We start from the raw sequence: 61110 nt of genomic DNA on the forward strand, positions 1-61110 counted from the left end.
CAAATATGCCATTTTTCTGGAAGTACTTCAGGTCATTAAGAAAATTATTCTCTTCACAGATAGTGAAAGTAATCCAAAGTACCTACTATAGACAACTTATCCTGGTTCTTGTGTTATGAGCTATCGTGTTATAACTTATAAGCCCTGGTTTTCACTTTCAATTGATATTTAGGGTTTATGATTTATATCAGATGTCTTCAGAAACGTCCCATTTAAACCCTAATTTGATTTTAAAAAAAACATTTAAACCCTAATTTCAACTGTACATTAAGGTTAACTTTGTTGCTTCACCTGCGTTTCTCCTTGTTCTAAAAGTTCAGAATTGACATAACAAGTAATTTGGTTTCTTTGTTGGTAGTGCAAAAAATTCAGCATGAAACTGCAAAAATGTAATTTGAACAGAACAAACGAAATACTTAAAATAAATGTTTCACAAGTAATACACCACCATATATGCCATAAGTCTACAAAGATTACATAGGCGAACACACGAGAAAGTATCTTTTGTAACAGCTATACCAAGTCATCTATATGGTAATTATGTGAGAGATTGGTGGGATCAATTTTAACAAAAGAGTATCAAATTGAATCACATGACATTCAATAACTGAATTGTTACATAGATAATTATTTGGTATAACTGTTACAAGAGATACTATTTCATGATTACGGAAGTTTAAAATGAGAAAAAACAATAACCAGGTAATAGAAATCTTCTTTACAACGAGATTGAAAAAAAATAAGTACCAAAAAACAATTTCTATAAAGGTGTGAGAGAGTACAATACCATGATATATGTTCAAACTCAGAAGAATTTTTGAGTAGCTTTTGGTGCTGTGTTCAAACTCGGAAGAATTTTTGAGTAGCTTTTGGTGCTGTGTTCAAACTCGGAAGAATTTTTGAGTAGCTTTTGGTGCTGTGTTCAGACTCAGAAGAATTTTTGAGTAGCTGTTGGTGCTGATGGGTCCTGATGCTCTGGCCCAAGTCTAAGTTCAAGGTCTATCCCAGAACCTGACGAGGCATGAGTAGTACTAGTGGTTGACAAATCCTTTTCAATATTCGTATGAAGTCGACTGCCTGGCTTATGATCTTTTTGCGAAGAAGTTTCCACAAACAGTGGAAGTTGCTGAACTTGATTATAATATTCATCACCAACATGGGTTTCATCCCTATCACCTTGTTGACTAGCTAGCATCCAAGGCAATTTCACTGTGTTTCTTTCGTCACTACTAGGCTTGGTTTCCAAAGGCCATGAAGAATTTCTTGGTAGTGTAGAATTCGAGGATGGTTGGCTTTTATTAGTCACCACTCGCTTGAGCACAGCCTTTTCTTTTCTGTGGATATTCATGTGCCCTCCTAAAGCTTGTGCATTAGAAAAACCTCTCTTGCAAAAGGTACAATCATAGGATCTTGCTTGGCTTGCACCTTGGTGATCATCTGAGTTCACATGCTCGGAATTTTCTGGGTTTGGTTGATCAGACTCCATGTTAGAAGCAATCAAATACAGATAAATAGAGAGAGGGAAAGAGAGAGTACAGTGATCTATTCTAGTACTATACTGCTTGTTATTTTTGTCGCCAGTCTTTGTCAAACTGGCTGGTCGTGATGAAGATTTCGTTGGAGTACGAGGCCTGCTTCTAGATTTATGATCTGTAACTTCCTGGAAGTTCTACAATATAATATAAATTTTGAGCCAGAGGACAAATAGCCTCAAACTTCGTCATGGTAGAATTAGACTACGCACGTTTATGTGAATATATATACTACCATTTAACTTTTGTTTGGTAAGGATATGATAGAAGATATAAGAATGACGGCAAAGGGAGAGAATAAAAAAGATATTAGATTTTCATCGTATATATGGGTTTGATCAGAGGGATAGTTAAGTAATATAGGATGAAAAATGCTTATACAAATCATTTGTTTGGTTAAGAAGAAGAATGAAATGAAATAAATTATAATTTGCATCAGTTTATTATAATGTCCTTGCTATGTATAAGAATCCTCATCTTTTTTTTTTTTTTTCATAAATTTTTCTTTTTACTTGAAGACTTACTTTAACATGAACATGCAAATAGAATATTGTATGATTTAATTAGCAAATGAATTTTCACAAGCATATTTCATATTCGTTATGACTTGTTTTAAGTTTAGTTGAAATTGATACCATTTTAGTTTATCCTACCTATTCAGTGATTTCTTATTTTATACTCTATTTAGAAACTCAAATTTTGATTTTTGCATTTATTGAATCTATATTATTATTTATTTTTAAATTTATTTTTCATTGGTTTTTTTTTTTTATATATTTTATATTTAAGCTCGAAATTTGATTTTACATTAATTGAATCTATATTATTAATTTGATTTTTTTCATTAATTCGATTTAAATTTTTTTTCAATAAAATGTCTACCTGTTTGCACTTTTTTACAAAATCTATTGGGATTTCCCCTATCATGTTCTTTATAGACTTAATATCATTACTTTATTATAAATTTTAATCTTGTTATAGGTATAAAAAAAAACATAAAAAAAAACCAAAACAATAAAATAAGATAATAACATGAGGGGCAGAATAGTGAGTTCAGTACACCTTAACTTTTCCCCCAACCATCTCATCCAATTTTGGGGGAGGGATTTTGGTGGGTCCAGTGAAAATGTTACCCATCCCCCTTTCATTTCTCCCTCCACTTTTTTCCAATCATACGGAAGAAAACTTCAACCCCATTTTTCCACTCTTCTTTTTCTAACCTTTAAATCCTTTTCTTTTATGGTAACAAAGTCAAAAACTAGAAGAGAATTTCTCTAGTTGAAAAATTACTAGTGGGGAATGGAAAAATTATATGGTATTTATGGTGGACTATGTCACTCTTACCTAGTTGAGTGATGTGATTTAATATTCTACTAAAAGATTTTCACTTGTTTAAATTAGTTGAGTAAGAATATATTTTTAAAAAAAAATTAAAGAGAGATTGACTTCCTTGCCTAACACAAGATAATCCAAAAAAAAAAGAGTTTGTAGATTAAGGGAAAATATACCTTGTTATGGATATACATATTAGTCCTCTCACTCACAATTGGTGGGCCCCACTCAACTCTGAGAGAGAGGACTCATATACCCATAACAGGTTATACCTCCTCATAGATTAACTTTCAAAACCATTGTAAAAATACCCCAATAACTTAGTAGACAGCTCATGGACTTTATTACACCAACTCTAAAACCTGGATTTCTTTTAAATGACCTGTTTGCTACACGTCGGAATCTCTAGGATACCAATGCAAGATGGTGAACAAGGAATTTTGTGGTTTTAAATAAAATCAAATTCTTTATGTTCTTGGTTACATATATGTCACAAGGGTGAAAATCCAAGAAGTAGATCAATATCAAGATCAAACCATGAAAGGGTGTTTAAGGCTAAGCAAAGCTCTACTCAAGAATGACTCTTTGGTTTTTATTAATGGTGCTGGGTCATAGATTAAGTCCGGTTAATTAATTCAATTACCCAAGTTGATTGATTAGGTTAAATTACATGCAAATTGTAGAGGCACACACAAATCACCGAATAAATGCAGCAGAAATTAAATTTGACATGATAATTTGTTGACTAAGGGGTAAAACCTCTCACAAGAAAAAAAACACTACTGGATAATTTTCAAGTCACCACTCTCAAGAATCACTAATTAAGATTAACAAATTTTAACTCTTCTTTAAATTTCTCAGCAATTATCATAGATTTAGAAAATTCTTTACGGAGATTTTCACAGGCATCAATAAGATCAACTGAAACAATAATGTCATTTTTATTCAAATCATTACAAATATAAGCAGACAGACACTTAAAATTATCCATGATAGTAAGGATCAAGGATCTCACTCAAGAGTTAATCTAATCAGAGTGAACCTGCTCTGATACCACTTATTTGTTCTATTTAGACTCCTTAAACCAGATTGTTTAATTTAATATATTAGCTAAGTAATTACTTATGTTAATTATTAAGATCTAGGTTAAATAATAACAAATCATATCACGCACAGCAGTGAAAAGTAAATAACACTACGATATGATGATCTAAAAAAACCAATAAAACGAATCGTTTCAAGGTAAAAACCTAGGGAGGATTTGATTAAGTAATCCTTAAGGTAAAGTAAATCCACTATAAGAGAATTGAAGTTTTTATAATTAGATTTAACCCTAAATCTATTGTTACTTTAAGTAGTAACTTACTAACATGACCATGTGCAAGTTTCGAATTTACGAACTCTTTCTCTCGGATTTACTGCAACACAAGCACTCATGCTTGTGATTTTGAGATCCCACTCAAAGGTTTCAGATCACCCCCAGTTGTTGATCTTTGTAGTAGCAACTAGGTTCTACCACCACTTAATTGTAGATCTTGCTTCGGTAGACACTTATGTGGTTAGAAGGTATAAAACCTCTTAAATCTCACAAAGAGTAACACATAAGTCTTCTAAAAAGTATGAAAAACGTAGCTAGGGTTTCCCTTAAAAACGTAAATAGATACATTGAATGTAATTGATATTTTTCTATTTAGCTAAGAGGCATGAGATAGTTTTGCTCATATATTAATATCTTAAAAAGATGACACCATTTTGTCGAAGGTTGAATAGACTGCGTATATTTTCTTAAATTACTTGATGGGGATAGATTGCAATTACGGGTACTCATAAATAAATACAATAGATGATTTCTATTATTATAATTATAATTATTTATTGTTTTTAAATAAGTGAATGAAGTAGATGTGTGAGTGGTTTCAATTCGTAACTTACACTAAAAGATTATTTTCAAGTATTAAAGTAAGAGTACTGGTTAATTAGTCTGTTTCTGATATTGAAACTTATCAGTTAGCAGTTTAGCACCACCTTTTATCTTAATTCCTTGATATTCTCCTTTCAGTGGCTGGAATTATTAAAATGTAATACAATATAGTTATATATAATTTTTACTTAAGCCATGTATAGTATGGGTATAATTCCAGTATATAGTATATTAAAGTCAAACCAAATCAAAATTAAAATTAAAATTAACTTTTATTTTTTGTCTAATTTTGTGCAAAGTATCCATTTTTTTAAAAATTAAAATTTTGGTGCCAATTGATCCATTCATAACACTTGCCTCAAAAGTGAGATAATTACCCCACTCACTTATGTAAAACCACCTCATCATCACTACTCTTGAATGTTTTTGTGTATAAGCATGAGTTACAACCTAGAAATATATTAAAATAAAAGCACAACCAGATTCTAAATTAACTTCTAATTACCTATAAAAAAATTCTAATTATAGTCTAATTGGCATCAAGTGTCAATTAATTAATTAATTAAAAAAATTGTTTCCAAATTACTCATTCATAATATTCAATATGAAAGTTAAGTTTACCATTTCTCTCACCTAGGTAAGGCCACTTCGTCATCACCACTGTCGAATATTTTTGTGCGTAAGGATAGGTTACAACATAGTTTTATTGATACCAGAATTTGAGAAAAGGAAGATGATTTTGGCAAGACATTTTTTAATTTCAATTTTTACACTTTGGCATTTTTAATGCTCACGCGCGACAAAATTTGGTACCATTTAACATAGCCCAGATCTTCAATTTCTATACATATATATATCTTACGCATTTAAATATACATCCTCAATTAATTGTTAATCAGAAACGCAAAAGTCGTAAATTTTTTCTTAAAATAACGTCAGATTTTTTAAGATACATTTTTTTTTTTGAGAAATAATTTTTTAAGATACTTTAGTAATCAAGGTATGACAATGCTTAATTTTCTGATATGGTCATACACTTACTGGATCGCCTTCTTTGTTTTTGAAACATAATCATCTCAATGGTTGATTAATTCCAGCGTTCCCATTCAACGTTTCTTTGCCAACGTAACTTTGGCCATTTTTGTAATAATGACAGTATATATTATAAACAATATAAGTACGAATTGACAGCCAAATCCTAGGTAAGAGTTATCCCTGACAAATGGTTTGTTGGTTGTTTACAACTTAGTTTTCCAACTGGTACCATGTAGCTCTAGATCTCTGCATGCCATGTGGAAGCTCAAGATAAATAATTAAGATGTCATCCGTGAGATAATTTTATTGGGAAAATGTTGGTATCGTCATTTACCTATGGAAAAAGAGGGAAAAGAAATAGAAAAATTAAAACATAAAAATAAACATAGGAACCTAGATCCGATGATTCAAGATATATATTAATGGGGGTTAAGGCTCCGTTTGGGAGTTCATAAGAGAATGGAATGGAATTGAATGATCATAAGGGAATGGAAAGAAATGGAATGGAATGGAATGTATTTAAGTAAGGGAAAAGAATGAAAAAAAAAATAGAATGAAATAGAATTAAGTAACCTTGATTGGATGTTTTAAAATAAAGAAATGGAAATGAATGGAATGTAAGTAAGCTTGTTTGAGAGCAACATAGAGGGAATGGAATGAAATTATTTTATGACAATATTACTATTTGATATCTATTTTAAAATAAAAATGTTGAATATATAGGGGTATTTTGGGAGTTTTAGTAAAAAAATCATTAAATTTAATTCCATTTCCTCACATTCCCTCCCAATTTTGGGAGAATGAAAATTTGAAATTTTAAGGGAATAGAGAGGAATAAGTGTTCCCTTTTACCCATTCCATTCCCTCTCATTTAAACTCCCAAATAAGGGAATGAACTTTTCATTCCCTCCATTAAAACTCCCAAACAAGGGAAGGAAAGAATATTCTAAAACTATTCTTTTCCATTCCATTCCATTCCATTTCCTCCTCCCAAACGAGGCCAGCATGCTTCTAAATAACTTAGATACCATGTAAGAATTGGTGAGAAGTGACTCTAAAACTATATTAAATAAAAAAACATAACTTTGATACCATGATAAAGTGTATGAGAAAATATTGAAAAGAATATATATATATATATATATATATATATATATATATATGTAGAGATAGAGAGAGAGAGAGAGAGAGAGAGAGAGAGAGAGGAATTAAAATGGTTTGGCCTTAGTGGCTTAAATCTATAACAAATAATCCTTGATGGTAACATTTTTATTATTAAATCTATGTATAGTAATAAATCTATTGGGGGCATTTATAGTAGGCTAAATCCTAAATTATCTATAAACAAACCCAAAACTACAACGCTACTTGCATTACAAGTAGGATTAGGCCTATAATAGACTCAAACCTTGACTATGATAGGACCTTTCTATTTTTTTTTTTTTTTGGGTGCTAATGTGAGGGTTTTTTGGCTGACGTGAGTGTCCAAGACTTCTATAGCACTTGACTAATCCCTCAAGTTTGTGTAGTCTCCCGTTCCATTTACAAGGTTGGCCCAAGGCCTCAATTAAAAAGAGACCCATTTTTTATGACAAAAGTTTTTTTTAATAAAAATAAATGGTTATTCACTATTTTTTTCCACCTCTAACAAGGTCTCAAAAATATTAGATTAATAAAAAACAAATGCAATTGAAACCTTAAACTGTTTGATTTTTCCCCCGGATAAATGTGTTGAATCATCAATGATGATTAATTTCTGCTCATTGCTTGAGATTTTAATTTTGTAAACCAATATATTATATGGTAGATTGTCAACATTAGTCACTTAATCTCCCATATGGCCATGCACCAAACAGTCTCTATCTCTCTTTTAACATCAAAGTAAAAATTGAAAATTAGAATACAGCTTAGTTTCACATAGCCACCAAATTTCCACATTTCTTTTTGTTAAATTTAATACTTAAATTATGATATTTGATTCTCTATATGAAATTAACCTTGATTTGGTTAGTTAATTTAACAATTTATGTATTCATCAAATTAACATGGATTTGATTAGTATTAAAGAAATTTATCAATTCATCATCAAATTAACATGGTTTTGATAAGTATTAAAGAAATTATTTAATTGATATTTAAATATAAAAGGCTCCACTTAAATTTATTATCTTAGGTCTTAAATTATATTGAGTCAGTTTTGCTCATGTAAGGGGCAATTTCAAGAAAGAATCCCTTAAGGCGACCAAAAGGTGTTAGTTAAGAAACTTAAACCTCAAATTTTATAAGCGACATGAGACCCAAAAATCACTAGACCAATCCCTTTGAATTAGAATTAAACTTTTGATATATTTAACAATGAGCAAGATGAAAGTGACAATCATTAAAGATAAAAAAGATACTTTTGCTTGTATTCTGATTGTGCCAAATCACGGTGGATGATTCTAAGGAATTCTCATTGTCAGCCACTTTCCTGGTAATGCTAATGATAATATGTTAGTTAAGAAACTTAAACCTCAAAATAAATAAATAAAATAAATGAAAATGATAGGTTTCACCAACATGAATTCCCTACAGTTACATAGATCAATCGTGGGACATGTTTGAATTAATTGCAAACGATTAAAAAAAAAAAGCGCATGCACATAATAATGGCCTAAACACATAATTATTTTAGTAAAATAAACATATTCTACTATATTATTATTATTTTTATTAATTTAAGTGTTACAAGTGATAAAAAGGTGATTCAAGGGTTTCTCTTTATAGAAAACTAGACAGTATGAATGAACTATAAAACATTTGATTTCCTTCTATTTTCCTTGGTAACAATATATTCCATTGTATAGAACAAGAAGATGAAGAGCCAAATTAAAGGTCATGTCATTGCAATTAAATAAGTGTTGTTAAACCAAAATATATAAGGACAAAGAGAAACAACAAGGAATCATATGCTGTTCTTGTAAAACGCGCTTTCCTACGTAGGCAATTTGCTTTGTATTCTTGTTCAAATGTTTTTGTAGTACATCCAAATGAAAAATTAGACATTTATGTTAAGGTAGATGACAGAATAGAAAAAAAGAAAAAGAAAAAGAAAATTTTCATGTTTCGTGTGAGTTGGGTATTGTCTTCTTGACCTTTGTTTTACTCTAAAGAATGAAAATACATTGATGTCGTGAGATAGCATATAGAAATGCCACTAAATTCAAAAGCTTACGTTAATGGATTTAGACTTAAGTTTTGTTATATTATTCTTCATTGGTTAACTAACCACACCATTCATTCCAACACAGTTGGTTCTTTTGTTTGTTTGAAGTGGAAAAGCATGGCTTTGGCAGATAGTAGATGGTCTCTAAAGGGAATGAGCACTCTTGTAACTGGTGGAATACTAGAGGAATCGGGTTATTTTCCATCTCATTTTTCTGTTTCTTTATTTGTTTATTATCAGTTATGCCTATTGTGGAAGAGATGGCAAAACTAGGAGTAATGGTGCATACTTGTTCTCATAATGAAGCTGAGCTTAGTGGGTACTTAAAGGATTGGGAAGGTAAAGGCTTTGTAGTTACTGGTTCAGACTGTCTAAAGCTCAACGAGAGAGGCTAATGGAGACTGTCTCCTCAATATTTAATGGAAAGCTCAACATCCTTGTGAGTTGCCGCTCATCCCATTTATGTAGCTTAATTTGGAGACACCGTTCTTCATTAGTGTTTTTCAGTTTTTCTTTTTACAAAATTTTTCTGTTTGATTTATGATTATTATAATTATTACTGATCTCCTAGATGTTGATATACTGATTGATTTACCGTGTGACCCAGTTGGTCCAATTAAGAATTAACATTATAATGTGGTGAGCAAAAAAAAAAAAAAAAGAAGATGCATTTCCTTAATGTATTAGAGAACCCAATTTGAGTAATCTTAGATGTTAGTTTTTCAATAATATGATATTTGAAGTAGTACTCAGGAACTCCATTACAACTATTCTTAAGGTACTTAATTCAATTTTTGGAGTAGATTAATAATGCTGGGACAAATATAAGGAAACCAACAGTTGAGTACTCAGCCGAAGAATACTATATTCGGAATCTACTTTGAATCTGTTTACCACCTTTGCCAACAAGCACACCCCCCCCCCCCCCCCCCTTGAAAGCTTCTGGAGCAGGAAGCATTGTATTTATGTCGTCTGTTGCTGGAGTGGTGTCATTAAAAAACATGTCTGTTTATGGAGCAACTAAAGGTATGTAAACATATGATCTAATCTTCAGGAAATGAAATAAAAATTGAAAAAAGTACAAACTCTTATAATTATCTGAGCCTCTATTACTATTTTCCTAAGGAAAAGAGTATTATTGTGTCTACTTCACAGTTTGTGATAATTATCTCACTTTACATTTTTCAGGAGCAATGAATCAGTTCACAAAGAATTTGGCATGCGAGTGGGTGAAAGACAATATCAGGACCAATGCTGTTGCTTGCACCATGGTACATCAAAACATCTCTTGTGGAAAATGTAATTTTCTTTTACCTCAATCAATTTGCTTTGAATTGAAGGAACCCCAATTTCAATCTCTAATCAAACCAACCAGTTTGTTTGGTGATTAGTCCACTGGTCACATATGGATATGGTCATTATCAAATGTACTTTTTGAGATGAAGAAGTACATATATATGTCCATGATCAACATCGTGATGTGATTTCCTAGGACTTGCATGTGGTCTAGTATCAGACAAACTATATATGCGATCCTTGTTATTTTGGCAACTTACATATGTCATATTTTTTCCCAGGTGCTCAAGAATAAAGAATATTTGGAAGAGGTCATTTCTCGCAATCCATTGAAGCGCTTAGGGGATCTAGAGGAGGTCTTATCTTTGGTAGCATTCCTGTGCATGCCAGCATCATCTTATATCACTGGCCAGATTATTTGCGTTGATGGCGGGACTGTCTGTCAACGGCTTCAACCCAAGTCGTGACTAGAGGCAACAATTTTGTGACACTACTGCTATGCTTAACTTCACTGGATTTTTTCGAACCTGGTCTTAAACTTATCATGGTCCCAACTTTTGCTTTCAATTAGAAACCTCCAGTTTTGTAATAATGATATCTTTCTATTACATATTTACTCATTTACAATTGGTATATGTACCAAGAAAGTGACAATATTACCTAACTGTGCCTTGTTCAGCACTAATTAACTGGGCAATATTTGGGACATTGTAAATGCGTTCATGCTTGATGTTGGGTGCAATAATCGGTAATTCCAGATTAAAAAATGTAACTTCTGAATTTCAAGACAAATTGAATTTGTGGGATACTGAATGCTGGTCAATCATGCATGAAGATGATACTGAATTTTTTATAATATGACAAGATTTAATATTGATGTTCATCAATTCATATGATCATACTTTCAAAAATCATAATTTTCATGTTCATCCACTACAACAAAATGTATTTTTAGTGACGAAAAAATTCACCACTAAAAGTCTAGTTTTTCGTCACTAAGAACTTTTAGCGACGAAATTGGACTTTTAGTGACGAAACTCATTTCATCGCTGAAACTCCGTCACTAAAAGTCCGATTTGTTTTAAAAAAAAACTTTTAGCAACGAAAACGTTTTGTCGCTAAATGTTTTCCTCGCTAAAAACACTATTCAGTGACGAAAGTATTTCATCACTAAAAACACTTTAATTTATTAAATCATATTTAGTGACGAATAATTTTGTCACTAAAACTATGTTCGGGTACATATAGTGACAAAAAAGTTCGCCACTAAAACTATTTTTAAGAAAATTTAGGCACATATAGCGACGAAAATTTTCGTCACTAAAACCATTTCTTACAAAATTTTGCTACATTTAGCGACGAAATATTTCGTCACAAAAACAATTTTTTGTTGCTATATTTGTGACGAAAAAATTCGTCGCTAAAACTTATTTTCAGTTTTTATTTTTTTGATGACTTTGATATTAACTTGTAACCTGTCATTACATTACTAAAACCTCACATTTGAATAATACATTTATTTTAACAACACATTTATAAAAAAAGATCTATATATTTCACAAGTAAAAAATAAAACAAGAATCCAATTCAAACTCCTTCCATACAATAATTTTTTGCAACACATACAATAACTCAAGATGTTTTATAACAATACAAAAGTGTAGTATAATATAATTAGAAACTAACGGAAGATGTTCTCATATGTCTTCAAGTAATGCCAAAAGTAAATCCCATAAAAGCTACCAATAAGAAATCTGCACAAATATAAAAACAATACTACATTAAAATCGTAAAGTAAAAATATTAAATATGTTATAAGAAACATTTCTAACAATGCATTAAGAGTAGTCACACTAATGAATTAAAATCACAACTCCTAATATATAAGTTGTAGAAAGCAAATATAGATTTTCAACTATAATATAATACAATTAGTAATTAGTTTCAAATAATGCATAAAAAAAGTAGTCACACCATGTAGTGCGGGTCAATTGCTAAAATAAAGTACTAACCAATAAGTGTTTTAACTTGAAGATGAACCACCCCCATAGGTAAGAGCGTCATCATAACCCTTGCTCCTCAAAAAGTTAAGAATATTCTTTTGGACCTCTTTTTGCTTAGCTCGTGCCTCTTGCTCCCTAACTCGCTCCTCTTGGTCCCTAGCTCTTGCCTTTTTGAGCTCAATTATCTCATTTTACTAGCCATTGGATATACTCCACCGAGGAACTAGATGAGGCAGTGGTTACTAAAGAAGAGGAAGGTCTCATGCCAAGTTCTTTTACAATACCGGACTTCTTCTTAAAAACTAAGTTTGAGATCTCCTCTTGTGTAAGGGGAATTGCATTAGGATCTTGACAATGATCCTCTTACACTTTGAGAATAATTTCCTATCATTTGAAAGAGAGAAAGAAACAAATAATCACAACATTAATACTACATATGTTATAGCTTTACAAACATGATAGGGATGGAATGATACACCTACATATGTCGCTACGGCCTCATGATGTATCCACAAATATGTATTTGGATTGAAATGAACATCTTCGAAGATTTTTGCTAATTCAGGAACTTAACCGCCATTATTATTTGTCTGATTAATTAACATTGGAGTGTTAGATAGATATAGTTAATTAATCACAAAATGTAATATATTGAGGTTTAAGAAAATGAAAAAACATGCACTTCCTCATCAACCCTAACAGCACGTGCCTTTGTTTCGCATCTATGTTTGCCTGAAATTTTCTTCCTATTTTCAGAGTTCTTTCTTGATTTTTCCTAATAAAGAACATTCAAGATATTTATTAAATCATGAATAAAATAGTATACATTTACTTCATCTAAGTATTAAGCTAATCATTTGACATCATAATATAGTAAATATTGAATAATAATAATATACGCATAAATAATTTACCAGCCAATTCTTATTGGTCCATTTCCCATCAATGAGTCCAGTCCACTGCTCAAGTGTGGCATTCTTTGGCGGGTGGCTTCTTGCATAGTTAGCACCATGAGATTGTACGAGCTTTTTATAAGTTTGATGCAACTTGTTGAAGCTACAACTCAATAATCTTCTACATTTTGTATTTAATGCTTTCATTACCAAGTTAGAATCTCCTTGTAGCTCAAACTGATCATGTAAAATGAAGTGTATATGTATTATAAAAATATGCTTATATGAATTTAATATGCTTAGTGACAACAAAGACGAGTTAGATGTTATCAATGTAAATTTACCGCTATATTTTGAAGCACCACATCTCTAGTAGCAACATCAACACTTTTCCAATTTTTCACGTTGTAATTAGACAAATTACTTCGCACTTGTATGCCAATTTGATTGACAAGCTTGCACGCATTCTTTCCAACAGGAGCATCAGACTCTGCAGCTATAAGTACTGGCAACTTACCACCTTTTTCAACAAGTGCTCGTACTGCTATACCACGTGTTGTTCCACGGGTATTTAAGCTAGCAGATACTATTTAAACATTATCAATGTTAAATTAAGTGAAGTATAATCTTAATAGTAAAGACAGGGTGTAGTTACAATTAAGTATGTTCTATGTAATTACCAGTTGTGCTAGTTAATGCGTCGGTAGCCTGCGCCTTGCACTAGAATAACTTTGGGCGAGAAGATTTGCTTCAGGAGGTGTTTCCGTAGATTGGACTACCGGAATAGATGCCTCACATCGCGAGCGTGTAAGCCATCCTGATGCTAGTTGTAACTAATAAACATACATATAATGGAACAACAAAGTTATTACAAATAATGGAACAACAAAGTTATTATCATCTATTGTACCCTATGGAACATCTATTGTACCTTATGGATTATAGAATTAGATGACTCATCATCATTGCCATCGTCACCAATAGGTGGTACATAATCATCATCTACCATAATACTAGCTCTACTTCTTTTCCCTTTTGTACAATTGGACCGAGCAGAATCCTTTAGAGGAGTTGAGATGTGCTTCAATCCCAAAGCATCGATTCTCTCTTGGTTTTGCTCCATTCTATCCAATCTTGCCATCTCATACCTTGGTATATTATGAGCGTATTTGACTTTTTTGGGGATTTTTTGAAACTATGTATTGACATGAAAACTAAGTACAATTGCTACTAACTTAACATCATAGTCTACACCATTATCCATATCAAGCAATTCACAAGTACTAAATTTAAACACAATTACTACTAACTCAACACAACAAATAACCACATCAATATCTATATATCAAGTTCAAGATAAGCACAAAATTTTAAAACAATTGCTACTTAGACAAGCATAAAACTTTAAGACAAGCATAGAACATTTAAGATAATTATTATGAACTCTACATATCATAATCCATATCAAGATCAACATCAGGTATGTCATGCTTTTCATTTTGATTAGCATCTCCTGAAGTTCTACCTTCAAGAACAACCTCAGTTTCAATATCACACATACAATACTCAATAATATTGTCCTTAACATTGACAGAGACAATATCAACAATCGCTTCTTGTTAAAATGCGTCACTATCTTCTGTATTATCATTGGATTCTCCACCCCTGACTTCCGGGACATCAAACACTCCCTTATGTTGGATGGATTGCACAATTTCCAAGGTTCACCCAATTTGGTATCTTGAAAGTAGAAAACTTGTCTCGCTTGACTAAGAAGTATAAAATGGTCATTTTCATACCATCGACTTGTAACATCAATGCTTGTGTAGTGTGCATCGGTTCTTATCGTTCTCCTTCAACCATTGGTACCATTATCGTTCTCCAATTCCCAAATTTTGCACATATGACCATAAAAGTTGTGCATTTCTCCCTCATGGTCCCCTTCGATACATACACCACTGTTTTGGGTTACACGACGATTGTCTAGGTTCCTTATATGGAACTTTACACCATTGACCATACAAACTGTGTACTCCTTCACATGCGGTTTAGGACCATTTGCTAATGACCATAATTGTTTAGTAGCTTATGGTGACTCGTTAACTTTCAGTCTATTTATCTATAATGACATACAACAAGTGATATTAATTAGTAATAAGCAATGACGAAACTATTTAAATGTTTAATTTTTATTACTGTGTAATTAAATTTCAAATGTCTTACATGTTCTTTGAACCACTTGAGAAACTCTTGTCGTTGGGTTTGAGTTATGGCTTCACCAGTAGGATTATGCAACGTGCTTTTGTGTTCACTGTTAAAAATAAGGTAATTTATTTTCAACTAAGCATTGTAGATAATATTCAAAACTTAATCAAACAATACATATATATGAAATCACATACTTTAAATAAGACTCAAGCTCAAGACTATTGTACAACAAGTACCAATGAGTAGTATCAAGCAATGCATGAGACAAGTTGCCATCATTCCGTCTACCATCTGTAGGTTGGGCAGTCTGTGAAAAAACTATCAATTCTTCGCTAGATTCACCATTTCTTTCTCTTCGATTATGCACAGTTTCGATTCCATTAATATACAAAGACCAATTGTTAATATATTCTTTGAGAATGTAAGCCTCTACAATCGAACCTTTTGGTTGAGCTCGATTGGAAACGTATCTTTTCAATTTTCCAAGGAACCTACGAGGAAAAAATATGCACATTATGTGATTTTATACCACATGGGAAAGATGCAATTGATGGATGCATCAAAGGATTTAATTACCTTTCAATTTGGTACATCCACCGATATTGTACCGGGCCTCCTAAAATTGCTTCTCAAGGCAAGTGAACAGCAAGGTGGACCATAACATCAAAGAATGCTGGAAGAAAGAACCTCTCAAGCTTGCATAGTATAAGAACTATACGTTCTTCTAATTTCTCCAATTAACTCCGCTTTAGGGTCCTTGAGCATAAGTCTTGGAAGAAATTGCCCAACTCAAACAATACAATACTAATGTTTTTATGTGCAAACCCTTGCAACCTAATTGGAAGAATTCGTTGTAGTAGTACATGACAGTTGTGGCTTTTCAAACTAGATAATCCATCATTTTTTGCATTCACTGACCTTGATATGTTGGTTGCATAGCCATCCGGATACTTGACCGATTTAAAAAGTCATAGAAACCACCCTTTTCATTCGGGCTTAATGAAAAGAAAGCCCTAGGCTTGTCATATGATCCATCAGGACGTTGTTTCAAATGCAACGTATGCCTTAAGTTCATATTTTGTAAGTCTATCTGTGCCTTGTCAGTGTCCTTGTTTTTCCCCTTAATGCCCAACAAAGTCCTGTAAGTACTCTCACTAATGTTCTTCTCCACATGCATGACATCAATATTTTGCTTAAGTTTCTTATTTTTTCAATATGGAAGCTTGTACAAAATACTTACCTTTGACTAATTTGGCTCCCCAGTGAGTTGTCTCTTCTTGTTACTTGAATGCTTTCCTAAAATTATATTTGGCATTCTATCTAGCTGCTCTTGTATCTTTTCCACTTGTAACTCTAAAGATTTCTTCCGTTTCTCCGATAAATCATTATGCAACCAACTATGTCTTCAACGATGTTCCATAGGCAAATAAGCTCGATGGTTAATTAATCCAATTTTACTTTCCAAAGCTTTTAAATATGGTTCATTGTTGCAAGTGTAACAAGAATGATAACCTTTTGTCCTTCCCCCAGACACGTTACCAAATCCAGGATAGTCATGTATTGTCCATAATAAAGTTGCACGCATTTGAAAATGCTCTTTTCTATAAGCATCATAAGTTTCTACACCTTCTTCCCATAACTCCTTTAACTCGTCAACCAATGGTTTCAAGCCAATATCAATCTTATTTCTCGGTTGATGGGGACCAAAAATAAGCAATGACAACATAAAATATGGCTCCTTCATAACCAACCAAGGCGGTAGGTTATAGGAGACAAGTATGATAGACCACATACTATAGTTGTTGTTCATATTCCTAAAAGGGTTAAATCCATCTGTAGCCAACCCCAGCCTTACATTGCGAGGTTCGAGGGCAAATTCAGGATGTTGCAAATCAAACTCCTTCCACTCCTCACTATCAGCCAGATGCCTCATTATCCCGTCGTCCACACGTTTGTCTATATACCATCTCATGTCCTTAGCTCTTTGTCCTGACATGTACAATCTTCTCAGTCTCAGTGTCAATGAGAAGTAACGTAATACCTTATGAGAAATCTTCTTACCTTGGGCACGTGTATCCTTGTACCTAGGTGCCTCACACACCGGACATTTATCAAGGTTTTCATTTTCCTTTCAAAATAGTGCACAATCATTTTTTCATGTATCTATATGCTCGTATGACATGCCCAAGTCACGTAATATCTTCTTTGCTTCATAAGTTGACCTTGGAACCAAGTTACCTTTCCGTAAAACCTTTGTCAACAATTCTAGCATCATATCAAGTCCCTTATTACTCAAGTTGGTCATTTTTTTTACATTCAACCTCTCAATAACAAACTTCAAGATACTATAATCAGTGCAACCCAGATACAACTCACACTTTGCATCTTCCTCAAGTTTGTCAAAATTACACACTTCCTCATCTTCAGTTGCATTTCTTGGTTCCCCTCTAATTCGGTCACCTACCAAGGCATCGATACCATCCAGATGATCACCATCCAACATTTCGTTATCATGAATGTTCTCATTTAATACACGAGATTCTCCATGATTATACCAATTAATGTAAGATTGCATAATCCCACGATGAAACAAATGTATACGCACAGTTTGAGGAGATTGTCGATAGTAATTCACATAATGAATACACGGGCACAGAATATTACCACTCAAGTCCACAATCGCTCTTGCAAAATTAATAAATGCATTGGCCCCTTCAATATATGGACGACTTGATCTGTTAACAAGTGTCATCCAACTTTTATCCATATTTGACTACAATTGCAAAGTGAATGCTATTTTAGTTAAACAAGGACAGCTCATGCATAATGTATTCTAATATCTAAGTCTATAAGCTACTTAGATAAAGTTCTATCTCATTCATGAATGCATAAGTCTATATTCATACTTAAACACTTCCAATATTAGTTTAAACCACCTTATAACACCATGCAAGCCATCCGCTTGCTCCAACACAACAACCCACCACAAAACCAATCACAAACATCAAAAGTATAGAATTTTACAAGTATTTAAATCAAATAAAATACTATTCATCACATCTAATCAACAATATACATTAACATTTACAAGAAATGAAAAACACTCTCAATATTAGTTTAACCCATCTTATAACACCATGCAAGCCACCCGCTTGCTCCAACACAACAACCCACCACAAAACCAATCACAAACATCACAAGTATAGAATTCACAAGTATTGAAATCCAATAAAGTAATATTCATCACATCTAATTAACAAGTTTCATTCACATTTGCAATAAACTAGAAACATCCCCAATATGAATTTAAACCAACTTATAACACCATGCAAGCCATCTGCTTGCTCCAACACAACAACCCACCACAAAACTAATCACAAACATCACAACTATAGAGTGTTTACAAGTATTGAAATCAATTAAAGTATTATTCATCACATCTAATCAACAAATTTCATTTACATTTGTAAGAAACTAAAAACATTCCTAATATGAATTTAAACTATTTTATAATACCATACAAGCCACCCGCTTGCTCCAACACAACAACCCACCACAAATCCAATTTCCAACATCACAAGTATAGAGTTCACAAGTATTGAAATCTAATAAAGTAATATTCATCAAATCTAATTAAGTAATATTCATCAAATCTAATTAACAAGTTCCATTTACATTTGCAAGAAACAAAAAATACTCTCAATATGAATTTAAACCACCTTATAACACTATGTAAGCCACCCGCTTGCTCCAACATAACAATCCACCACAAATTCAATTTCCAACATCACAAGTATAGAGTGTTTACAAGTATTGAAATCAATTAAAGTAATATTCATTATATCTAATCAACAAGTTTCATTCACATTTGCAAGAAACTAAAAACACTCCCAATATGAATTTAAACCACCTTATAACACCATGCAAGCCACTTGCTTGCTCCAACACAACAACCCACCACAAATCCAATTTCCAACATCACAAGTATAGAGTTCACAAGTATTGAAATCGAATAAAGTAATACTCATCACATCTAATCAACAAGGTTCATTCTCATTTGTAAGACATTAAAAACACCCCCAATATAAATTTAAACCACCTTATAACACCATGCAAGCCACCTACTTGCTCCAACACAACAACCCACCACAAAACTAATCACAAACATTAAAAGTATAGAGTGTTTACAAGTATTGAAATCAATTAAAGTACTATTCATCATATCTAATCAACAAATTCCATTCACATTTGCAAGAAACTAAAAACACTCCCAATAGAATTTAAACCACCTTATAACACCATGCAAGTCACTTGTTTGCTCCAACACAACAACCCACCACAAATCCAATTTTCAACATCACAAGTATAGAGTTTACAAGTATTGAAATCTAATAAAGTAATATTCATCACATCTAATTAACAATACTCATTCACATTTGCAAGAATTGAAAAAACACTCCCAATATGTATTTAAACCACCTTATAACACCATGCAAGCCATCCGCTTGCTCCAACACAACATACCACCACAAATCCAATTTCTAACATCATAAGTATAGAGTTTTATAAGTTTTTAACTAAAATTTACTTACTTTGCTCAAGCTAAGCTTACAACTATCAGAAAAAATCCAAAGTTATTGTAAACAATGTGTATTTAGCCTGCAAAAGAAAAGTTAAATTTATAAATACTTCAGTCTTGAAAATGATCCTGTCATAAAAAATAAAAATAAAAGAAGTGAAGGCACCAGGCCAGCAGTGACAAATCACTAGTTTTTGCCAAATGGACACTCGCTGTTGAAATGCTTTCCTGCAAAAAGAGAAACAGAATTGAAAATTGAGGAGCACAAACAATAATCTAAAATAACTAATTAAACTATAAAACAAAGAGAAATAAAAATAAATAACGTTATAACTGGAAGACATAACGAAATTGAGTTCCTAATGATAACTTCTCTTTGGTGTTCAGCTACTCAATTGCTTAAATACTATAATCGGAATTCTGTTTCTTTCATCCTACGGTACACATATTATCACAGTACCTAATGGTGTCACACTACATTTTCTCTTCTAAACCAAACAAAATTTTCTCAGAATTCTAACACAAGCATCATAGCAAACAATTTTTTTCTTAGAACGTATATAATTTCTCCTCTTATTCACAATGACAACTACCTATCTATCATTTCTCAATCGAATTTCTCACCTAAACCAAACGAAAATTTCTCAGAATCTAAACACAGCTCAAATATTACACCAAAAACAGAAGAAAAAAAATGCACCGTGAGCCTTGAGAACACTGAGGATCTTGATTCCAATGACAAACCCTTCTTGGCGAATTTGTATATGTTCTTCTTCACCTACAAAACCCAAAAAAGAAACCCAGAAAAGAAAATAAAAAATAAATGACAAAAACCCAAAAAAGAAAATAAAAAAGAAAAGGAAATTACCTATGGCTGAATCGGCGAAGGCTGGCTGAGGCTACGGGCGTGGTTGTCGTTGGAGAAAATGAGAGGGAGATGGAAGCCGAAGCATCGCGGGTGCGATGCGTCGCCGCAAAGCGTCGCGGGTGCGATGCGTTGTCGCAAAGCGTCGTCGGTGCGATGCGTCGCCGATGCGATGGTCCTGGAGTGTCACTAGTGCGATTGGGAGTGGGTTATCGGTATGAGGGAGAGTGGGTATTGATGTGGGTATCGGTCTAAAGGAGAGAGTGGGTATTTTTGAATGAATGAGGGAAAAAAAAAGGAGTTAGAGTGCTATATATTGGACATCTATAGTGACGAATTCAGTTTCGTCGCTATTCATTGCCTTTAATGACGAATCCGAGTTCGTCGTAGATGCTCCACACAAATCTTGTGTTTTCTTTTCAGCGATGAAGTATTTTCGTCGTTAATTGTCTCCTTCAGTGACGAAACCGATTTCGTCACTAAAAGCATGACTAGCAGCACCTGTGGCAAAAACTGGAACTTTTAGCGATGAAAAAATCCGTCGTTGTAGATCCATTTGGTTTCGCACCTGCGCTTTTGTTTGGTGCCCCTAATTCAGCACCCCCCTATAGCGACAAAATCTATGTTTCGTCGCGATATGTATCTATTGTGACAAATTTAGTTTCATCGCTATTCATTGTCTTTAGCGACGAATTCAAGTTCGTAGCAGATGCTCCACACAAATCTTCTTCTTTTTTTTCTTTTCAGCAACGAAGTATTTTTGTCGCTAATTGTCTCCTTCAACGATGAAACTGATTTCGTCACTAAAAGCATGACTAGCAACACCTTTAGTGACGAAATTGGTTAGTTGCAAAAACTAAAACTTTTAGCGACGAAAAAATTTGTCACTATAGATCAATTTGGTTTCGCGCCTACACTTTCGTTTGGTGCCCCTAATTCAGCACCCCCTATAGCGACGATGAAATCTATGTTTCGTCGCTAAATGTTACTAATTTTTTTTATAAATAGCGACGAAGTTTATAAATAGCGATGAAATATAAATTTCGTCGCTATATGGTACTTTTTTGCAACGAAAAAATTTTCCTCACTAAAATTCGTCACTGTAGTTACATTTTGTTGTAGTGATCCCTCCTGTGAAGATTTACAATTGAATGCAAAATATAATCATAACATGCAATCCCATCTCATGATATAAAAAAGAAAGAAATTTCATTCATACCAAAATTAAAACCAAAACAAAAACCGAGTTAGAGATACTACGTACATGCATGCAGTTAGGGGTGTGCTTGGTTCGATTTCCGTTGGTTTGTATGGGCATGGACAACCGAAAACCAAATATTTCGGTTTGTGAAATTCTCAACCGAAATCGACCGAAATGGCTGGAAACCAATTGGTTTTGGTGTATTTCGGTTTCAGTCAGTTTCAGTCGGTTTTCGGTTTTCCAAAGAGAGGGTTTGAGATTTTCAAAACCACACTCTTTCAAACGATAAAGCAAAAATCAAAGCATATAAAATCCCACTCAGAATTGATAAAAACCATAAGCTCAAAACTTTTCGTACAGATCACTCTAAAGCAAAATCACCGCTCACTTGAGAAAAAAAAAATCACAGTATAAACGAAACAAAATAAACACAGCCTAAATTGTAAAAAAAAAAACTCACAGATTATATGAGAATCTCAGATATACAAAAGAAAAGGGAAGTAGAGATCTCTTACAGTTGGTCTTCATCGATCTAAAGCGAAGAGATGAAACTCAGAGAGAGAGAGAGAGAGAGAGAGAGAGAGAAAGAGAGAGAGAGAGAGAGTCAAAGAGACTGAAGAATTTGAGTGAAGAAAGCTTCTTCTTCCATTTTGCTTTGTGTGTGTGTGTGTGTGTGTGTGTGTGTCAACTGAAGTGAGAACGAGAGAGAAAGGTAGAAAGAGACATAAAAAATTGAAAGATAAAGTTGGAGAAGGGGGCGGTTGAAGAAAAGAAAAGGGAAGAAAATAAGAGGGGGTATTTCCGTCTTTATATGCTCTAGGGTTTTAAAGAATTAAATAGCTAAAAAAAAAACCCACGTCCCATGCGATGGCTCGAACCTGGGATCAGCTAAGCAAACCACAAGGAGCATACCACTAAGCCACTGATCAATATTTATGTTTTAAAATTACATATATATATATATATATATATATATATATATATATATATCAGTCGGTTCAGTTCGATTTCGGGGTAAAAAAATCCAGCACCGAGACCGAAACAGAAAATTTTCGGTTTTTTAAAAATGAAACCGAAACCGAACCACACCGACATCGAACCGAAATTTTGGAATCGGTTCGGTCGGTTTTGGTCGGTTTTTTTGGTTCGTCGGTTTTTTGCACACCCCTACTTGCAATACTTCTTGTGAGGAGTCTAGCATTTTCTTCAGAATTGCTACTCATGGCAATGATCATATCTTTATTTTCATCTGAGGATCTATAAACCTTCTCCTTAGGTGGAATGTAGTAAATGACTAAATGTGTTGTTGGTGCCTTGGCGGCTGTTGTTGTTGTTATTAAGGACAATGGGTGGCTTTTTTTTTCTTCAGATTTGCCTAATGAGATTGGGGCTTTGAAAATTGGATCGAAGAATGGTTAAAAAGCCTTTGGGTCAAGTTGTTATAAGGATGGGATGACTGGTTTAAGGGTTCATTTGGGATCCGCTTATTTTGCTGAAATTGAAAACTTTTTCTGAAAGTACTGTAGATAAAAGTAAAAATTAGCTGAAATAGTATAGTAGAACTTATGAATAATACCAAAAAGTGCAGTGAGATTTATGAATAGTAGCAAAAATAAGTTAAATAGTAAAATTAGTTAGCAAAAATAATATTTACCAAACGAATACTAAGAGTGATGAATTTCATGGTGTTTAATTATGGTGCATAAAATGCATTAAGGTTGATAATTTTAAGTGTTTTTGGGTTCGGAATTACATGGAAGTTTTCAATAGATGGATAGTAGATTATTTCAAGGTTAAAAGGAGGTTTTTTTAATGAGGAAAAATTATGTCCTTTTTTTTTACTCTAAATTTTGTGGCTTTTAGAGGTATTTACAGAGGTGGAAGATGGACTCTCTAATCAGTACTTTTCAAAATTTTCAAACCTAAAGAAAGAGTCCCTTTTCTCCGTGAATAAGTACATTAATTTATAAAAATAATTTTTCGGAGTTATAAAAACTTGTGGAATTTCATTTTTAGGAGATAAAATGATGCATATATCCTTACAAAAATATTAGGAAAAAATCTCCGAGGAAAAATTGAACAAATGAAAAATATTCAAAAAGTGAATATCAGAATGTCAATCTGACTCCTTCAAGTGCTGATTGACATACAAAGGAGCCAAATTGGCACTTCAAGCACAAATTTAAGTTCCGATAAGCACTCTGCAACACTAATTTTTAGATTTTTCGATTTTTTAAAGGGTTTTATGATTTTATTTCGTTTTTTGGTATTTTAGAAGGATAAATCCATGGTTTTTTTTAAAAAAAATTTATGTTTTAGAATAGGGTCTATTTTGGATTTTGGATGGGGATGATTCCAATCGGGACTTGGTATTCCAAGTTAACAATTTAATTATTTATTCTTGAAAAAATATAATTAATTTTGATAATTAGAAATTCCAAAATTATCTTGTATATATACTTCCAATGCATACATGACTATGATAATGTTTCAATTGAACCACTGACAATTTTATAAGCATGCAAAATGATAATTTTACCCTTGGGTGTATGAAATGACCATTTTACCCCAATCTTATGAAATTACCATTTTGCCTCAATCTTGAAATTTTTGTTATCAAGTGTAAAATGGGATGTCTATGCTTTGGAAAATAAAAAAAGAAATTCATGATGCATGAACTTAACCTATGAGCCATGAGGAGTTGAAGAGCTAGGAAAGAGAATAACTTGGATTCTAAATTTGTGTTGCTTTAGGCTATTGTTTTCATGCTAAAAAGAAATTGAAAATATGGTTTTCAAACCTGAACTGTTCAAAGAATCGGTAAAGGGAGAGGTTCAAGATTTTTAAGGTTGAATTGAGGTTCGATCAAGGTTGAAACATGATGATGTCATAATTAATTTAGTAATGAATAAAAAATAATAATTGTATTAAATTTGTAAATATTAGCAAGATTGACTAAAATTATCTAAAAAGAAATTGAAACAAACTTTCAAATAAATTTTCATGATAAGGTTAATAGAAAATAATAAAACATAAATAAGCATGAAAATAAACTTGTATAATTATCCTTCAAGTACAAATCATTTTGATTAAATTAAAAAAATCACTTTTAATTAATTTAGTAAACTCCCAAGCAAATGAATTATTATTAAATCACAAGTAAATTTATCAAAGAAATATTTTTTAGTAATATTTAATATATTGAGAGAGAAGTAATATAATATGTTGAGAAATTATAAATCATGTAAGTATAAAATAAATATAATAATAGATTATAGTTAAACACAAGGAGGTCAAGAGGTCTGATGGTTACAATGATAGTCTTTGCTCTCAAGATACCTATCTTATTAGAAGTTACGGGTCCTAGAGATGCTGCATTTTAGAAAGATGTATTCATAGATATAACAGGCTCAATATTGACAAACAATACTTGAATTTTAGTTGACTTGCCTCCTGGATCTATACCTATTGGGTGTAAATGGGTTTCTTCAAAACTTTTACGGTTAAGTTGGTAGCCAAAGAATTTAAACAAGAAGAAGGCAAATATGATTTTGATACTTATGCACCAGTAGTTAGAATAACATCGATTAAAGTGCTTATAGCACTAGCTTCAATTTTTTATTTATATATATAGCAAAAGAATGTCAAGATCATATTTTTGAATGGTGATCTAAAAGAAGAAGCATACATGGATCCAGAAGGATGTATTATAAGTGGACATGAAAAAACGCTTTCAAATTAGTCAACTTATTCTATGGATTGAAGTAAGTACCAAAACAATATAATGAAAAGTTTTATTATGTGATTCTACTTCATGGATCTAAGCATAATAGTGTTGATAAATTCATAAATTCTAAATTCACTACTAGTTAGAGCATTTGCATTAGTCTTATCTAAAATATTTTGCCTATTTTAATATAAGAATCTACTTTTCTATTTCACACAATCATTTTTCAAAAACACCTATATCAAATTATCTATTATACACTATATTTTATTAAAATAATATATATATTTTTAATTATTATTATTATTATTGTAGGGACACGATTTAGTACCTAAGCCCAAAAGAGGAAAAGAGTTCAAAGCGCCCAATACAATGAATTTATAAAGAGTGGGTTGGAAATCTAGATTTTAATGAGTTTGGATAACAATCACAGTGGGCCAAGATCACAATAGAATGAAGATGAACTGAATTTAGCTAAAGAAAATCGTCCTCGGACGCAATCTGAGGTGAGTAGTTCTTATATTATTCTTTCTTGGGATAGATTACAAATATTGTTCTTGAGTTTACAGTGTTTTTCTCCATTTTTCTCCGATCCCCCCTCCTGAGAGTTTTCTCCCCCATTTATACCCTCCTTTCCTCTCTATCTCTACCCTCCATGTATAGATCAGATTGTTGGTCTTGATACTTATCCCATCAGCACCCTCCTGAAGTATTTGGAAGTAGTTGTAAGGTTGAAAACTGCTGCTCAAGTATCACTTCCTCATTAATGTGGTCAGAGAGTTAGCTACAGAGTATTCAATGCGGTGGTAGCAGCTTTCTCTTAGATATTTCATAGATTTTCTTTTTCCTATGCTCTCACGATGTATATCCTTACCAATAGAATCTCTTGGAACATTGCTTCTGGGAGGCAGACCGCACCTTCCGACCTCTGCTACACCCAGTCGATGAGGCATCTCTCCTCGGACCCCCTTCTAGTACCATCAATGTATATCTCTATAAAAGTGTCTACCCTGTCCTCAGACAATTAAGCATCCTCGGATTGGGCCCTCGGCCCAATATATACTATTGGGCTTGTCACCCCTACAATAGCCCCACAAAATCCTCCTCTTTAGCTCCTCGGGAGAAAAGGGGGATTTCGATATTACCTTAAATACCCCTCTCTCATCATACACCATTTCTGTCTGCGTAGGAACCTTTTTAACTGCCCAACACACGTTTCAGACGCTTTGGTATCCGAGATGCTCCTTCATTAAATTTTTGCGGCTTCGTGTTCCTCACGTTCTACGGTGTGATACGGATCTAACGGTTAGTAATTTTCTTTGAACCTGGGCAGGAATTTTCCTACCTGCTATTCCCTCTCATATATATACCACTCTAAAATTTCACACACTTCACTTTTGCATCTTCCGAACTCAAGAGCTAGTCCGAGGAGCTTTTAATTGTTTCCGTAAGTAGTTTCTAGCAATTTCTCTTTCTTTCTTTTTCCAGTCCATTCTGTCCTCCTCTATAGCTAAACCCCATTCTTTTCCTCGGCCCTCATAAATTTACCTCAGTCACCTACTTTCCTCAATTCTTTAGTATAAAAGGGGAGATTCGTTTGTCTAGTGGACACCCCTGAAGGTATAGAAGAGTTTAAAACCCGATACCAAATTCCCTCCGGTGTTTCCATTAGATATTGCAAACAAGGGGAATGGCACGCTAAAAGGCAGGAGGGAGAAGTGGTAATCCCTATGATCGCCTTCATAGAGGGAGGGATAAGACTCCCTATGGGTAAAGTCACTAGAGATTCCCTAATAGCTCACCGTCTCTCCCCTACCCAATGCACTCCAAACATGTTTAGGATCCTAGGTAGCGTAGATGCCCTCAACGAGAAGATGGGCTTGAACCTCACACGCCATGACGTCTATTGGATTTACAATCTCCATCTCTTGAAAGGGCAAGGGTACTATTTAAAGACTAGGATCCCCGAGGTTAGGTTAATCTCATGCCTCCCTGATTCTAACAAAGGCATGAATAAAGATTTCCTAATAATCTCAGGGGAGTGGCACGATGGCCTCCACTGCCCGACGATAGATGGGATACTAGGTGGGGTTCTTAGGTCTAGGTTAACTATTCTAATGTCACCCCTTTCCCTTTAATATTTTTTGCATTTGCTTCTTCTTACTTGTGTGTAAAATTTGAACTTTTCTTTGAATCGTGTCCTTTTTCTGATGATATCTTTTTTAATGATTTTGCAGATAAGCACGCCACGATTCCCAACCTGAATCTTGTCAACCAAGTAGACCTAGACAAGATCCTCAAGGCTGAGATTTTTGTTCACAACGACGGTCAACTGAGGGTAGCCCACCTCATCCTCAGCTACACCCCTCACGTCCAACTTCCAATCTCCGAGGAACGTGATCAAAGCGAAGGACCCTCGCCTGCCTTTGATAAGTGTAGCTGCCCCAGGCTTTCTCATTACTGGTCCCATCCCAGAAGGCGTTTTTGAAGTGATCTTGCCGACCCAATACATAGATGGGGAAGCCATCTCTTTCTAGCCTATCATCAAAGAAGAAGAAGAAGAAAAAGTAGTCAACGTCTCGGATTCGGAAGACGATTTTGAAGTGTTCAACCTATCATCACCTCTAGAGGTTCTGATTGTTGATCTTAGTCTTCTTCCTCCAGCCCATGTAAGCGACTCACAAGGAGATCCGACCATCTCGGAAGCAATGCCGATCGAATGCAAAACCAGACAAAGCCTCCGGGATCTAATGGAGTTCCAAGTGGGAGGCCAAGAGCCGGAGAAGGTCACTCAGCCCAAACTTCTCACCCTTCCACCCTCCCAAACCATCGCCGTGACTCGACTGACCACAAAAGGAAAAGGGATCAACCCAAGGGCAAGGAGGTGGTGGAGGGGGGAAAGCGCCACCCTTCCAAAGAGGCCAAGCACCAAAAGGGAGCCAAACAAGTCCGAACAACCTAAACAGCCTTAGAGAAGAGGGTTGATGTTCAAGTTCCGGTGACTGCTCCGATATGGTCTCCGGCCATGATCCTAGATGAAACTGCTTTAACTACCGACGCCTTCATTAGAGAGTTCCAGCAGGGAAAAGCTACTTATGTGGCCAACGAGCAAGCTCTACTATTGCCCGGGGACATGGCCAACTTAAGGCAAATGAGAAAGCATGAGGTCTTTCTCTCTTTGAAGAGGGACCTTGCCTTGGTAAGAATACTGTCCAACTTTTTTATTTTTTCATTTTTTATAATTGCTACATCTTATGAATTATTATGTGTATATGCATTTTCTCATCTGACCTGGGCATGTTTCACTGTTTCCTTCTATTTTTGAGAAAATGCCGTCTAAGTTGCTCACAGAGCTGAGAAGATAGTCATCAGCACTCACAAAACAATGAAGGATGAGAATCCCAGGCGTGTTGCTGTTGTGAAGACATTCGAGGTGGCAGAGGAAGAGCTGCACGAGGTCAATGCCAAACTAATTGAGGCCGAGAGGGAGAAAAAAGGCACTGAGGCTGCTCTAGAAGGGGCAAAGAGGCAGGCGAAGGCCCAACAAAAGTAGCTCCACTAGGCTGAGGATGACCTTGAAGCGGCCAAAGAACAGATAAAGGCCCTTACAAAGAGTCTAGGGGAGGCTGAAAAGGCCAAGGAAGAAGCTGAAAAGGCCAAGGAGGAGGCCGGGAAGGCCAAGTACTAGGTCAAGCAAGATGGGTATGAAGTAGGGGTGGCAAAAACTGAGGAGGCCCATAGAGTTGAGGCCTCGGAGTTACGTAGGCATTACTGCCTCCAGGTGTGCAATGAGGCGCTTAACGAGGCGGGGGTTGAAGCCTCTTCTGCCCTCTGGAGAGCAGAGAGTGTTTACTACCCTCCTGCCACCGAGCTTCCAACTCGTTTGTCCCCAAAGCTGATGCTGCCTCTTAGAGAGCAGATGCTGGTAAGGACAGCACAGTCAAGGCACTTCCTTCTTCTAGCAATCCATCCGAGGAAGCCGAACAGCCTGAGACCACTGGAAAAGCAACTGACACAACCAAGGAGGTGGCCCATGATGCTACTCAGCTTCCAACTGCCCCTAAGGAGCCTGCCAAGGAGAAAGAGACTTCCCAACCCATGGAGATTGTCCTGGCAACCCTTCCTCTTCCCACTAAGGAGGATGTGAAGGGTAAAGACCCTGCTTCTTCCACCACAACTTCTAACCAGCCTCTCAAGACTTCCAAGGATAAGCTTGTAATAAAGATGAAATCTGGAGTTGTCCTTGTCTTGTCTTTTTTTTTTTTTTTTTTTCTTGAATTTGTAATGTAGTTTGATCCTTTGTAAGTAAATTGCCTTTTTCTAAGGCTTTAATCAATGAAAATTACAAGTTTTTCTTTCATGATTGTGATACTTGTGTTTCTCATTGCATAGTTTCTATTTTATTTAACATTTAACTAACATGACAATGGGATATAACTCCATTTGGTTATTTGCATAAGTGGTAGTACAATTATCACACCTTCCTGGTTAACAATAGAACAGGTTAAACATACTAAGTCTAGAACATCATCAAAACATACCTTTAATTTCAAAAAGCATACACCACAACAGAGCATTCATACACATCATTCCCAATAAGCTTAATGGCCTTAAGGAGATAATCAAATATTGATCAGATAATAGATATATTTGAAGTATTTACAAATGCTTTAAGTGATGCTCATGAATTCCCATTTTTTTCAAGTCCATGTTGTGGGAATCCTTGCCATTCCATTAAGCATGGATGGTTTTGTTTGAGACTTAAATAAATAATGGAAAGTATTAATTTACGTAAAGCAGGTGGTCCGAGAAACCATGTATAACTAAGATCTATTTGACCCTTAGAAAAATGATGAAAGATATCAATTTACCCAAGGTATGTGGTCCAAAGAGCCAGGCATAACCAAAGTTCTGTTTGGCACTTAGATAAGATGGCATGAAGTATTAATTTACTCAAAGTAGATGGTCCGAGAAACCAGGCATAACTATGGTTCTGTTTAACACTTAGAAAGATGATGAAAAATATCAATTTACCTAAAGTATGTCATCCGAGGAGCCAGACATAACCACGGTTCTGTTTGATATTTAGATAAGATGACATGAAATATTAATTTACCCAAAGTAGATGGTCTGAGGAACCAGGCATAACTATGGTTCTGTTTAAAACTTAGAAAAATGATGAAAAATATTAATTTACCCAAGGTATGTGGTCTGAGGAGCTAGGCATAACCAATGTTCTATTTGATATTTAGATAAGATGACATGAAGTATTAATTTATCCAAAGTAGAGGGTCCGAGGAACTAGACATAACTATGGTTCTATTTAACATTTAGAAAAATGATGAAAAATATCAATTTACCCAAGGTATGTGGTCCGAGAAGTCAGGCATAACCAAGGTTCCGTTTGATACTTAAATAAATAAGGAATGTAACGCATAATGCAATAGATGATATACAGCAGAAAAGACTTTCATTAATAATAATACATTCATAGATTATTTACATTCCAGAGGAGTGGTACAACATTTTCATCTAGATCTTCAAGATAATATGCCCCTATTTCAGCTACCGAGGTAATGCGATATGGTCCTTCCCAATTGGGCCTTAATTTTTCCCATGTTGGATTCCTTGCAGTACCCAAAACCTTTCTTAATACCAAATCCCCTTGCGTTAGTGGCTTTAACTTCACATTTGGGTCATATCCTTGTTTGAGTTTGTGCTGATAATATTTCAATTGAACCGTGGCATTTTCCCTTCGTTCTTCAACCAAATCTAAGCTCCTTTCCAACAGTTCTTCATTGCTACTCATAGTGAAAGAGCTCGTCCTCAGAGTTGGGAAACCGGTCTCAAGAGGAATCACAGCCTTGGCCCCGTAAGTCATTGAAAAAGGTGTCTCTCCTATGGATCTACAAGGTGTAGTCCGATATGTCCAAAGGACATGCGACAGCTCTTCCACCCATTTTCCCTTTGCATCACCCAACCTCTTCTTAAGCCCATTCATTATTACTTTGTTGACAGCTTCAGCCTGTCCGTTCCCCTACGGATACGCCAGAGTGGAATACCTATTCGTAATACCTAGATCACAACAATATCTCTTGAAGGCCTTGCTATTAAACTGAAGGCCATTGTCCGAGATGAATGTGTGAGGAATTCCAAATCGGGTGACAATGTTTTTCCAAACGAACCTCTTTGCATCCAAGTCCCTGATATTTGATAGTGGTTCAGCTTCAACCCATTTGGTGAAATAATCTGTACTGACTAGCAACTATCTCCTATTTCCTACTGCCTTAGGGAAGGGTCCTACAATATCCAAGCCCTACTGAGCAAATGGCCAAGGGCTGGACAGAGGATTTAGGACGCCCCCTAGTTGATGAATATTTGGAGCAAACCTTTGGTGTTGATCGCATTTCTTCACATACTCTTGCGCTTCTTTCTGCATGCTCGGCCACCAATATCCTTGGGTAAGAGCACTGTGAGATAAGGATCTGCATCCTGTGTGGCTTCCATAAATCCCTTCATGTAGCTCTTCTAGGAGCAATTCCATTGCCTTAGGGTGTATGTATAGCAGATACGGTCCAGAGAAAGAACGTTTGTACAGCTTTAGGTCCTTGGATAGCCAGAACCAAGGAGCCTTTCTACGTACCTTGTCTGCTTCGGACTTCTCTTCAGGCAATACATCTTCTTTAAGGAATAGCACAATGGAGTCCATCCAACTAAGTCCCGCCCTGACCTGATGAACTCGGACTATGTCTCCTTTCATCTCAATAGGCTTGCATAAATCTTCAACAAGGATAACCCGAGGTAAGCTCTGCACCAAGGATGTTGCAAGGGTGGCCAGAGAATCAGCATAGGTATTTCTGCTTCTAGGGATTTGCACTAAAGTATAAGACTCAAACTTTGACTGCAAATGTCTTACTTGATTCAAGTATTCTTGCATTCTTGAATCTCTGGCCTCCAACTCTTCTTCTACTTGGCCTACAACCAATCTTAAGTCTAAGAACATCTTTACTGCTTTTCCTCTCATCTTCTGAACCATAGTCATCCCTATCAATAAGGCCTCATACTCAACTTCATTATTTATGGCTGAAAAACTTAACCTTAAGGATTTTTCAAGAACAATCATCTCGGGAGAAACTATAACTAGCCCCACTCCGGATCCTCTTTGATTTGCCGCACCATCAACATACACCCTCCAAGATGCAGGTTCTTGCAAGGAAACCATGCCCACTGATTTTTCATCCATGTTCTGCTTGTCTTTTTCTTCTTCATCTACAGAAGGTTCAGTAAACTTAGCCACCAGGTCTGCAAGAACTTGGTCCTTAACAGAGGTGCGAGGCATGTACTTAATATCAAAAGCCCTTAAGATTGTATCTCATTTGACAATCCTTCTTGTGTAATCAGCATTCTGAAGTAATGATTTGAGCAGAAGTTGGGTTAAGACAACAATTGTATGGGATTGGAAGTAGTGGGGGAGTTTACGCGTAGCGTGCACCACTGCTAAAATGGCCTTTTCCAATGGTAGGTAACGGACCTCTGCTTCATGCAACAACTTGCTCACGTAATAAAGTGGTTTCTACATACCATCGTCAACCCGTATCAGCACTAAACTCACAGCATGGGAAGCTATGACAATGTAAGCAAATAAAACCTCATCCTCCTCGGGCTTGAACATCACAGGTGGTTGAGAAAGATATTCCTTAAGCTGCTGAAAGGCCAAAGCACACTCATCGATCCATTCGAATCCCTTCCACTTATTCAACAACTAGAAGAAATACCTACATCTATTTGTGGACCGAGAGATAAATCGGTTCAAGGTAGCAGTCATTCCCGTTAATTTCTGGACTTTTTTAGGATTCTGAGGTGGCCATTAACTGTTAATTGCCTTAACTTGATCAGGATTGAACTCAATTCCATGATAGGTGACCATATAACCCAGAAATTTACCTGATCCCATACCAAAGGAACGTTTGGAAGCATGGAGGCACAATTTGTGTTTCCTTAGTATCCCAAAGATATTCCCAAAGTCTCCCACGTGTTCAGACACCATCTTACTCTTCACTACCATGTCATTCACATAAACCTCAATATTCTTACCTAGTTTTGGCTCAAACATCCTGGTCATCATCCTTGGATAGGTAACTTCTGCATTCTTTAAACAAAAATGCATCACTTTATAGTGATAATTTCTTGTATGAGTGATGAAGGATGTTTTCTCTTGATCATCCAAAGCTAAGAGTATTTGATGATATCCTTGGAAGGCATCCAGAAAACTCATCTAAGGATGCCCAACAGTGGCATCCACCAATTGATCTATACGAGGCATGGGAAAGGGGTCTTTGGGGCAAACTTTGTTCAAATCTGTGAAGTCTACACATACTCACCATTTCCCATTCTTCTTTTTCACTACCACTATATTACCAACTATTCAGGATAAAATATCTCATTGATAGCACCTGCTTGCTTGAGCTTGATCACCTCCTCCTCAACAGCCTCGGAATGCTCCTTAGATGAGTGTCGAGGTGGTTGCTTTCTTGGTATGATAGTTAGGTTAACATTCAAATGATGACAAATGAAGCTCGGATCCACTCTGGGAGCCTCGTAAGCATTCCAAGCAAACACATCAATATTTTCCCTAAGAAATATCACCAATTCTTCCTTCTCCTGAGGAGGCAGTTGAGCTCCAACCTAAAAATATTTCTCTTTATCGTTACTTATAATAACATTTTCTAGCCCTTCACACTCTACCCCTTCCATCATACCACCAGATAACACTTGCTTCTTTGATTGCTACAAAATTTGCGCATTTGATGCCGAGAATTTTCCTTTAGCTTGATGTTTAATTGTGGCCACAAAGCACTGCCTAGCCACAGACTGGCTCTCTATCAGCTTTTCAACCTAGTTACCGGATGGATATTTCACCTTCAAATACAAGGAAGAGGAAACAACTCCCATGGCATGAAGCCAGGGTCTTGCCACGATGGCTGTGTAGGGAGAAAACGCATCCACCACTATAAAGCTCACCTCCACCACCTTCGACCTTGCTTGCACTGGTAGTTTGATCTGACCTTTTGGTATGACTACTTTCCCATCAAAACCTACCAAGGATGAATCATAACCGATTAAATCCTCAGGCTTCAGCCCCAATCCCTTATACAAATCAAGCTACATAATCTTCACCTCACTGCCCTGATCAACCAATACCCGTTTCACATCATACCCCCTATCCTGAGGGTAACCACCAACACATCATCATGTGGCTGCAAGGTACTAGCCTTATCCTCGTCAAAGAAACTCAGCGTTAGTCGGACCTCCATCCTATTCCTCTTCGGCTAGGGGTAGGATGTCTCTACGGGTGGCTGGGCTATGGACATTACCCTAGAGTGGTAAGAACCAACCCTTCCCGGGGTAGCAAGAATAACATTGATTGTACCCAGAGGTGGTTTTGATGAAGCATCCCTCTGAGATCCTGATCCTACCTAGCCTCCTTGCCCATTGGGGTGATGTAGGAATTGCTTTAACTTGCCACATTAGACTAGCTACTCCAGGTGGCTCCACAGAGTTCGACAATCCTCCGTAGTGTACCCTCTCTTATAGTGGTACTGACAATGAAGGCTTTAGTTGCACCATGCAGGGTCTCTTCCCATTTTATTTGGCCATTGACAAAATGGTTCATTCTTGATTTTTTTCTAAGATTTGATGCATTGGTTACCAAAACAACATATTAATTGCTTGTGGTACAGCAGCAGCCCTAGACTGCCCAGAAAAATCCCACCAAGGATGATTATTATTGTACTTATCCGACCTAAAGTCCATCCTATCCTGAGAGACCACTTTCGCTTTGCCTTTACCTAACTATTGGTCCTCTTCGATCTGCTTATACTTATCAATGCGGTCCATGAGCTGATGCACATTACTAACTGGTTTCCCTGTTAACAATTTCCTTAGACCGTGCTCGGTAGGCAGGCCAACCTTAAAAGTTCTTATGGCCACGTCATCAAAGTCCCCATCAATCTCATTGAGCATCTCCTAGTATCTGTCTGAGTACGTTTTTAGGGTCTCTCCCTTTCGCATAGTCATAAACAGCAGGGAATCCAAGGGCCAAGGAACCCTATTACACGTAATAAAGCGAGATCTAAACGCCTGGGTGAGTTCCTTAAAGGAATCAATAGAACCTGCCCCCAGGTCGTCAAACCACCTTATTGCTACAGTCCCAAACTGGATGGGAAAACTTTGCACATCAAAGCCTTATTCTTGGAGTGCACAACCATCCTCCAGTTGAAATGGCTCACATGCTCCACAGGGTCTGTTCGACCATTGTACCTGGTGAATGTTGGCTGAATGAATTGCTGAGGAAGTCTTTCTCCTTCAATTCTACGCGTGAAGGGTGATTTAGAAATCTGGTTCAATACTCTACTTATAGCGTCGTTCCCCAGGCCTCTGCCAGACGAATTCCTATTTCTGTGGCCATAAGAGTTATTATCTTTATACAAGAAAGACTCACTAGGGAGAGTCCTTGACCTAAGCCTGTAACTGCTATCCCCATCATCATCAGAAGAAGGGTCAGAAATAGAAGGAGTTCGCTTTCGTCGTTCGTGGCGCAACTTCCTCTTCAAACGATCAATCTCCAATTGTATGGCCCTAGTACTATCCTTATGAGAGACGTGGCTTCCACTCCGAGATTGGCTTGTACTAGTATGGGTGGTATGCACACTCCCCTCCCGGTCCCTTCTTCGCCTAAGACTAAGGGAATGATCTTGACTTTAGGACCCCATAGACTCCGCTTGGTTTGGACATGAATCTACCATAACTGAACGTTAAACTCACTAAAACACAAGGATTTTCCACAGACAGTGCCAATTATAGGGACACGATTTAGTACCTAAGCCCAAAAGAGGAAAGGGAATAAGTCCAAAAAGCCCAATACAATGAATTTATAGAGAGTGAGTTGAAAATCTAGGTTCTAATGAGTTTGGATAACAATCACAATGGCCCAAAATCACAATAAAATGAAGATGAACTGAATTTGGCTAAAGAAAATCGTCATCGGACGCAATTCGAGGTGAATAGTTCTTATATTATTCTTTCTTGGGACAGATTACAAATATTGTTCTTGAGTCTACAGTGTTTTTCTCTCTTTTTCTCTAATCCCCCCCTAAGATTCTTCTCCCCCATTTATACCCTCCTTTCCTCTCTATCTCTACCCTCCACGTATGGATTAGATTGTTGGTCTTGATACTTGTTCCATCAGCACCCTCCTGAAGTTTTTAGAAGTAGCTGTAAAGCTGAAAACTACTGCTCAGGTATCACTTCCTCATTAATGTGGTCAAAGAGTTAGCTATAGAGCATTCAATGCGGTGATATCAGCTTTCTTTTAGATATTTCATAGCTTTCTTTGTCCTATGCTCTCACGATGTATATCTTTACCAATAAAATCTCCTGGAACATTGCTTCTGAGAGGCAGACCACACCTTCTGACCTCTGCTACACCCAGCTGAGGAGGCATCTTTCCTCGGACCCCCTTCTTGGACCATGGTAACTAGAATCTTTTCTTTATTCATAAGTGTTGATCTCTATAACAGTGTCTACCCCGTCCTCAGACAATTAAGCATCCTCGGACCGAGCCCTCGGCCCAATATATACTATTGGGCCTGTCACCCCTACAGTATATATTTGCACGGTTGTTTTAGCAGATGTGTAAGTATATATAGTTATATACCCACTAATGTGGGTAGTTTTAGGACAAAAATGTATAAATTTGAGCATTTTTATTATTATAGACACACTGATATGAATGCTCTTATGGTGTTATTATATGTCTATGTGGATGACTACCATATATTTGGGAATAGGGTTATAAGCAAGGCAAGTTTTGTCGAGTAGTGCATGTTTAAGTTTGGTTCGTCAATAAAAATAAAATGTTCAAGCTTGGCTCGAGCTTGAGACAAGCTTAAAAACAATGTTTGAACTCGAACTCATAAGTATGCCAAAAAGCTTGAACTTGACTTGATTAATTAGTCAAGCCAAGCTCAAGCTTAATATCAAGCTCAAATTCGATCTCAAGTCAAGTTTTTTAGCTTAGGATCCAAGAAAAAATGCATTATCAAATGCTTATATCACCAAAAATCAAGTAAACAAAAAAGAAAATAAAATACTCATTTTATCATGCTTCTAATTCAACCTGTGATTATAAATTGTTTGAATTACAACTTTGCATAATTTAATCCATCCATTCATCATTCATTGTCTGTAGCTTGAGTAATTAAAAAAAATATATAACTAAAGTCTAAAAGTGTTCCATGGTCAGTTAGAGGGAGTGTTAACAAAAATTAGAGGAAAGAAGAAAAATTAATGGATAGTGGTAAGTGGTCTCATGTGGACTATGTTATTATTAAGATATGTATAATGTCATAATAATGAGTTTATTTAGTAAACATATATCAAGCTATAAACGAGCCTAAACTCGGCGTATTTTGTATCGAACCCTATTGTTCACGAGTAATTTTTTTTTTTTGTTAGGCTTGGCTCACTTATAAATAAGCCTAAAATTAAGGCTCAAGCTTAGCTTATTTATAAAGAAACGAACATGAACGAGCTTTTTATTGAACTGAGCCTAAGTTGTTCATCAACGGCTTGGTTCGTTTACAGCCCTATTTAGGAAGAACAAAATTTAGGTACAGTACTTGGGTGCTATTTTTTAGGTTCTCCTTTTAAAATTCAATCATGTATCTTTTTTCTCATGTGATAGAAGTGTATTTATAGTTAGATATTGTCACATAACTAAATTTTAAGATGAGAACTTTTTTCTTTTTTTTTTTTAGAAAATTAAGATGAGAACCTAAGGAACAACACCTGAGTATTGTACTTAATTTTTATCTATTTGGGAAAAAATTGGAGGGAGTATCTAAAACTAAGAAATATCTATTTTCAAAATTCAAAATGTGACAAAATTACTCTTCCCCCTCGCCCCTCATCTAAATAAAATGTTATTGATAAATTAGAGAAACTGAGAGCATGAATAATTACATAAATGTGTTTTGCTTATATATAGTTGAATAAAATAGAGAATTAAAGAAAAAAAAAGTGCTACATTCATAACATATTCATGACAAAATTTAAATGATAGGTTGTTATTAGTTCTAATTTAAACTCACCATTAAAATTAATTTTTCGCCCAACAATAACAGTCAGTGATTTATTGTGAAAATGTTATGTAGAAACATTTCTAAAAAATAAAAAATCTCTAAAAACTAACCAACTGAATTATAGTAACCGTTATCAGCAACAACCAATAGAAGCTTTACACGTGGCATAAAACAACAAACTAATAATCTAACAAACTGAAGCTAAATGGCACGTGCATGGTAAGCGTGTGAGTTCTTTACGTCTTTTAACTCACTTATGTGAAACGACAGCATGTTATTGCATTGTCTTATCTATTTGTCTTGGTTGCTGTTTTATATGTAACGACGTCGTCTTGCTGCGCTTGTAATCCGTTGAAGACGACATCGATTTATGCTGAGCCAAGTTTTCTTCCAACAATTGATAATTATATAGTATTGTTGTTTATTACCATTATGTATGTACGCTCAATTTAAGAGACACTCTCAAGAGATTTTGTGAAAAAAGTAAAACTAATGGATTGAATTTGAAACATTTTTCTCCAAAAGTTAGTTGTAATATGGGTCCCCCTCCAAAAAAAAAAAAAACCAAGGGTGTCAAATGGGTGTGTTTGAGATGGACATAATTGAGTTGGGTATATAAAACTCATTTACCCGTTAAAACTCATTTAATTAATTGTTTTTAACCTAAATCCAACCCAACCTAATTATTATGGGTAAACCCCAACCCACCAAATTACCCAATTATCAAAATTACCAAAATGCCCATAAAGTGAAAATGACTAAAGTACTCTAAAATCTTAAAAAATGACCAAAATAACCCAAAGTCTAAAAATTACCAAAATACCCCCAAAACTTATAAAATGACCAAAATACCATCCGAAACCCAAAAAATGACCAAAATACCCCTGAAACAAAAAAATTACCAAAATACCCCCAATACCCAAAAAATGACCAAAATAGCCCTGAAACCTAAAAATTGACCAAAATACTCCCAAAACCCTAAAAATTACCAAAATACCCTCAAAACCTTAAAATTACCAAAATATTCCCAAAACCCAAAAAATGACCAAAATACCCCCGAAACCAAAAAATGACCAAAATACCCCAAAAACCTAAAAATTACCAAAATACCCTTAAAACCCAGAAAACGACGAAAATAATTTGTAAATAGTTTAAGGTTGGAAGTCCCAAGCTTAAACTATTTACAAATTAGTTTAAAGTTAAGAGGGTAATAATAACTTATAGGTAGGTGTGGACTGTTAGGTTAAATCAAGGATAAGTATTGTACTCTTAATAATGGAGTTCAAGAAATTCTCCAAATGTCTAAATTGAAAGAGACATCAAAGGATCTTCACCTATAGGAACATAAGAAGTTGGACTGCTTCTAGCAAAAGTTTAAGGTTTATCCGTCAAACAAAAGAAAAAATGTTTAAGGTTTACTTTTGCAAATGTTCAAGAAAACCATGATGGAGCACTTGGATAATTGCAATTAAATTTGTGAGTCCTTTTTTTGCTGAAATTAGATGGAATCAAGTGTGTGTTACTTTCGTTTTGGGGCTGGCTCAATAGGTGATGCAATTGATGCAATCGCCTAAGGCCCCCAAATAAAAAAAGGCCCCCACTTGTAAAAAAAAAATTATATATATAATATATTTATCTATATATTTTAATTAAAAAAATTAAGCACTTTTATTGGTCAATAAAATGCATTAAAAAAGCTTCATTGTATCCTAAAATGCAGAAGATTTAAAAGGAAAAAAACAAAAATTAGTCAAGTTTCAACTAACAAAATTAAATTTTAGGATACAAATTTATTAACTCATTCTTGAAATATGCTAAAATCAAAATTAATACCAAACAAATTCATTAATAATGCAACGCAATTGTCTTAAAATATGATAAAATAGAGATTGTAAAATTCAAAAACAGAAGAAAAATATCTCATCTCTCTATTGGTCTCTCCATCTATATTCTTACATTTCTTTTCTTCATCTTCATCTTGATTCTTGATCTTTTTCCATAAACTCAGTCTAGCTTGAAATTTTTCATTGTTGATTCCCTTCAATTCACAGCAAATTCAAAACTGAAAAGGAGATAATCTTCTTCCCCTCTCTATCTTTCCAAAAATGAAGATGATAAGTCAGCAGTCTGCTATTTATTTAACTTAAATTATATATATTTTTAGTTTATTTCACTACACAATTGATTGATGGGACATGTTTTTAGTCATAGGACAGGCTGGAAAAATATTGATACAAAATTCTACTATGATAGGACCCTTCTCTGCCCCTCTCTTAATTGGACCCTTGCTATGATAGGAGTAGGACACGATTTTTGCTTTTACACTTAGCCATACAGGTTGGACATCTCACATCTACACTGCACAAGTGCACAACAACATATCTCACATCTCACATCTCACATCTCAATATATATATTATTTGATTAATATTTAAATATAAAAAGACCCCACTCAAAATTTTCGCTTAAGGCCCTCAAAATTGTTGAGCTGGCCCTGTTTTGTTTCTAATATCTAAAGTCGTGGTTTAAGCTTAATTAGGCCACATATGATTTTAAAATGTTTACATTAATTGATGGTTTAAGTTGAAAGATTCCTCTCGTATGCATGATGACATCAATATTTGGACTAAACAATTAATATAATAATCTAAGCATAGGCTTGTTAAAAAGTTTGGGTAGATTGTGATATGGAGGGTCCGTTTGGATAGAACTTATTGCTGAAAACTAAAAACTGAAAACACTATAGCAAAATAATTTTTAAATGTGTGAATAGTGATGCGGGACCTATTTTTAATAAAAAATTGATGAAAAAGTACATAAACAGTGCGCGCACAGTGCTCACACAGTGCCGCACAGTGCGCGCACTGCTCACATGTCCCCCTCTGCAGCAGAAAAAAAAAAAAAAGAAAAAAAAAAAGCAAAACGTGAAAACTGAAACGTGAAAACGCAGCCGCTGAATCCAAACGCCCTCGGAATGAAGGGCGTGGGTTTGTATTTTAAGACGTCTCCCAAGTTCAGGGATTTAAAGTAATACAAACACTAACAAATAAAATAATCTAGAGAATCTATATACAGACATGTGGCTCCAGAACACCCATGTGTGTAGTGTGTGGCGCTTGCATGGTACACTTGGCACTTAATTAGCTAGACATGTGTCACGTTCGCATGTGATTAAGATCGAACGATGATTTTATTTTATTGATATACATTAGATTTTAACCCATGTAAGCTATTTTCTAATATAGAAATAACTTATTTTTAAAAGATAAATATGTTTTGAAAAATTATGTGTGGGGAGTAAAAGGACCCTGATGGAGATATGAGCCTTTGGGCCGTGCCAAAGAAGGCCGACCTGCTCTTGAGTTTAGAACTTGTTAGTACTACGGGTTTGCCCATACGCCGAGGATCCGAGGATCCAGTCGAGGGTGAATTTCTCTTCGGACGGACACCAGAGAACCCGGGACTTCATGATAAACGTTAGGCAATGACATGGTTAAAACCAGTGGATAAAAGGGGTAAACCCTTGAATGTCCTGAAAGCACCGATGTGATAGAAACACCAAAGATTAAGGCAGTCACCTCCACATTAAAGACCCTGCACCTACCACCCTGGCCGCATTGATGGGGAAGTGACACCTGAACAGTGGAAGGGAAACTTCTGGTTACTATTCAAAGGCACTGAGAAAAGAAATATCTAGGCTAAAGGGGAGTTTGGGGCAACACGTGTACAGAGCATCAAAAAGAAGAGTAGTATTTAAGGAGCAACTTAGAACAGAAATGGAGATCCCTTTTTTGTAACCTAAAAGAAAGAGAAAAAAGAGAGAGAAATAATATAAGAACAGTTCTCGGCTTACGTCCGAGCAGGTTAATCTACAGTATTCATTGTTGTTTACAAGTGTTTACCATCTTTGGCTTGTCGTTTAATCCTCAAACACTTCTAACCTGGGTTTCAAGCCCACACTCTACAAATTACATTGTTTAAGGCTCATTGGGCCTGGGCCCGTAACTGTTCTTGGGGCTAGGTGCAATTGTGCACTTACATTATGAATTTATCTAAAATGTAATGATGTTAAAAAAAAAAAAAAAGGGTACCAATTCAAATGTTTAAGTCATAACTCTTCATTATTTATGTATTAAGGCTTGAATCAAATTCAAATACACAATTTTTTTTTTTTAAAGAAGCTATTTTTACTAGATAAGTCAAAATTGTTGCATGCTTTTTGAGATTTTGTAGTATCCCAGGGTGAATTGCTCTTAACGTAACAACAAACTCTTTTGAGAGGGGAAAATTAACACCTAAAAGATGTGTTTAATACATACCTTAAAGTTGCATTATCTCTTTTTACCATTGTTTCCTACTCATTTTCCTCAACAAACTACATGGAAAAGAGTTAAAAATAAATAAATAAATAAAAGAAAAAAAGAAAAAAAAGAAAACCCTCCATGCAAAAGAATATCAAATGAGGCCGTAGGCAATAGGGACGACTTTATAGTATAGGCAAATGAGTCAGTAGCCTAAGACCTCCAAATAGAAAAAACCTTCCGAATGTTAACTAATATGTTATTTTTTATTTATCATAATAGTATTAATTAAACCCAAATATTAGCTAATAAATAAAATAATATTTTTTTATCAAATGAAAAGTATGAAAAAGAGAGATAAATGCTACATCCACAATATTTTCAAAATAAATCTTAAGTGGCGAGTTGTAACTGGCTGTTATTGGTAGAAAAAAAAGTAATTTCAGTGATGAATTCAAATTATAACAAATAAGTCAGTAGCAAATTAATACTTAAGAGTTGTGAAAATGTTGTAAATGTAATACTGCTCAAGTACAATATAAACATAATTTTTTTAATGTGAAATGAGTTTTCATTCTATAAAGATAAATTTGGCCATTTGGGTACAACAAGTCAATAAAGGAAAGGCCGTGGAAACAAAAGAAGAACACTGTAAATATATCATGGTTGGTTTTGTGGATGATGATTTTCTTCTTTTTCTTTTTAAATAAGTGGATTAGTCTTATTATATTACCAATTAAAAAAATAAATGTTAGTAGAACAAGAATGCAATAAATGATTTTGCTTCTAAAAAAACAAGAGAAAAAAGTTGATTTAATATTTCAAAATTTTATTAAAATACATATTTAAATATATAAAAACTTCACTTTAGTTTTGGCCATAGACCTCAAATGCGTAGTTATGCACTTATGCTTAGTAGGCGAAAGTCGGCAGAAAATTTCACAATTCTTTCACGTTTAAATAAAGATACCAACTTCTACGTTTTTCAGTTAAAAAAAAAAAAGAAAAAGAAAAAAGAAGAAGATACCAACTAGCCTTTCACATCTGGCAAAGAAAGTCATGAAGGATACCAACTATAAGCACGGTAAGAGCACTCTCATCAAATGTGTCAAATGTTAAATATTTGGCATTTGGCACACCAAAACTCTAAAATATAAGCCTCATGAGATGTTTCAAATGCTAAATTTTTTGGCACATATCTACAGTACCGTCTCAAATTTGAGACGGTAAGGAGATCTATGCCAAACACTGTTTGGCTTATTTAATTCATTTTTTCTCTCTCCTCCTATTAGATTTCCGTTTGCAACACCTCTCTCTCTCTCTCTCTGGCCACGCCGATCTTGTTTTTTCTCATCGCCGTCTTGCCACTTCTATCTCGCCATGCCGAGAGATAGAGACCGCCTAGGCTTACCACTAATCACTGACCCACTTTGCGACGAAGAGGAACTCCAGTGTGAAGGACACGGTGAAGTGAAAACTTCCCTCAGCAACGGTGACGGAGGTGTCCGATTCGAAATGTCTTGGTGTATGTCCGATTCAATTTATGATTTTAGTGTAAATTGTGATTAATTTTATAATTGATTTGATGGATTTAGGATGTGGGTTTGTTTGGTTTGGTGGATGTGGGTTTGTGCCGATCTCTCTGGTTGTGTTTTTTTTTTTTTTTTGAGGTGGCATTGATGGATGTGGGTTTGTGCTGGTGGTGGCTGTGGCCATAATTGCGGTGGTTGTTGGTGGCCGTTGTTGCGACAGTGGTGGTTGTGCCGTTGTTGTTGTTGTTGATGATGATGATGATGATGATAGGGAGGAGTTAATATATTATTTTAATGTATACAATTAAAGGATAAAACATCTAATAAATGAGATATTGTAAAATGATGTGGTAAAATGATAAAGTAGGTGTTTGGTGTGTCAAAATGACATTTTTTAAAACATCTAATGAGAATGCTCTAAAGTGTAAACTAGAAAGTCAAGCAAAGAAAGTTTTACATATTTTTCACCTTTTTTTTTATAATACATAATTTTCACATTTAAGATATGCCAACTTAAGTTTCACATTTGGCAAAGAAAGTTTCACTCACATGCACAGTGGCTGTTCTAGGAATTTTTAGGATGGTCACTAAAAAAATTAAATTATACAAAATTTAATAAAAAGACAATTTGAATATATCAATGTTACAAAAAAAAAAAAACGCAAATACATGAATTATTACAATTTTTTGTACTAGCAAAGAGAAAAAAAAGACTAATATAAGAGATAAGGTGAAAATTGAAAATGCTGATATGAGAATAATAAAGTGACCACAACAATTTCATAACAAATCTTATGTAACAACTTGTTATTGGTGGGTAAAACATGTCAATATTGAGCCCAAATTAGAATTAGTAATAGCTTACCACAGAAGATTTATTGTGAAAATATTGTGGATGTAGTATTACTCATTGTTATTAATACCGTTTCGGTTTGTCCAGTGGAATGGAATATTTCGGTACCGGCCGATTTCGGCGTACCGTTTTAAGGTGTTTCGGGTTCCTAAAAATTAAATTATATATATTCTTGTAAAACATAAAATTGTCAATTCTAATTAATAAATAACTAAATTTCAAATAATACAAATCATTTAGTCTTAACTCTTAAGTCTTAAACATCAATATAACATCTATTTAACATCACACAATAAGAAGATTTACAAGACAATAACTAAACATCAAATAATACAAAACATTTAGTCTTAACTTTTATGTCTTAAACCTCAATACAACATCAAACAATAAGAAGATTTATAACAAGTCATTACTCATTACATAAGCACATAATAATTAATAACTAATAAGCCAACAAAATTTATAACATAATATTAGCCATCAAATTTTTTTTTTTTTTTTCCATAGGCCAAATCATGTACCGGCCGGAATTCACATCTCGGCCGGAATTGGCTGGAATAGACCGGAATGGACCGGAATGGCCCGAAATCTGGCCCGAGGTGGAACGTTGGGTATCCTGGTACCGGTTTGCATACCGGAACGAAAAATTCCGGCCATTCCGGCCGGAACGGAACGGAACGGAATCAATAACAATGGTATTACTATTATTTTTGTTGAATTCAAATTCTTGTGATTTACAGGTCATGTTGTTTAATATTTTTATTAGGGTGGTCAAAATAAATTAATATCGTATATAATAATTTTTTTTTGTAAGTGTGTGTATATATATACATTTTTAAAATTAATTAATTAAAATTATTTATTTATATATATTTTTTGCTAAAAAAAAAAATTGACAAGTGAGGGTGGTCATGTAACCATCCTCAAATTCAAGCGGAGCCGCCACTGCATGCATAGAGGAAGCCGACTAGGTCTGTGATAATAGATTCACTTGTTAAGCCGTACGTGGAAAGTTGATAAAGAAAATTTTCACATGTAAGTATATAACCATGAAATCTCATTTTGTAATAATATACACGCCTTTTCCGAGATGCGTTCTCCTTATAGGTAGCATATGGCATTGCAGTAGTGCTGTAGGACTAAATAGGAAACATTTTTGAACAACACGTGATTTAAAATGATGTGAAAACATTTTTTAACAACATGGAGATTTTTAATATCATTATTTAAAATGATGTGAAAACTGTAGTTTAAAAAATGTTGTAAAAATACTTGTTTATAGTATTCATGAAGCAAAAAATATGTTTGGTGTTGTGTTTCAAATAACATGTTTCAGTATGTGAAAAAACATAATTGTGTGTTAGGTATGTGTGCGTGTGTGTTTTATTTTAAAGCTAACAAGTACGCAATTTACAAAAGTGCCATTGAGCAACATTGCTTGAAATTTGAAAACTAGTAAGAAAAGTTTTTCAAATTTAGTGTTTAAACACCTTAAAATGAATAATGTAACTCAAATATTCTTAAAAAAATCCCTTATCAAATGCGTTGTTTTTTTTAGAACTACAATCTTCAGTAATTAAACACTAAAAACTGTTGTTTGGAATCACATACCCTACCAGGGTCGGCTAAACAATAGATGCAATTGATGCAATCACCTAAGACCTTCAAATAAAAAAAGACCCCACTTAAAAATATATATATATAATATTTATCTATAGATTTTAATTACAAAAAAAATATTTTAGTCATTCAATTGGTCAATAAAATGCATTAAAAAGACCTCATTGTATCCTAAAATACAGAAGATTAAAAATGGAAAAAAAGCCAAACTTCGTGTCTATTTGGCATGATTAATTTTGCTAACTTATTTTACTATTCAGCTTATTTTTTTCTACTATATATATGTCTCATTGCACTTTTTGGTACTATTCATGGGTCTTACTGCACTTTTTGGTACTATTCATAGGTCTCAATATACTATTTCAACTAATTTTTACATTTATCTACTGTACTTTTAACAAAAAATTTTCAGTTTCAATAAAATAAGTAAATCCCAAATAAGTCATTCAGCTAACAAAATTAAATTTTAAGAGACAAATTCATTAACTCATTCTTAAAATATGCTAAAATCAAAATTAATATCAAACAAATTCATTAATAATAAAACGTAATTATCTTGAAATATACTAAAACAGAGATAATAAATTTCTAAATCAAAAGAAAAAATCTTGCATCTTTTTGGGGTTGTTTGGTAATGTTATTCTAGTAATGTTGTTTGTATTTTTTAGAAGTACGTGTGGATGAAAAAGTGTATGAAAATACATGTAATATTGTTTAAATACTGAAAACTGTTGCTCAAAATATTCTACCAAACAGCCCCTCTATCTCTCTGCCTCTGTATTTAGCGTGTGTTTGCCTAACACTGAAATTATATTTTAGTTACGTTTTGCATTTTTTGGTCTCACGGCATTGTTTATGGGACCACTAAACTCAATAAAACACAAATTTTTATATAAATTTATATTTCACAATATTATTCACATTTTTAAAAATTATTTTACTACAATATTTTTTTTTAAGAGGAATTCAATCTTCTTAATTTATAAGACAAATACAACACGCTAGTTTTGCTCTTACACTTGCAGAATCTGCTCACACTTCACAGCACTGCTGCCACTGCACAGTGACGATGCACACTGCACAAAACTTAATTCTTTAATCTACTTAATTTATAAGACAAAGACAACACGCTAGTTTTGCTCTTACACTTGCACAATCTGCTCACACTTCACAGCACTGCTGCCACTGCACAGTGACGATGCACACTGCACAAAACTTGATTCTTTATCTTAGCACTGCGGGAACCTGCAGTTGTTGAGTATATAATATTTTATAATCTAAAAGAGTGGAAAACAATTTCTGGTCCCCACCCACACAGCTACAAACTCCCTAACCCACCCACACGGGCCACACATATTGTATACACTATACAGTATACCCCTCAAATTAATATATATTTGTTTTTGCTAATTTTTACTTTATCCATTATTATTAATTATTGTATTAATTAATAATTTGATGTATATTATATTAATTTATTTATAATATAATGATATTAATTTATTGAATTATGAAATAAAAAAATAAAAAAATAAATTTTAAATAAAAAAATAATTAATATTATTTAATTTCTATTTAAATATAAAAAAAAGTTTCATCCTCAAGTAAGGCCGACCTTTTCATTAGACCATTGCTTAAGGTCCTAAGCGGAAAGGATACTCAAAATTTTGGAAAAGAAGGATAGTAGGAAAAAAATAATTTTTGATGAAATCCAAAAAAATGATACATCCTTGCGACAAATGAACAAAAAGTTAGGTATATCTTAATAAATATTGGTACACACAAAATTTTCAGGTTTAAATAAAATCAATTGTCTTAAAAATATCATCATAAACTTATAGACAAATCAAAATTTAACCAGATAAATCTAAAAAATTACCACAAATCAAAATTATCGAATTCTTAAAATTTACTCATATTATAGTTTCTCTCCCTCACTCTTGCTCTCCGCCTCTCTACCTCAGCTTTTGCTCTCTGCCTCTCTCACTCCTTCTCTCCACTGGTCTTACGCTTAAATCCTTCTGTTGCTGGTTGGCTTCCTCCGATCTGATCACATACTCTCCACGTACTTTTTTATTCTTTCTTTGAGTTTCTCTTTCTTATTTGATTTTTTCTGCTGCATTATGCAGATTCTGTATTTTTACTGTGGGTGGAGTCTTGTCTAATAAGACTTCTAGATGGAGCCGTGGGCCTACTTGAGTGCTTGAGTTCTGGCTGGGGCCGCTGGGCCTTGGAAGTTTTTAGTTTTAAATTCTTGCGTTTCTATTTTTGGTTATATGTAAAAGGTTTTATTTTGTTTTTTTGTGGGTCAATCTTATGATCTAATAAGACTTGTGCGGCTGTGGATGGAGTTGTACACTTGTACTTCTAGTTGGCTTTGGAATTTTTTTTTTTTTTTAAAATTTAATTTTAATCATGCGTTTTTATATATGTTTTTTTGGTTATGGGTAATATAGTGAATATGTATTTATTTATGTAGGATGAGATATGTAGATATTTGTTATCGTTCGGTGAAACTACAATAGTACTTTTTATATACATCAGGTTTATTGTTTTATACTTTAAAGTTATTTTTTATTCCAATAATTATAAATATATTGTTTGATTAGAAATGTCTATTAGAAAGTATGTATTTAGATATGAAAAACTTTTTTTTTTTTAAAAGAAGAAAAATTAATCTTGAATATTTTCTCAAACATGATGTTTATTATGATATTGATGGTTTAGATTTATTTTCAAAGTTAAAAGTTTTAAAAGAAATTTTACAAATAAAAGAATATACTCCAATTGACATACTAAATTATATTAAAATGTTAGATTTATTTCCAAATACATGCATTGTTTATCGAATTTTATTAACAATACCTGTTACCGTTGCTTCTACCGAAAGACGTTTTTCAAAATTAAAAATAATAAAATCATATCTAAGATCAACAATGTCTCAAGAAAGATTAAGTGGATTAGTTATATTATCGATTGAAAATGAGATGTTAGAAGAACTTAAATACAAAAATTTAATTAGTAAATTTGCATATTAAAAAGCAAGAAAAATAAAATTTAAACGAAATATATTACTATAATCCCACGGACTTTTACCTTTATGTGGCTTAGTTTGCACGATAGCCTAGCAATGAAGGAACTCTAGACAAGAAGGAAAATCATCATAGATGATGGTTGACCTCTCTGTGTGGGAAAGCCTAAAAAACAATCTGTTAGGTTTAGATCCCTAGTAAAAACAATATCTGTTAGGTTTAGACCCCTAGTAAAAACAATTTTAAGACTGTTAATATATTAATTATGTAAGTCTTTGGTTAATCTAGCAATTATCAATATTATGCACAACCAAAATTTAAAAATACATACAATATATGATAACTCAAGAAAACCTATGAATCAAACCATTTCACAGTAAAAATGTGAAGGGACTTAACTTTATCAATTACTTTTCAAAAAAATCCACATCAGGTTATTTATTTTATCAACTATTTTATTTAAATAATCATTTTCATTTTTTTTTTAAAAATTATTATCTTCAGAGAGAGAGAAAATTAAAATAATGAAATACAAAATTATAGTAACCATGTATATACATAATTACTGTAGCAAAAAAGGATTTTCGCACATTTTTTCATTGGTTGACGTAAGAAAATTTTGAGGTCAATTGGTTGGGTAAAATGTGGAGCTCTTTTCATTTTAGAGAGAGAGAGAGAGAGAGAGAGAGGCCTTGGTGCATGTAGGTGATAGAAGTAGGCTTGTTTTTCTTTCGCCTATATAAATCGGTCAGCCCACAGCATATCAGTGTGGAAATTGTAAGTTATTTTAGAGAAGTGCCTAGTGAAGTTTTCCAGGTAGCAATTTTTTGTTTATTTAAAATTTATGGAAAACTCTTTGGTTTCTTGAAGTAAGATCAATTAAAGCATATTTGACATAGACATTCTCCTTCTTGTGTGCAAAATTTATGGTTATATTTGACAAGACAATTTAAATACATACTTAAAGCTTGAAGCTCAATTTCTTTGAGATTTTAAATGTTTGAAGCTTCTTATTTTGTAGGCTAAAATTTTATTTTTAATTTTAAAATATAGCACATGTTCTATTTCGTCTTTGAATTAAAATGTTTTATTTTCATCATGAAAATTTAAAATGTTCTATTATTTGTTATTCTTGTCAAAATACATATTCTATTGACAAAAAATTTGTTGAAAGTGATGAAAGGATGAAATATTGAGATGTCGTTTTAAAATTTTCAGAGATGAAGATAAAACTTCTTAAATTATAGACAAAAATAGAGTATCTACAAATAATACCATATATATTGGATGGAAGAAATATATATATATATATATATATATATAGATAGACTCAAAACTTACTTTGCTTTCCTTCGTTCATGATTTATTTATTTATTTTATTCTTCTCTAAATGTCATCTTTATATATAGATAGACTCAAAACTTACTTTGCTTTCCTTCTTTCATGATTTATTTATTTTATTCTTCTCTAAATGTCATCATTGAATCAGTTGGTTTCTTTGCTTATTATTTCTGTTAGAGAGGGAAGAGTGTTAGGAAAGCAATGGGTTTGGCAGATAACAGATGGTCACTTAAGGGAATGTGCGCTCTTGTAACTGGTGGAACCAAAGGAATCGGGTTCTTTTCTCTCTCTCTCTCTCTCTCTCTCTCCATGTTCCACTTCAAAGGGTCTGAATTAAATAGTCAAGTACCAAAATCTTTTTGATTTTGTTCAGGTATGCTATTGTGGAGGAGCTGGCCAAACTAGGCGCAAGAGTACATACTTGTTCTCGAAATGAAGCTGAACTTAATGGTTGCTTGAAGGCTTGGGAAGGTAAAGGGTTTGTGGTTACTGGTTCAGTCTGTGATGTATCGTCTAAAGCCCAAAGAGAGAAGCTAATGGAGTCTGTCTCCTCTGTATTTAATGGAATGCTTAACATCCTAGTGAGTTTTCCCTCATCCATGTAGCTTTGGAGACCTATTTTCTTCATTAGTGTTTTTCAGCTTTTTAATTTTTATTTTCAGAGAATTACTGAAGGTAGAGATTTAAAACACACACCTGTGTGCAATAAACTTATTATTGTTGTTATTATCATTATTAAGTACTATACCATATTAGCTCAATTGGTAAAATATTGCTTGTTATTGAATAAGAAAGATCTAAAATTCAATCTTCTCAGTTGAATCAGCTAGTTCAGTTTTTAAAACTATGATTTGAATATTTTGCTTGAATTAGTGATACCCAAGATGGTCTATTGAATAATGTAATAACATAAGAACAAAACTTAGGTATAATTTCTTAAGTAATATAATTTATTTTTGTAACTAAATTTGACTATCTAGATGCATTAAACAATGAACATATAGTCAAATTTAATTGTCCTCAGAAAAGATAATATTATTTTTACTGCATTAATTGGTCAATGCATTCATATTGCCGATTTTTTTTTTTTTTTTGGAATGCCATTGTTGAATTTAATTGAGAAACTTAAGTTGTAACACCTATATCTAAGTTTCACCCAACATAATAGTGAATTTGATTAGCTTGATCATGTTGGTTTTTTGCTTAAAATAATAAGGCGATAATGATATGATTTATTTTCTATACATTCTCTAAACTCTACACTCCCTATACCAGATAATCCTTTTTGGGTAAATTACTTTCCAAACTTTAAGTTTTGGGTATCTCTTATTTAAACCTTAAACTTTTAAATGTTTCATTTCAACTTCAAGTTTGAAATGAATTATATTTAAACTAGCTAGTCATGTTATGTTTAATAGCATTTACAAAGAAAATGTGATAGGAGGTTTAAATGAAATGTTTTTAGAAATTTTAAGGTTTAAATGAAACTTTTGAAAGTTTAAGGTTTAAATGAAATATACCAAAAACTCTAAGGTTTAAAGAGTAACTTATCATTTGATTTTTGCATTTTACCCATTATTTTTGTTCATCTGATTTTCACAATGATTCTTATCATGACAGATCGTTTGTCATATATATATATATATATATTATTTGGATTGTATAAATTATTTTTAAGTTTTATTTTTTGACGTACAATTATACTATTGCCTAACTTATTTTTTTAAGCACAATAAATCAATGAAAATAAATGCTTCCGAACAAGCACTCGAGTACTCCATTGCATCTCTTCTATATTATTGAGCGTTATAAGATATCCCAATTCTCTACTGAATTTGTAATTGAAATACTGTGCTTCAATTTCTGGATTTAGGTGAATAATGTTGGGACCGCTATATGGAAACCAGCAATTGAGTACACAGCTGAAGAATTTTCTACTATTTTCGGAACCAACTTTGAATCTGTTTACCACCTTTCCCAACTTGCACACCCCCTTTTGAAGGCGTCTGGAGCAGGAAGCGTTGTGTTTATCTCCTCTGTTGCTGGGGTGGTTTCGTTAAAAAATTTGTCTGTTTATTCAGCAACTAAAGGTATGTATGTATAAGAAAGCAAAAAAGAAAAAGAAAAAAAGTGAAAATTCATCTTACAGATATCTGATATTCATTCATTCATTACTAGCTTGTCCCCTAGCTATATATGGGGGTAGGGATGAGAGTACAGTGTTCATAATTATGATCGGTTTTCTCACTTTATATTTTTTTCAGGAGCAATGAATCAGCTCACAAAGATTTTGGCATGCGAATGGGCAAAAGATAATATCAGGACCAATTCTGTGGCGCCATGGTACATCAAAACACCTCTAGTGGACAATGTAAATTTCTTTTGCCTCAATCACTTTGCTTTGTAGTTGGCACTTACGTCTCTAACCAACAGGTCCAAAGCAAGCAATTTGTGTGGTGTTAACTGATTAGTCCACTGGTCACAAATTGTCATATTGCAGTTTTTTAACTTTTTCTGATTTAATTATTCCATGATCGATACAGTACTACACTTGTATTTTTTTGAGATAAAATTTTATAAGTGGCCCCTCTCAATTATGGGATGTGATTTCCTATTATAGAGTGTGTTTAGATAGAACTTATTGCTGAAAACTGAAAATACTGTAGCAAAATAATTTTTAAATGTATAAAAAGTACTGTTCATGCCAAAATTAATGTTCATTGGCCTAAAATCACTGTTCATTGCCAATGAACAGTGATAGACGCGCATGAAAAAAAAAAAAAAAAGCCTAGACATGGACGTGGACGCGCAAACGCGCTATTCAAACGCCACCATAGTCACGAAATTATGCGGTGCATCCAATGTATTATACCCTCCTTTCATAAAAGTGTTGGTACTAAGAAATTTTTTTAGGGTGGTTATTAAAAAATTTAAATTATATAAAATTTAATAAAGTGATAATTTGAATATTTGTTATATTTGCAAGTCGAGTAGCTAAGGAGAGCAGAATTAATTGTTATAACTGCAAAGCCAAAAATAGTATAATTGTCATCACCATCAAGAAGAACTCACAACCACAATATTTTTCTTAGTACCATATTTGAAGGAAAAATAAAATTAGAGATTATTTTTATTTAATACGTTGAATGAGTTACAAATTTGATTGGTTAGCAATTTTTATGTTTTTTTTAATAATAGGCTTTTTGTTTAATAATTTGTTCACTTATTGTTTCCTATTGTCTTGTTTTTGTTTGGTATATGCTTGTATTGTTATTGAGCTAATATTTATTGTTGTTGTTTAAGATTTTTTTTTTTTTTAATAAAAGGGATTAAGGATTATGTTTGGGGGCAGAATTAATTTCGAGTAATGTTATGTCTACAACATTTTTACAATAAATCTTGTGCGAAAAACTATAATTGGTTGGTAAAAAAATAATATCAATATTAAGTTCAAATTAGAATAAGTAATAGCTTCTTATATTGGATTTGTTGTGAAATTATTGTGAATATAATATTACTTTTAATTTTATTAAATCCAAAATTTTGTAATTCTCAAATTAGGGTGTTTAATATTTTTATTAAAGTAGTCATAATAAATTAGTTTATCATATTTTTGGCATGTGTATATATATACGTTTTTATGAAAAGTGGACACACTTTACTTGAGATGACGGTGTAATACATAAGGAACACACTGGTAATTTCCACTTAGACTGGTAGTTTAGCATCTGTGATCTGTGGGACTTAAGAGATCCCACCTAAGGAACACACTTTTATATGATCCACATTGTCCTTTTGGCAACTTATTATGTCTTCTTTCTTCTCAGGTGCTCGAGGATACAGAATATAAGGAAGAGGTCATTTCTCGCACTCCATTGAAGCGCATAGGAGAAGTAGAGGAGGTCTCATCTTTGGTAGCATTCCTGTGCATGCCAGCATCATCTTATACCACTGGCCAGATTATTTACGTTGATGGTGGAATGACTGTCAACGGCTTTAACCCAAGTCGTGACTGAAGGGCAACAATTTTATACCATATATATTCTGCAAATGTGTTTTGTTTAGCACAAACGGGGGAATGTATGGGACAACATATATGAGCTCATACTTGATGTTGAGTGCAATACTTGGGGTGAGATGATTTAAATCCCATGTTGAGTGCAATAATTGATGTTGAAAACACTAGGAAGTTGTTGGGTGTACTTGTGTAAGTGAAATTCCACATTGATCAATAATGATAAGAAGATTAATTAGTTAATATAACATAGTTGAACTCATACCAATTAAGCTTAGACCTTTTGAGTTAAGCATGTTTCTATATTAATATGTCACCCCAAGGTAAAATTGTTAATCTCCAAAGATTTGTTAAACTTTGGTTGTTGTTTGATTTTTTTTTTTCTTTTTATGAAAATTACAATTCTAGTGAATATCTTATGTCCAATGAATTACGAAAATGAAACAATTCCTAGAAACATCTTAGTTACAATGAATTTTGGAAAATTTAATTCTCACTTGTAGAAACATTAGCAATGGACTAATCATTCAGGTTGAGCTACAATTTTTATTCCAAAAATGCCTAACCATGAATCTATTTTATACTTGAAATTTATATAAATTGTAACTTTCTCACCATATTAGGGCATACCCATAAAGTTTATACAAAACAAATGTAGCATTTCTCTCATCCGGAACATTCATATAGTAAGTGTGTACGTTTATTTTACTGAAAACTGAAAACTTATTGCTGAAAACACTATAGCAAAATATTTTTTATTGCTACAAATTACCGTTCACCCGTTTTTAGCACTTGACTGATCCATGAACAGTGCCATGACTAGCCAAAAAATGCAACTTATGCAAACACAAATGCAATAAGCTCTACACAAACGCACCCTAAGTAAATCCTCTAAAATCAAGTAATCAATCGAGAAAATCTTCTTTATAAAAATAATTATTAAAAGTTACAATCCTTTTATATTTATAAGGCCTATAATCACTCTAATAAGAGGAAACATGCTTACCAATAAGTTATCTATGAGTTATGTCTCCATGACAATTAATCATATTGCTTCCATACTTATGGTTTCTATTATTTTGAATGGTTTCCAACGATACCATCCTAGCAAAAATATTTGTGAGTGCTACGTCACATAATACTTGTTAAGTGTCACGTTGAAATTTGTAAGGATTACATTTTTTATGTATTAGCATATTTGAGTTCAAAAAACACTTTATGTGTATTTGAGTCTTAGGCTTGGTAGTCTCAATCTGATCGACCGGGACTCTTGAGACAAGAGCCCCCCTTAAACAGTGGAGGATAAAACTTACAATAGAACATATTATGAGTAAAATGGGAAAAAAGAATCTGTCCTCCTTCCTACAAAGCTTTTCTCTGCCATCAAGTCCTAGATTACCTTTGTAATTTTTTGTTGTTCTCATTAGTATAGCGAATAACATATTATTTGTTTTTTTTTAAGAACCTTATCCTGAAAAAGTCCAGCGATTTTCTCAAAGTCCATGTTAGGTGTCACGTTGAAATTTGTAAGGGTCATATTTTTATGTATTAACATATTTGAGTTCAAAACACATTTTACATGTATTTGAGTCTTAGTTTTTAGTGTGTTTAAGAAGTACAACAAGTGGTTAACAAGTGATTAACAAGTGGTATTATTAAAGACACAAAATTGCTTAACAAGTGGTCTCGATACCTGGCTCAATACCTATTGATCTATTGAGAATAAATGATTCTTGATACTTGTCTTGACACCTCTCGATCTATCGAACCTTGGGAAAATTGAATAGTAATTTTTTGTTTTAACCCACAATGTCTTGGCCTTTTTTGGGATTTGTGCACTAGAGTTCCAAAATATATAAAAGACAAATTTTATGGTTGTCGACATCATAGAGATAGAGAGACACACGCATAAAAGTTGCTGCAACGTTTGTGCGCCTAAATTTTTGTACCAAGCTACTACTGGTTTATCAAAGTCATGATTTGAAGAGCACTGCAATTCTACAACTATCAAAGAGGTTGTTGTGCTATTAGTCACAAATAGGAGATTTGTACAAAGGAGAAATTTGTTACAAGAAGTAGTTCAACTGGGGATTGGAGCTGAGATTCATTATAGATCAGTAGGTTCTACTGTAAGTAGGAACTTTAGGATATGGTAAGATTCATTGTACTTGCAATCTCTATTCTTGTTAGTTGATTTTTTGATAGTGATGACCTAAAATTCATTGGTAGGGTTTTGCTTGCGAGAATTTTCCCTATTGTGATCAAATCGCTGTGTCAAACTTATTTTCCATTGCACTTAATTTAGTTTGGTTATTTGATTATGTCTTAATAGAATTTGTATGTAATTTGGACTAATATGTTAATCAACTTGGGTAATTGGTTGATTTAACTAAAGTCAATCTATAACCCAATAAAATTGAAGGAATATGTCCCTTATAAGGACTCTTTTGTGATTATCTTCACTGAAATTGCTATTGTTGGTATGTTAACCATCAAACTGGGGTAAGGATAAGACTTTGATATCAATTGACGCATGGCAAAAACCATAAGAAGCAATAAATGTCTATTTCAAGAAAATAACATTGAATCCACGAAAGTTTCTTGAATTCACAAGGATAAATAATCTAGAATCCACTTGAGAAAAAGAGAAACTAAGTCTATATTTTTATTAACTTGAAAATTGAACTTAAAATTTGTTTACAGGATTAGAGGCCAATTTAAAGACTCTGTAAAACTTGACTGCCAAGAGAATATATTCTAAAATAGATTCTAATTGATATTCTATTATAATTGGATTCTAATTTAGTCAGAGAAGCATTAAATGGACCTTTAAATCAAGAAAATAAATACACCAATCCTAAATTTCTGAAAATTACAAAAAAATAAATAAATAACAAAAGTCTTATCGTAGATTTTCTTTGTCACTAGACTCACTACAATGTTAGCTACAACTAGTATTTTCCACTTCTCCAAATGAGTCACATTTATAGTGGTATACATTGCATGTAGAAGTAGAACATCGACACCAATATAATAAGGCAAACCTATCTGGAGTTTGTGGCATTGAGAGAAACAAACGAACTGGGCATCAGAAGGGGTCAATAAGAAATATAAATTATATAAAATCTAAAACAAAAGAGACTTGAATATATCAATATCACAAAAAAAAAAAAACATGAAATTCTACAATTGTCTTCTAGAAGGTTTCATATTTTGAAACTGTTGCATGATATATTCATTATCAATCCTACGAGTTATATCTTTTTCAATGTACACAGTCAAACAATCACTTATCCACTGATCCCCCATTCAATTGCGCAGTTCATTCTTGATATATTTCATTGCTGAAAAACTCATTTCTATTGTTGTAGTTACAATAGGAAAAGTCAAAACTAACTTTACAAGCAAATATACTAATGGATATATTACATTCTTATTTGTCTCCACCATCTTTCTAGCAAGGTCTCCAATTCCTTTAAGTTCTAAAAGCTCATCATTGGAGCGCATATCAACAATGTAAGTCTGGAGCTAATTATCAAGTACCAATACATTTGTCTGAAAAATTAGATGGATAGAACTTTGCAAGATATGTCAATTTTTTATATATCAAAAGCCAAAAACGAATCACTTGGATTCAAGCAAGCCATACAAAGTAGCAACTCAGTATTCACCTCTAGAAAATGATTGTTAAGCTCTTGAAGTTGCAAATCTATGACTTCAAAGAATAGATCAACACGATAGTGATGTAAAATTTTAAATTGTGGGGCGTTGCATCGTGGCCTCACACCAACTACAAATACTTCATTCATGTTCAAGGTAGGAATATTGTGCTTGCTACAAAATAAGGATACTTCAGTCAATAGAGCTTCCATTCATCGTTTCTCATCATCTGTAATCATTGCTTAGACACTCTGACAAGTGTCATAGCATTTACAATATCTTGATTTTTCTTTTGCAATGCTATTGACAACTCATTTGTGATCCCCAAAATATTTTTCATCAAGTGTAAAGTAAAGGAAAATTCAAAAGATAGAATTAACCTTAAAATAGATTGAGCTTCAACTCTTTGCTCAAAGAATAGGCTATCCATTTGAATCATCTCAAGTACATCAAATGTGGAAGAGAATATCAAAATTAAGTTGAGGATTGTCCTATAATGTGATCTCCAACTTGTATCACTAGCAAGTTTAAGACTTGTCTCTTGGTTTAAATCTTGCCCACTTTCAAGTTGACCCAAGTTCAATGCTTCTACAATTTTGGCAAGTTGTGCATTTCGTAAAAATTCTCTTCTTTTACATGAGGCTCTAACGATAGTTACTATTTCACTAACCAATCAGCAATATCAATATGCTTGTTAGCAATAGCTACAAGAGTCAATTGAAGTTGATGAGCAAAGGAATGGACACAAAATGCTAATTTACTTCCCTTCAAAATTAAAGTTTTAAGATCATTGAATTCACCTTGCATGTCACTGGCCCCATCATAACCTTGCTCACGTAGTCTTGATAAACTCAATGCATATTTACAGAATAAAAATTTAATTGCAGCTTTTAGAGACAAAGCGGAGGCTACATGTATAATACCAAGAAATTGCTTTGTAACAATTCCCTTTTTATCCACATAACGCAAAACAACAACTATTTGTTCTTTTATTGAGATATCACAAGACTCATCAACTAAAATTGAAAAGAACCCACCGTCAAGATCTTCGATAATGGCATTGGTAGTTTTATATGCAGCTACATTCACAATGTCTTTTTGAATATCAAGATAGGTTAGCTTGTTGGTTTTTGGAGTTTTTTGCAACACTTCATTAATAACATCATTATGATATGCCAAAAATTGTAGAAGTTCAAGGAAATTTCCTTTAATCACTTGAAATATCAAATTCATCATGACCACGAAAAGCTAACCCCCAATGCAAAAGGAATCTTATGCAATCGACTATTGCATTTAATTGAGTTCGATATTCAATCTTATCTTGATTTGACTACTTAACAAAAACACTTTGAATGTGTTGATTTTGCTTCATTAGATTTTCACCATTCTTAAGAGCTCAGTTATGGTCACTATTAACACCTCCAACATGTAGGTCTAGCTTTTCTTTCTTATTCCAACTATTAAATCCCTTTGTCACAAAACTATTACTTCTAGATTGCATACCAACATCTTGTCTAAATAGATAACAATATAAACAATATGCAGCATCCTTTTCAATACTATATTTCAACCAACTTCCATACTCTTTAAACCATTTAGGATTAAATCGACGCATAAGTCTACCAAATTTTATTTGAGGAAAATCATGTTCATAAGGTTGACATTTTTTTTTTTTGTAAATAATATCTTCTTATTTCATTTCAATCATTAGGATGATAAAATAAAATATTTTTTTATTGTCCAGGGTCCGAAGGAAGATTATTCACATTGATAGGCCAAGAATGTATTGACCCTTTAGATAAATTAACCAATTAATT

At 33.7% G+C, this 61110-nt stretch overlaps 6 protein-coding genes and 1 pseudogene across 6 annotated transcripts; 2 read left to right on the forward strand and 5 right to left on the reverse strand.

The window, feature by feature from the left end:
- Positions 1-928: 928 nt before the first annotated feature.
- On the reverse strand, positions 929-1486 carry LOC142606136 (transcriptional regulator TAC1-like). The gene has a single exon (XM_075777533.1). The coding sequence runs from the start codon at positions 1484-1486 to the stop codon at positions 929-931; it is 558 nt and encodes a 185-aa protein (XP_075633648.1).
- Positions 1487-9142: 7656 nt separating this feature from the next.
- On the forward strand, positions 9143-10792 carry LOC142607360 (tropinone reductase homolog At5g06060-like; annotated as a pseudogene).
- A 6038-nt stretch (positions 10793-16830) lies between these two features.
- Positions 16831-18192, reverse strand: LOC142606137 (uncharacterized). The gene is made up of 2 exons (XM_075777534.1): positions 17664-18192; positions 16831-17414 (listed from the first exon to the last, which is right to left on the reverse strand). The coding sequence occupies exons 1-2, from the start codon at positions 18190-18192 to the stop codon at positions 16831-16833; spliced, it is 1113 nt and encodes a 370-aa protein (XP_075633649.1).
- A 12154-nt stretch (positions 18193-30346) lies between these two features.
- LOC142606138 (uncharacterized) lies at positions 30347-31798 on the reverse strand. Its single transcript, XM_075777536.1, has 2 exons — positions 31454-31798; positions 30347-30406 (listed from the first exon to the last, which is right to left on the reverse strand). Exons 1-2 carry the CDS (start codon positions 31796-31798, stop codon positions 30347-30349), a joined length of 405 nt encoding a protein of 134 aa, XP_075633651.1.
- Positions 31799-32113: 315 nt separating this feature from the next.
- LOC142606139 (uncharacterized) lies at positions 32114-33136 on the reverse strand. Its single transcript, XM_075777537.1, has one exon. It carries the CDS (start codon positions 33134-33136, stop codon positions 32114-32116), a length of 1023 nt encoding a protein of 340 aa, XP_075633652.1.
- A 17817-nt stretch (positions 33137-50953) lies between these two features.
- On the forward strand, positions 50954-55933 carry LOC142607359 (tropinone reductase homolog At5g06060-like). The gene is made up of 6 exons (XM_075778812.1): positions 50954-51093; positions 51796-51893; positions 51992-52199; positions 53492-53708; positions 53883-53989; positions 55446-55933. Exons 2-6 carry the CDS (start codon positions 51820-51822, stop codon positions 55632-55634), a joined length of 795 nt encoding a protein of 264 aa, XP_075634927.1. The 5' UTR covers positions 50954-51093; positions 51796-51819; the 3' UTR covers positions 55635-55933.
- A 4017-nt stretch (positions 55934-59950) lies between these two features.
- On the reverse strand, positions 59951-60529 carry LOC142606140 (uncharacterized). The gene has a single exon (XM_075777538.1). The coding sequence runs from the start codon at positions 60527-60529 to the stop codon at positions 59951-59953; it is 579 nt and encodes a 192-aa protein (XP_075633653.1).
- Positions 60530-61110: the final 581 nt, after the last annotated feature.

Source organism: Castanea sativa, chromosome 8 (assembly GCF_040712315.1).
Source record: "Castanea sativa cultivar Marrone di Chiusa Pesio chromosome 8, ASM4071231v1".
NCBI classification, from domain to species: Eukaryota; Viridiplantae; Streptophyta; class Magnoliopsida; order Fagales; family Fagaceae; genus Castanea; species Castanea sativa.

Bases quoted from the DNA above. Each gene is read 5' to 3' on its own strand.
- LOC142606139 (XM_075777537.1), bottom strand. From the start codon at position 33,136: ATGCCTCGCACCTCTGTTAAGGACCAAGTTCTTGCAGACCTGGTGGCT.
- LOC142606140 (XM_075777538.1), bottom strand. From the start codon at position 60,529: ATGATGAATTTGATATTTCAAGTGATTAAAGGAAATTTCCTTGAACTT.
- LOC142607359 (XM_075778812.1), top strand. From the start codon at position 51,820: ATGGGTTTGGCAGATAACAGATGGTCACTTAAGGGAATGTGCGCTCTT. The intron at 51,894-51,991 runs GTTCTTTTCTCT...GATTTTGTTCAG, and splicing joins GGTGGAACCAAAGGAATCGG to GTATGCTATTGTGGAGGAGC. The intron at 53,709-53,882 runs GTATGTATGTAT...TATTTTTTTCAG, and splicing joins TGTTTATTCAGCAACTAAAG to GAGCAATGAATCAGCTCACA.
- LOC142606138 (XM_075777536.1), bottom strand. From the start codon at position 31,798: ATGAATGGGCTTAAGAAGAGGTTGGGTGATGCAAAGGGAAAATGGGTG. The intron at 30,407-31,453 runs GTATTAAGAAAG...TATCTCCTTAAG, and splicing joins CACTAACGCAAGGGGATTTG to GCCATTAAGCTTATTGGGAA.
- LOC142606137 (XM_075777534.1), bottom strand. From the start codon at position 18,192: ATGGATAAAAGTTGGATGACACTTGTTAACAGATCAAGTCGTCCATAT. The intron at 17,415-17,663 runs GTAACTTGGTTC...TGTACATGTCAG, and splicing joins GACAAAGGTTTTACGGAAAG to GACAAAGAGCTAAGGACATG.
- LOC142606136 (XM_075777533.1), bottom strand. From the start codon at position 1,486: ATGGAGTCTGATCAACCAAACCCAGAAAATTCCGAGCATGTGAACTCA.